This window comes from Chelonia mydas, chromosome 5 (assembly GCF_015237465.2).
Source record: "Chelonia mydas isolate rCheMyd1 chromosome 5, rCheMyd1.pri.v2, whole genome shotgun sequence".
Lineage (NCBI taxonomy): Eukaryota > Metazoa > Chordata > Testudines > Cheloniidae > Chelonia > Chelonia mydas.
Genome location: NC_051245.2, coordinates 71,654,194 through 71,714,059, shown reverse-complemented (window position 1 = coordinate 71,714,059; position 59,866 = coordinate 71,654,194). Strand labels below are relative to the sequence as shown.

General features: G+C 42.0%; 1 protein-coding gene and 1 long non-coding RNA gene across 3 annotated transcripts; one reads left to right on the top strand and one right to left on the bottom strand.

Annotated features, from left to right (window-relative positions):
• Positions 1-11,372: 11,372 nt before the first annotated feature.
• Positions 11,373-16,841, bottom strand: LOC122466095. The gene is made up of 3 exons (XR_006291355.1): positions 16,205-16,841; positions 14,578-15,033; positions 11,373-12,876 (listed from the first exon to the last, which is right to left on the bottom strand). It is a non-coding gene; the product is annotated as an uncharacterized LOC122466095 (long non-coding RNA).
• A 2,754-nt stretch (positions 16,842-19,595) lies between these two features.
• FEM1C (fem-1 homolog C) lies at positions 19,596-59,154 on the top strand. Of its 2 annotated transcripts, XR_005225697.2 has the most exons (4): positions 19,615-19,804; positions 20,613-21,329; positions 45,097-50,127; positions 50,261-59,154. XR_005225697.2 is itself a non-coding variant. In XM_037901568.2 (3 exons), the coding sequence occupies exons 2-3, from the start codon at positions 20,786-20,788 to the stop codon at positions 46,404-46,406; spliced, it is 1,854 nt and encodes a 617-aa protein (XP_037757496.1). In that variant the 5' UTR covers positions 19,596-19,804; positions 20,613-20,785; the 3' UTR covers positions 46,407-59,154. The 2 variants fall into 2 exon arrangements, 1 of the variants encoding a protein (XP_037757496.1); XM_037901568.2 differs by having other exon boundaries at positions 19,596-19,804; positions 45,097-59,154.
• Positions 59,155-59,866: the final 712 nt, after the last annotated feature.

Below are 59,866 nucleotides of genomic sequence, written 5' to 3'. Positions count from 1 at the left end.
CTGGCAGCATCAGATAGACAGCTAAGAGGAGAGTATGTAAAGACTGGATTTAGGATTATAAAACAAAACTGTGATCAGCATGAACAGAACCTTGTTCTGTTGCCTTACAGTGCAGGGTACAAGTCCTATCTACTTTCCTTAAAGGGGTGGGTGGATCAAGGAAGGAGGATTTTAATTCTGAAGGTTAGTAGAGCTCTTTTGTGTACGTTGATCCATTTGATTTAATTACTGTCTGGTTTTTATTAATTTTTTTAAATTTTTTACTTTTCAATAGAAAAATAATTTGGGGGGGTGGTTCTTTTCTAAAATTAAAGTTACCATCTGTATTGTACAACATACCATTAATATGTATATGCAACAACCTTAATATTAACTGTGAAATCAAATAATTAAATGCTTTGCAACTTACGGGTGGAAACACACACAAGGAAGGAAGGAAGGTATGAAAGCAGGGGGAAAAAGAAGGTGGAGAAAGAGTTAAGGGGGTGAAGCAAGGGGAAGGAGGTCTGGACTGGCCCCTGGGCCTTGGAGTTCCTTAGTCAAATGTTTCTAAAAATGGAGCTCCGATTTCTTTAAACTCAGGTAGTTGGTCCCTGTGGAGAAAGTAACCCTTTGGCCACTAGGTCAAAGAAGTCAGAACATTATTGTTCTACTCTGTGCCATGATTTATTTTCATCTGTAAAATCATTCGCTTTGTGGCTGCTCTCAGAAACCATGAACAATATGCTGGAGAGAGGCCCAAATTCAACAGTAAATATCCTAATATGTAGTTCTTGGCTGATGTTTGATTGCTAAAGCGCAAAATTATTTTAATTCTAGTACCAACTTCTTTCTACATGTTTAACCAGAAGACATTCCCACAACATGTGGTACAGTCATGTGTTTTTAAAAGAATGAAAAGAAAACTAGATAGTGACCCGAAATAAAAATGACCCTCTCGCTACATCTGCAAGCTTCCATGGGGCAACTTATACCCTACCATTCCATGCCCTGCCAAATTTGTGGAGACTCCTAAATCCTGCAGTTCCTTTGTAGCCCAAAGGGAGCATGTAGCTGATCACAGTCTGCCATCCTACCAGGTTCTACTCAGGCCTTGTCTACACTACAATTTTGTCGACAAAAAAGTCAGCTTTCATCAATAAAACAGTGGTGTACACATTGAAATGCTCATCTGACCACGTAACTTCCCTGCTCTGCCGACAAAATAAAACCACCTTGATAAGAGGCACAGATCTTTTTGCAATGTAGTTTGAGCGACACAGTAACAGTGTAGACCCTATGCTTGTTTATGTCACCCTAATTGGCCTTCAGATGGTGTCCCACAATGCCCATCTTGACTTCTCTGGTGAGCAGCTTGAACTCTGCTGCCCTGCATGCACTTCTCCCCCGTTTAAAGGCCCACAAATTTTGAAATTCCTCTTTCCATTTGCTCGGCCTGGACTGTTCGTACAACATCTTCACAGCTGATCCTGCTGGCTTTCTGCAACAGACGCACTCCTTCCTGGAGTACACTGGAGCTGTTGGATCTGCTGGGTCTGTGGGGAGAGGAGGCTATGCAGTTGCAGCTTTGCTCAAGCTGTAGGAACTTTGATATCTGCGGGCAGATTGCTCATGGTTTGTAGGAGAAGGGACATGAGAGGGACACGCTAAGATCAAGGAGCTGAGGTGAGCGTACCAGAAGGAAAGGGACATCAACCATTGTTCTGGTGCAGCACTAAAGATACGCTGCTTCTACGAGGAGCTGCACACCATCCTGGGCAGTGGCCCCATGGATACTTCGGGGGACTGAAGGCAGCGATCAGTGGAGTCTAGCCAATACCAGCATTCCATGAAACAGGGTAGTTGTAGCCGTATCAGTCTCTGAATATTAGAAAGACAAGGTGAATGAAGTAATACCTTTTACTGGACCAACTTCTGTTGGTGAGAGAATGTCTTCTGACTACAGAGGTGGTAACAGGCCACTCTACCTTGAATGGTCCCTTAGAATATGTACTAACTACTTATGCTAAACAATCTGTTCCACCTTGCATTTAGCTGTGATGCTGGAATACCTTTTCCAGACCTCAGGAAGAGCTGTGTGTGGCTCAAAAGCTTGTCTCTCACTAACAGAAGTTGGTCCAATAGAAGATACTACTTCACCCACCTTGTTCCTGACAATTAAATGAATGTCTGGCTGGGAGTTAGTGTTACTGACTTCAGCCAAATCAAACTTCTGTTGTCTGTCATAAGCTGAAACTCTGTCATGATTCCTGTTCAGCACCACTTTCGGGTTGGACACATTCTAATGCCATAAGATTCTCAAAAAGAAAAGGAGTACTTGTAGCACCTTAGAGACTAACAAATTTATTTGAGCATAAGCTGCTCAGATACCCTAGTGATGAGTGTGGTATTAGAAAGGTACATAGAGATTTTTATGGCAGGGAGATGAAAGTAGTATCTCTATGAAGACAAGCCCAACAAAGACCCATATTATCCAACTGTAATTATATTGTATGTATAATTATATATTTTGACTGACTACACTATAGATTATAAGTGATGCATTTTAATTTTCCTAAAGGCCTAACAAAGTGCTAAGGCTATAATTAACATGACTAGGCTATTTAGTTGGTTGTTTCTTTTCTAAAAATGTACCCATTACAAAACTTCTGGGAGCATGTAGAAAATACCTATCAACCAAACCAACAAATGGCATAACATGAACTGTCCTCATTACTATCTCACCCCATACCCCAGTCATCACTAAGACAAAGGGCAGAGTAAATACATAAGCCTTCCATTGCTCCCTGAATATCAACAGACTCTAGCTCTGAAGAGGATCCTAACGGGAACAGGAAAGAATCCACTGATTGTCCTTCATGTGGGAACAAATGATACAGCTAGATTCTCGCTGGAACGTATCAAGGGAGACTATGCCAGGCTGGGGAAGACGCTTAAGGAAATCAAGGCTCAGGTGATCTTCAGTGGGATTCTACCTGTTCCTAGAAAAGGGCAACAAAGGTGTGACAAGATTATGATGCTCAACAGATGGCCCGGGCACTGGTGCTATAAGGAGGGCTTTGGGATGTATGACAACTGGGAAGCATTCATGGACAGAGGACTGCTCTCGGGATGGACTTCACCTGAGTAAGGAGGGAACTTCTAGGATGGAGGATGGCACAACTGATCAAGAGAGCTTTAAACTAGGAATCTGGGGAAGATGGTTGGGAGATGTCCAGGTAATCTCCATGCTGGATTTTTACATTGAGAGGGAAGAAAATGGACATAAGGAGGAAGGGTAGTGTACATACCAGTCTAATAGGTGATACTGGTGGTAGAATGTCTGTGCCTTATTGGGTAAAGAATGTGAGCGAGGCCAAACAGCAGAAATTAAGATGTTCGTACACTAATGCGAGGAGCCTAGGTAACAAAATGGAGGAACTAGAGCTACTGGTGCAGGAAGTGAAACCAGATATTATAGGGATAACAGAAACATGGTGGAATAGTAGTCATGACTGAACTACAGGTATTGAAGGGTATGTGTTGTTTAGGAAAGACAGAAATAAAGGCAAAGGTGGTGGAGTAACATTGTATATCAATGCTGAGGTAGACTGTAAAGAAATTAAAAGTGACGGAATGGATAAGAGAGTCTGTCTGGGCAAAAATCACATTGGGGAAGAAAGCTACTAGAGCCTCCCTTGGGATAGTGGTTGGGGTGTGCTATAGACCGCCAGGATCCGATGTGGATATGGATAGAGACCTCTTTAATGTTTTTAATGAAGTAAATACTAATGGAAACTGCATGATCATGGGAGATGTTAACTTCCCAGACATAGACTGGAGGACAAGTGCTAGTAATAATAATAGGGCTCAGATTTTCCTGGATATGATAGCTGATGAATTCCTTCACCAAGTAGTTGCTGAACCAACAAGAGGGGATGCCATTTTAGATTTGATTTTCGTGAGTAGTGAGGACCTCATAGAAGAAATGGTTATAGGGGACAACCTTGGTTCGACCTATCATGAGCTAATTCAGTTCAAACTAAATGGAAGCATAAACAAAAATAGATCTGTGACTAGGGTTTTTGATTTCAAAAGAGCTAACTTTAATAAATTAAGGAAATTAGTTTGGGAAGTGGATTGGACTGAAGAACTTGTGGACCTAAAGGCGGAGGAGGCCTGGAATTACTTCAAGTCAAAGTTGCAGAAACTATCGGAAGCCTGCATCCCAAGAAAGAGGAAAAAATTCATAGGCAGGAGTTGTAGACCAAGCTGTATAAGCAAGCACCTTAGAGAGGTGATTAAGAAAAAGCAGAAAGCCTACAAGGAGTGAAAGATGGGAGGGATTAGCAAGGAAAGCTACCCTATTGAAGTCAGAACATGTAGGGATAAAGTGAGAAAGGCCAAAAGCCATGTAGAGTTGGACCTTGCAAAGGGAATTAAAACCAATAGTAAAAGGTTCTATAGCCATATAAATAGGAAGAAAACAAAAAAAGAAGAAGTGGGACCGCTAAACACTGAGGATGGAGTGGAGGTTAAGGATAATCTAGGCATGGCTCAATATCTAAACAAATACTTTGCCTCAGTCTTTAATGAGGCTAATGAAGAGCTTATGGATAATGGTAGGACGACAAATGGGAAGGAGGATATGGAGGTAGATATTACCACATCCGAGGTAGAAGCCAAACTTGAACAGCTTAATGGGACTAAATCGGGGGGCCCAGATAATCTTCATTCAAGAATATTAAAGGAGCTGGCACATGACATTTCAAGCCCATTAGCAAAAATTTTTAATGAATCTCTAAACTCAGGGGTTGTACCGTATGACTGGAGAATTGCTAACATAGTTCCTATCTTTAAGAAAGGGAAAAAAAGTGTTCTGGGTAACTACAGGCCTGTTAGTTTGACATCTGTAGTATGCAAGGTCTTGGAAAAATTTTTGAAGGAGAAAGTAGTTAAGGACATTGAGGTCAATGGTAATTGGGACAAAATACAACATGGTTTTACAAAAGGTAGATCGTGTCAAACCAACCTGATCTTCTTTGAGAAGGTAACAGATTTTTTAGACAAAGGAAACGCAGTGGATCTAATTTACCTCGATTTCAGTGAGGCATGTGATACAGTTCCACATGGGGAATTATTAGCTAAATTGGAAAAGATGGGAATCAATATGAAAATTGAAAGGTGGATAAGGAACTGGTTAAAGGGGAGACTACAACAGGTCACACTGAAGGGTGAACTGTCAGGCTGGAAGGAGGTTACTAGTGGAGTTCCTCAGGGATCGGTTTTGGGACCAATCTTATTTAATCTTTTAATTACTGACTTTGGCACAAAAAGTGGGAGTGTGCTAATAAAGTTTGCGGATGACCCAAAGCCGGGAGGAATTGCCAATACAGAGAAGGACCGAGATATCATACAGGAAGATCTGGATGACCTTGTAAACTGGAGTAATAGTAATTGGATGAAATTTAATCGTGAAAAGTGCAAGGTCGTGCATTTAGGGATTAATAACAAGAATTTTTGTTATAAACTGGGGACGCATCACTTGGAAGTAACAGGGGAGGAGAAGGACCTCAGAGTATTGGTTGATCATAGGATGACTATGAGCCGCCAATGTGATATTGCTGTGAAAAAAGCTAATGCGGTCTTGGGATGCATCAGGAGAGGTATTTCCAGGAGAGATAAGGAGGTGTTAATACCTTATACAAGGCACTGGTGAGACCTCATGTGGAATACTGTGTGCAGTTCTGGTCTCCCATGTTTAAGAAGGATGAATTCAAACTGGAACAGGTACAGAGAAGGGCTACTAGGATGATCCGAGGAATGGAAAACCTGTCTTATGAAAGGAGACTCAAAGAGCTTGGCTTGTTTAGTCTAACCAAAAGAAGGCTGAGGGGAGATATGATTGCTCTCTATAAATATACCAGAGGGATAAATACCACGGAGGGAGAGGAATTATTTAAACTCAGTACCAATGTGGACACAAGAACAAATGGATATAAACTGGCCATCAGGAAGTTTAGACTTGAAATTAGACGAAGGTTTCTAACTATCAGAGGACTGAAGTTCTGGAACAGCCTTCCAAGTGAAGCCGTGGGGGTAAAAGACATATTGGCTTCAAGACTAAGCTTGATATGTTTATGGAAGGGATGATATGATGGAATAGCCTAATTTTGGCAATTAATTGATCTTTAACTATTCATGGTAAATAGGCCCAATGGCCTGTGATGGGATGTTAGATGGGGTGGGATCTGAGTTACTACAGAGAATTCTTTCCTGGGTGTCTGGCCGGTGAGTCTTGCCCACGTGCTCAGGGTTTAGCTGATTGCCATATTTGAGGTCAGGAAGGAATTTTCCTCCAGGGCAGATTGACAGAGGCCCTGGGGGTTTTTTGCCTTCCTCTGCAGCGTTGGGCACAAGTCACTTGCTGGAGGATTCTCTGCACCTCGAAGTCTTTAAACCACGATTTGAGGACTTCACAAGCTCAGACATAGGTTAGAGCAGGGACTGGCAAACTTTTTGGCTAGAGGGCCACATCGGGTTTTGGAAATTGTATGGAGGGCCGGTTATGGGAGGCTGTTCCCCCTATCTGCCCCCCACTTGCTTCTTGCCCCTGATGCCCTCCTCCGGGTCTCCTGCCCCATCTAACCCCCCTGTTCCATGATGGCCCCCCCAGGACCCCTGTCCCATCCACCCCCCTTCCCTGTCCCCTGACTGCCCCCCACTGTCCCATCCAACCCCCCCCCCCTTCCTGACTGCCCCCCCCCAGGACCCCGCCCCCATTCAACACCCCTCCCCCCGTTCGCTGTCCTCTGACTGCCCCAACCCGAGCCACACCCCCGCTCCCTGACCACCACCCCAAACTCCCCTGCCTTCTATCCAACCTCCCCTGCCCCCTTACTGGTGCTCCAGGCAGCGTGGTAAGGGGCCAGGGAGCAGGGGGGATTGGATAGAGGGCAGGGGAGTTCGGCGTGGTGGTCTGGGAGCGGGAGTGTGGATAGAGGTTGGAGCGGTCAGAGGGCATGGAACAGGGGGGTTGAATGGGGGCAGAGGTCCCAGGGGGGCAGTCAGGAAGGAAGGGGGGGTTGGATGGGGCAGCGGGGGGCAATCGGGGCAGGGGTTCCGGGGGGCAGTCAGGAAGGAGGGGGGGTTGGATGGGGCAGTGGGGGGCAGTCAGGGGACAGGGAGGGGGTGGATGGGGCAGGGGTCCTGCGGGGGCTGTCAGGGAACGGGGGGGTTGGATAGGGCAGGAGTCCTGGGGGGGCATCAGGGGGCGAGAAGCAAGGGGGGGGGCGGATAGGGGGCAGAGGCACACCCTACAGCCTCCCCTAACCGGCCCTCCATACAATTTCCAAAACCCGATGTGGCCCTCAGGCCAAAAAGTTTGCCTGCCCCTGCACTGGTCCCTCAGAACTCAACTCTGAGCCTGTTAGTAGGAGCACCTCATCTGATGTATATCGTCAGAATGATACATAAGGAAAGACGTAATCTCTAAATAGCCAGCACCCAAGGGATTTATAGATATAAAATGAGAGCCAATGTAATCTATGGGGCTAATAAGCTCCCTACAGGTAGCACTACAAAGCAAGCAAACAGCTGCAATCTGCTGTAACTAAAGCTTCTGAGGGGTCTTCGTGAGTAGCCTTATATAGAGTTCATTTTAGTAATCCAATTTGGAGAGCACAGAGTAGGCATTCACGTACTACATCAATGGGGGCGTAACCTAGATAAAGGGAGAAGTTGACTAAATAAATAACTACTGCAAGGCCTAAATAAGAGTAAAAGTTGTAACTCCTTAGTCAAATGTAGCTAGCAAAAGGTATTTATGGACACCACTGCCACCCAAGAATGCTAGAGAAGATAGAGATCCAGGAGAATTTCCCAGAGTACAACTCTCTTTGACAAAAGATAGGCACAACTCCTCAATAGGCAGTTAAGTCAGAATGAGAATGACATCAGCATCTCTGATGATTCCTACTGCTGGAGAAGAAACTGGGCCAACCTGCCTCAGGCACCCAGATAGGTGAGACAGAAGGGTGGGATAGAAACTGGGAGAGAGAGAGGAATGTACAAACAGGATGTTGAAAGTCCTCTCTATATTCCTTCACTCATTCCAGATGGCCTGTTGGGCTTTTGACAAACTGATGCCAGCACAACTTCCTCTATGGTGAGAAGATCCAACTCTCATTCTCCCTGCTCTACAGCAGCATATTCGGCCTCAGAGAATCAACAGAACATCAGTGTTTGGACCACATGACACCTACAAACATTGGGGTTGCTGATGCTTCTCAAGCCAAAATGCAGCTATGCTTCTGAACAAAGCTATCCTATCTGCCCCTACTCTGTTTCTCTAGGGCAGGGGTTCTCAAACTTTTTTGCTGGGACCCCCCTCTGAAAATATTTCAGGCTGTGATGAGCCCCACCCCTCAAAAATTCCATGCCATATTACCCTTACTTCTATGCAGCTGCTGGTGTCGGTGCTGCTTTCAGAGCTCTCCGCCCACCCAGCTCTGAAGGCAGTGCCACCATGAGCAGCAGTGCAAAAGTAAGGGTGGCAATACCATACCATCTCATGACCACCACCCCCATCCACCACAATAGCCTTGCAACCCCCTTCTGGGTCAGAACACCCATTTTGAGAAACGCTGCTCTAGAGACAGGTTTAAGTCATCACACAGTCAGAGCAGATTTACAGGCAAGCTTTTATTAATAATTTAACAGGAAGCTACTCCCAGACAGGTTCATGGGCTAACTGGTCACATGCTCACTTCCAGCTAGCTACTCCAGATGATTCAAAACAGGAAATATGAGCAGAAAACTAAACAGTAAACAGAAATGAGCCAAAACAGCCCATTGCATGTGAGCTCTGAACACACACTGCATTTCCATATATACTATTACCCACCTTGGTGCACGCACGTGCACACACACCCACACACACAACCAACTGCTGTGAATTTTAATTTTTCGCTAAGAATATGAGACACACTAGTAAGTATGACAGTTTGAGAGGTCATGACTAGTATAAATTACTCAGCACTTGTACTTTTGCAAACTTCCAATGACAGTTACAGCTGCAGATGTCTAAAATATAAAGACACTTACAGCAATCTGCATCTGAAGCCAAGGACTGAAATACTATCACAATGTTCTCAGTCAGTTATTAGCTTCTACAGGAACTGCAGTGTTTCAATCCAGATCGTTGCCTAGCAGTTGTATTCTGTTTTCTTTGCTCATTATGTTCATACTATGTGGTTCTTATGCTAAATGGAACATTTCTTTGATATTGCCATCCTCCCCCAGCTTTTTTCTTCTTCGAATGATGTTTATTTCAGGAAAATTAAACTGAAACAGAATAACACTGCATGGGTGCTAGCTTTCAACCACAATGTACCCTATAGAGCCTTTAAAGCTCTTTACCAGTTTACTGTGCTCCCTGAATAATCAGCTATGTAATTACTCTCTGCGGAGGAACTAATTTAGGGGTCTGTGCCGATGCCAAGGGGGTTAGGTATGTATATTCACATGCATCACAACTAGTCTGGTAGATTCTACTGTAAGTGAAATGTCTGTTCTGTATTTAGAAAGCAGGAGGTGTTGGGTGTGATTCTTTACCCACTATGAAAATCTTATATGTAACATGAAGATTTAATGCCTAGAGCTTTGTATATCTATATTTACGTTATGGGGTATATCCCTTCACTGTGCTGGAGAGCAAGGAGGGGAGAAGGTGTAGGAGGGTGTTGCATATGAAGTAAGTGGTGGGAGGCAGAGGGAATCTGACATGGTGTACAAGACTGCTCAGACAGCTACACTTCTGTAATTCACCAAGGACCATATCACAGTCAGTAGGAGAGTCTTTTGAAGGTAAAAGGATGTGTCTAGGATGCAAACATAGCAGAAAATTAGTCAAACAACCAGGGGTGCTGGAACAATTTATATAGTGGGGTGCCAAAAGCCTTTGAACCAACCGTGAACCCGGTATATAATAAAAACCACTTCAAGCCAGGCAGTGCAGCAGCACCCTAGTTCCAGTGCCTATGCAAACAATTTACGTGGTTCCTGCTTAGAGAAGCAGCAACACATGCCAAACAAGACGGTTTGGTAGTCCACCATAAACAATCCTGCCTTACTAAGGCAAAATACCTCTTGTACTTGATGTGGCAAGCAACATGAAAATATCACCCTGTGCTGCTGTCTGCCTCCAATAAGGGCACTATTTTATTTTAAAAAATTACTTTTTCAATATTAAAATTTGCGGCATTAAAACTGCACGTTGAGTTGCTAAACGTATACTATAGTTGAGATTTTCATAGCAATCTATGGCAGCATTTCTCAAAGAATGGGACTGCAAAGGAGTAGTTCAGGGGGTATCGAAAATGTATAAATTAAGATGAGTAAGCCTTTTACATCACATGTTTAGGGTTACTAGGTGGGGGGAGGTGGAGAATTGCTTTCATTTTATCACAGTGGGGGCTCAGCTTTCAAAAGACAAGTCCTGGTCTAGAGAAGCCATTAATTTTACAGGTAGATATATGTCTAAATCCCCTAGCTTGCTTTGAAAATCTCAATTTATGTTAATAAACCTTCCAGGATTTTGAATAATTACTCCTGAAAAAAAAATACTGATCTTATGCAGTTTGACTAAAGACCATCAGAATAATAAGCAGAAATGTAGATTAATTAGACAATTTCAACACTCTGAAGTTTCCCTTTCAGAGTATCAATGTACCTGCCCTATTTGTACCTTCACAGAAACATCCATTTTACATGGAGCAGCATCAGTTTCATATGGTATATTTGAACAACCCAACAATGTGTATTACACAAGCCTTCTGCTACTAAACAAGTGTATGCCTTTTGGGGAAGTTCATCATCACTCCCACAACTGCATTGGTCGTTGGGGCACCATCATTGATGAGCAATCAACCAATTGTCTCCATCCCTGACGATTGCGTGTCCGTGAAGTCCATTCCTGTCCACTCTTTTATGTTGTCAATTCATGTCTTCTTCTGTCTACCTCTTCTTCTCTTCACCTATACTGTCCCTTGGAGAATGATCTTGAATAGGCCAGATGATCTTGTTATATGGCCGTACCACTTCAGCTTGCGCTTCTTCATGGTCGTCAGGAGGTCTTCATATGACCCAGCTCATTGGGTGATGATGTTGCGGACCTCTTCATTAGTGACGTGGTCGAAGTAGGAGATGCTCAGGATTTTACGGAAGTATCTCATCTCTACTATCTGTATTTTCCATTCAAATTCTACTGTAAGGGTCCATGTCTCACACGCATACAGAAAAATGGAGCTGACTCGTGCATGCAGCAGTTTCAGTTTGGATTCCAGGGAGATGTTATTGTTCCTCCAAATAGGCTTTAGCTTTGCCACTGTTGCTGTTGTTTGCGCAGTTCTTGCCAGAATTTCTGCCTTTGATCCTTCATCAGTGGTGATTGCCCCCAAATACTTGAACTGTCTCCAGTTCTCGTCCACTGACAGTGATATGTGAGCTGATCCTGTCACGTTTGTTTGTCATCAGGTTGGTTTTCTCTGCACTGATTTCCACGCCGTATTTTGCGGAGGTTTCATCCAATCATTTCACAAGGTTGGCAAGTTCATCTTTGCTACCTGCCAAGCCGTCAATGTCATCAGCAAACCAAACATTTGAGATTGTTCGCCCCCCCAATGCTGACTGTGAATATGTGATCTTCTAGGGCATCAGTCACTAGGCACTCCAAATAAATGTTGAACAGTGCAAACGAAAGAAGGCAGACTTGCTGGACTGCAACAGTGGTGCGAAACCACTCTCCTATTGTGTCATTGATGAGAACTGCACTGCTGGCCTTGGCATACAGTTGTTTAAAGGTAAGAATAAGCTTATGACCAACATTGTACTTCTTCATGGTTGTCCAGAGAGCTTCATGCCTTACTCTGTCAAATGCTTTCTTGAAGTCAACAAAGATGTGGTAGATGTCCTGCTGGTGTTGTAAGTACTTCTCACATAGAACACGGAGGTTGAAAAATCTGTTCTGTGATACTTCTTCCAGCATGAAAGCCAGCCTGTTCTTCAGTGATGATATTCTCCGCTTGTGGCTTCAATCTGTTCAATATGATTTTCAACATCACTTTGCTGGGATGGCTAATCAAGCTTATGGTCTGGTAATTTTGACACAATTGCAGGTTGCCTTTCTTTGGCAGAGTGATGATTAGTGACTGTGTCCACGTGGAGGGCCACTCACCAGTCTGCCAGATCTTGTTGCAGATCTTGGTGAGTACATCTATTAATAATTATCCTCCAAATTTCATCAGTTTGGCTAGGATGTTGTCAATACCTGTTGCCTTTCCGTTCTTGAGTGATCTGACATCTGTCTCCACTTCTTCACGCAGTATTGGAAAACCCTCCTCCTCTGTTGAATCTGGGCTGTCTAGGACACTAGGATCTCCATTTGTCTGGTAGTTGTATAGATCAGAGCAGTAGTTTGTCCACCTATTGATGATGTCCCTTTCTTCTGTAAGACTGTTCCCTTCCTTGTCATCAATTGCGTTAGCTTTGGTCCATCTTTCCTTTGTCAGATCTTTTACAACGTGGAAGGCTCGTTTGCTATTTTTATTATTGATACACTCTTCAATTTTAGAGATTGTTTTTTGATCCATATCTCCTTGGCCACCTTCATTCCTTTCTTGATCTTTCTGCCAATTGCTCAGTATTTATCAGCTCGCTCAGTGCTGTTCTTGTCTTTCTTGAGTTCTCTTCTAATGTCACACATTTGTAGTGTTTCATTTGTGACCCAAGATTTTGTCTTCTTACGGTGTTTCCCAAGCATGTCCATTGTTGCCTCATTCATTACAGCATTGAAATTGTTGGTCATTGTTTCTAAGTTAATCATACTTATCTGTAAAACTGGTATAATGTGTAAAATTGTAGCATGAAACAAACAGATTGTAGGTTTTCTCCCAACCTCCCCCCACCCATTTTAAATATAACATACAACAGCATGAAATCAGACAGCAAAATATTGTTATAACTTCCAAGCAGGCTGGAAGAATTTGGGCAGAAAGTGGTCAAAGAGAGCCAGTGAAGAATTTCCCTTATGCAGAGGAACTCTCAGCTGTTATAAAACTAGCAGAGAGGACTCCACTGTCTCCTGTGTTATTTGTGCCCTCACCGCTGGGGGCAACTGTTTAATAATATAGGTGGTATAAAAACATATAGCTTCTTTTACGTTTCACGTGTGCCCAAACCTAACAGTGTTTGCATTTTTTGATCTGCTTTGAAAATTACTTCAAGCACAAACAGATAAGAGAATAGAAGATTCTGCTTGCTGTAGCTAGGACATATCCAGCATCTACTTCAGGTGGTGGTGGCACAAAATATATAGTCTGTAATTTACCCATGGTTTTCACAGGTGAGTGTGTTAATTAGCGAAGTTACAATCTCCAGTAGCTGGACATGGAACTAACTCTCTTAGTCTCCTGGGACAAGGAGGATTGCTTCACCCAGGTCTCTGTGTCCCTTGGGCTCTGACTAGCACCCACTAGGTCTGAAGAAATGGCAGCAAATAAGAAAGGATATTAAATTCCAGTTTCTGCCCCCCTGCCATCACAATTGCTCTCCCAAAAAGTTTTCAAAAATACACTCTTGAAGAGCTCTCCCACAGATTCATGCATTTCAGAGCCTGACACCTCATCAGTTGTAGTACTATGGCCTAAGTTTTTGTTCTTACATTATTAGTATTTCTGGGGAAACAAACAATAAAAAAATAAAAAACCTCCACCTTCTTTAAGCTGGAATTAAGGTTATAGGTACAAACTTACTTCCAGCTGCTAACTCACATTAAAAGAAGCTAAAAATACCTTAAGTATTTTCTCATTACTTTTCATGTAACCGATTGCTGTAGTTGCCACAGCGATAATATACAATCATAAATGGTAGACAAGATGTCTGGCAACTGAAAACAGAACAGTACGTATCCACAAGGCACACTCTCTATTAATATGTAGGACACGTTATCAGGGACCCCCTGATTTAGAGAATGAATAAATGCAAGACCAAGAATAACTCAGGGTGAGAAGGAACCCAGTGGCAGTGATGGAAATTATCACTTCATGTGCTGTTGCTAACACCTATCTACAGCCAAAATACTGGGAGCATGTCAGAGGAAAGAACACAGTGTGCCTCATAAAACTTTAAACTGAGGTCTTGAAGGGTGAAGTGGTAACCCCTGAATCTGTTTGTAGGAGGGCTTGAGGTACAATAGACTAGTACATTAGTCTGGAGAACAACAAAATACATTAGATACAGGAAAATGGCTTTGGTGGATCCATTCTAGGTTCTAGTGGATCCAGATCACAGTAACTTTAATACAATTTGGTGTGATTACTGGTCTCTGTTTTCTAGAAATAGAAGGCCACGCATTGCAAGTCAGGTACAATCTCAATAGAATAGTGTGGAAGCTCAGGAATATAATATCAGGGGATGATACAGGTCAGGATTTAGCAGGATTGTCAGAAATATACCTACAGCCCTGTAAATTCTTCACTTTCATGAGTACTACATTTATAAAGGTATTGAAAGAATTTAAAAAGATATATGGATGCCTACCTATGGAAAGGAACTATGCATGGGAGAAAAGGATAGTAGAAGGACTCCACACAGGTTGCCACTGCCATTTTCTTTCTTTCTTTCTTTCCTTCATTGAAGCCTGCACTCAGGATTTTTCAATTACTTTTCTAAATTGTCAAGACAAATACATTATTTCCCTCAGAAACATGCCACAACGTTCCTCCAGTCTTATTTATACAACGACAGTTCTGTGTCTACAGTTTCTTACAATCCAGTGAAGCAATGCTAGGTGTAGTACTTACTACCATTAATATTCTCTTGGATGTCAATGGGACTACTTAAAGCAGTGTACAATGGCCCAGTCCTACAGTGAGTTTCATGCAAGCACAGAGGTCTTCCCAAGCAGGGCTCATTACTGGATCAGGGCCTCTGAGGAGCAGGAAGTGTGTGAAAGATCATGTCCTACATTTTCTCCAGATGATCATGTGGAATACTCTAAAAATTAGAAGACGAGACCTATTAGGTTATCTTATCTATCTCCCTGCCAGCATAGAACTGTTCCCTACAGTATATTCTTTGTATACACAATCTACAATCTAGACTGTAGAGTATACAGTCTAACTTTAAATGAATAAAGCTGTAGGCTTCCACAAACTCTTAGGTGACTATTCCAATTCAATAGAACCTCATCACCAAAAGATCGTTGTTGATATTAAGCATATATTTTCCTTTGCTTAATTTCATCCCATTACTGCTCATGAAAACCCCTGAACCACCTTAAATATTCCTTCCCTCTCTTTCAGTATTGTAGGCAGTTCTATATTCCCCGTACTCCTACTTAGGCCTAATTTAGCAATTAGCCAAGCTATAGATATTTACTTCTTTTAATCTTGCCTCATACATTAATACAACCAGGCCCTTAATAATTTTAATTGCTCTTCTCTGAATTCCCTCCAACTTGTTTTAATCTTTCTGGTTCCAGGGTTCACAGAAATGTAATCAGAATTCTAGGTGTGGTCTCACAAGTGCTGTATACAAAGGAACTAACGTCAGCCTGGTCTGTGATATGTTGCCTTTTTAATTGCCACTATATTGAATTACAAACTGATAGCTACATTACCGTCCATTGTCTCCCATAGGTCTTTTTTTGGTTCCACTACTATGTATCTATCCCATCCCTTCTGTGGCTTACAGATAACACATTGGGTTATTACCTGGGTTGCCCCTATTCCCTTGTTCAAATGCAACCTTGTATCTTGAATAGGCCTAATTCTGTTCCCACTGAAGCTAATGGAAGCAGCATTGGTCCTGTATCTGCTCCTGTCCCTCTTCTGTTTCCTCACCTCTGCCCTAGCCCCATGTCCCTCTCAGATTCTTAAAGGGAATCAACCTGCCACCCTAATCCTACCTTTCTCAATGCCCTCAAAAGAAAGTACTTCCACAGCTTGAGTGAGGAAAGAGTATCTTGTTCCCTGCCCACTCTACCTCGCCCAATTGCTGGACAATCTACATGGAGCCATTGTGGCCTCTCTTCTACTTCTGATCCACCCAACGGCTTGACACAATCCCCTGCTGCTTCTTGGTGTGAGAAAATGCAACAGGGTGAGATTGGCAGGAGGGGAGGTTCTCAGTGTGTTCACGAGAGAGATGACCATCTCTTTCTTACCTAGGATTGCATTTTTCAGAAGTCCCAGGTTAGCTGGCCATTTCTGATGGAGCAAACAAATCAGGCTTGCCATTGTCCTCAGGGCTAAAAAGCATTTCTGAATTCTGAGGATCCAAGTTTGCCATTTTTAGGGATTTATCGTGTGGAACAAATTCCACTGTGTCATAGCATTACCTCATGATGGTTACCTCATCCTGGGTGATTCCCTATCCACAATAAATTCAGAATTTGTAAATGTCCTTCAAGTGCATCTTCCAAGATATGGGACAGACCTGCACAATTCAGAACAGGTAGTAGCCTATCAACAAAACAGACAATATTGAGAAAGAGAACGTATAAATGCAAATGTTTCTACATCTATCAGAGATGCCAACCCTCCTTTATTTTTAGTAATCCTCTCAATTTTTTTACGTTATTATAAAATTACTAACAGGATTAAATCTACTAATTTTGCAAGCACACACATTTTATATATGTAATATGTGTATTGGTCACTCGTCTCCACTCAGGTCCAATGAACGCAGCAAACAGCGCTGCAGCTGCAAGGTTGTTCTTCTCTGCCGCCCCTGTGGCACATGCACAGACTGTGCAGTGTGGGTCTGATGGGAGGCAAGCTGTGCCAAATGGGTTGGGGCACTGCTTGATTCACCATCCAAGCCACAGGCTGCTCTCTAACTACCTCATGTAGACCCTGCTGAACTATGTTAACACGCTCTAGGTAGCTAGAGCATGCCAACAGGAGAAGCTGGGGCGCAGGAGGAAAGAGGGAACATGATAGGAAGAACAGAGAATCATCCCAGGAAGGGGGTCCAAGCCTGTGACTGGTCAAGGTAATTAAGGGCTCTAGGCAGCATAAAAAAGCAGCTTTCCTAGCGCTGATTCTCCCCTTCTCCCTGTTTGGGGGTGGGGGTCAGGTGCACACAAGGGGGCAGCTGGGAGGGAGCCAAGGCCCCACTTGGCCATAGACAGGGATGCGGGGAGGTCCTGGTCTCCGTGGGAAGAGGGGAGGAAAGGGGTGGGAGGGGTCCAAGCAGCCTCCAAGTCCCTCCCTACTTTTTTCATAAATATCCCTAAGTCTCAGAACAAGGCTGGCATTGTAGCATCCACTTGGAATTACAATAGAGCCTCACTTTTTAAATAAATTTGTTAGTCTCTAAGGTGCCACAAGTACTCCTTTTCTTTTTACTTTTTAAAGTGTAGTTAATTCTATGAAAGGTGCCAGATTGATAGCCCCAGAAGCTGCAGAGGCAAGTAGTATGGATAGCAGCAGTGCAAACTTCCCTATGTTGCCCCACACTAACATTCTCCAATCATAATGTGAAAAGACCACTTCTAGGGCTAAGAAGAGAGTTTACTTTCTATGCTCTTTCAAATCCAGCCTCCTGCAAAGGCTGCTAACAAAGCTGACAGTCAGCACCTCCCCAGTTCCGTGAGCCATCCAGTCCCTTCACTGCATGCAGGCTTGCTTGAGTGCAATCCTGGATTCACATAGTGGCTGAACACACTGATAGTCACTACGAAAAACTCCAGGGGAACAGTCCACCACGATTAGGGTGACCATACATCCCATTTTGGCTGAGACAGTCCCTTTTTAAAGGCCTGTACCGGCTGTCCTGACTTTTTTGGCAAAACTGGCATTTGTCCCATTTGTGCTTGCCAACTGATGTTCAGTTGGCAAGAGCAAACGACAAATACACAGGCAGGTGGCGGGGGATCTTGGACCTTGATTCCAGCATGCAGAGCCGGGGGGAGGGGGGAAAGGGAGGCCTCAGGCTGGCCCTGTGAATGCAGGAGGTGGGGGGGGGGGGGGGCCTTGGGCCAGCCCTGTGCAGTGTTCTGTTTTTCCTTTGGGAAAATATGGTCACCCTAAACACAATGCTCAGCTCTGACATTTCTGTTGCCTCTGTAGCTCTCAAAGCACTTTACAAAGGTGGGGAATCATCATTTTTCAGAAGGGGGAAATCGAGGCAGAGAGGTGCAGTGACTGGCTTAGGATGAAGAAAAGGAGTACTTGTGGCATCTTAGAGACTAACCAATTTATTTGAGCATAAGCTTTCGTGAGCTACAGCTCACTTCATCGGATGCATACTGTGGAAACTGCAGGAGACATTATATACACAGAGATCATGAAACAACACCTCCTCCCACCCCACTCTCCTGCTGATAATAGCTTATCTAAAGTGATCACTCTCCTTACAATGTGTATGATAATCAAGTTGGGCCATTTCCAGCACAGATCCAGGTTTTCTCACCCCCCCCCCTTTTTATTTTCCAAAAACCACACACACAAACTCACTCTCCTACTGGTAATAGCTTATCCAAAGTGACCACTCTCCTTACAATGTGTATGAAAATCAAGGTGGGCCATTTCCAGCACAAATCCAGGTTTTCTCCCCCTCCCCCCCCAAAACACACACACACAAACTCACTCTCCTGCTGGTAATAGCTTATCCAAAGTGACCACTCTCCCTACAATGTGCATGATAATCAAGGTGGGCCATTTCCAGCACACATCCAGGTTTTCTCACCCCTCCACCCCCATACACACACAAACTCACTCTCCTGCTGGTAATAGCTCAAGTGTCCAGGAAGTGGATCTCTTGTGTGGACTGGACCAGGCTGAGGTTGATGGTGGGATGGAAACTGTTGAAATCATGGTGGAATTCCTCAAGCGCTTCTTTTCCATGGGTCCAGATGATGAAGATGTCATCAATATAGCGCAAGTAGATTGGGGGCGTTAAATGGCCCAACTTGATTATCATACACATTGTAAGGAGAGTGATCACTTTAGCTATTAGCAGCCGGAGAGTGGGGTGGGAGGAGGTATTGTTTCATGATCTCTGTGTATATAATGTCTTCTGCAGTTTCCACAGTATGCATCCGATGCAGTGAACTGTAGCTCACGAAAGCTTATGCTCAAATAAATTGGTTAGTCTCTAAGGTGCCACAAGTACTCCTTTTCTTTTTGCGAATACAGACTAACACGGCTGTTACTCTGAAACCTGGCTTCGGATGGAGCATGGCCTTGCCAGACCCCTCTCGTCCTCACCACACAGGGGTGCTGGAACAATTTGTATAGCAGGGGTGCTGAGAGCCATTGACTCAAACTGTAAACCCTGTGTATGATGGTCACCACTTCAAGCGGGGGGTGCTGCAGCCCCCGCTCGCCTGGCTCTAGCACCTCTGCTACCACAGGTCGGCGTTTGTATTCCAGCGAGGGAGGCAGCACACGCGTCTCCACTGAACGCCCATTAGCCCTAACCCTAAGCACCCGCCTCCCACAGCGAAGCAACTCCCCCCTCCTCTCTGCGCGCTCTCAGCCTAGCTTGAGCCAGGCTAAGCCCCGCCCCCCAAGCGGCAGTCCGCCGCTCTTAGTGGCTGGCTGGGCGGTAGCCCCTTCCCTATTGGGGCTCCTGACAGAGGACACGAGACAGCTCGTTCGGCTGCGCCTGGGCGCTGGGCTGGGCGCTTGCCGAGGCTCGTTGCTGTGGGGACTCGCCTGTCATGGAGGAGCTGGATGGGGCGCGGGGCGCGGCGGAGGCTTCCCGGTGAAGGCGGCTCCGGGGAGAGGGAGCCGGCGGGGCGCCCGCGCTGGGGAAGGTAGCTCGGAGCCTGCTCTGGGCGGGCGGCGGTGCGGGGTCCCCGGGCCACAGCCGACAGGGAGGCAGGTCCGGGGGGCTGGCGCGGGGCTGGGAACCTGCCTGGGAAGGGGCGACGCGGGGCCAGGACGGGGGGCGGCGGGACTAGCTCCTCCGGGCGGGTGCGGAACCAAGGTCAGTCTCGTTCCCCTTGCCTGGTCCCAGCAGTGCCCCCGCGGGCGGTGAGCCGGCTGCATCGGCTCGGTCCGGGCGCTGCTTGGCGGAGGAGCCAGGCCAGAGAGAGAGGTCGGCGGCTCCTTGCCCGGGCTGGGTCCGGCAGAAGTTGGTGGAGCTGCCGCGGCTCCTTATACAGCCGGCGCAGACGGGGGGTTTTCCTGCAACCCGTGTGAATGAGACAGGGGGAGGATCGGCGCTCACTCCCGCCAGCCTCCCGAGAGGGGGCGCTCCCCAAAGCCCGGGGAAGCCCCCGAAGGTGGCACTTCCTTTCCTCTCGGGAGAATTGGTGCCGTGTACAGCACAAGCAGTGGGCGGTCATTTAGTGCGGTGGTTTTCAAGCTTTTTTCATTTGCGGATTACTAAAAAATTCGAATGGAGGCATGGGCCCCTTTGGGAATCTTAAACGGTCTGGGGACCCCCAGGGGCCTGCGGAGCACAGATTGGAAATCGTTGTTCGACCTCTTTTCTCGGCCCCCCTTAGTCATAGTCCACGGGACCCCCCACCCCGTCCCCAGGTTGAAACCCACTGATTTAGTGTATTAAAGAGGTTAAAAAAAAAAATTCAACCATTTCAATTTTCTTTTATCTTTCAGATTGTTGAGCACAGTCTGTGCTCTGAATTGTTAGGACCTAAGATCAGAGTCTTCATGTTTGTTCACAGAGATAACGCAGATCTAAGAAAAGCGTGTGGGTCTTCTGTTTGGACTCTGTAGTTCCAGTAGTCCCATTATCTGTGACACTGAAGGATAAAAGCGGCACAGACTAAATGGATCTAAAGACAGCAGTGTTCAATGCAGCTCGTGATGGCAAACTGCGGCTCCTTGCAAAGTTACTGGCAAACAAAACCAAAGAAGAGGTGGCCTTGCTGATGTCTGAAAAAACTAGTGGTGCTACACCACTTTTGATGGCAGCCCGTTATGGACACCTTGATATGGTGGAATACTTGCTGGAGCATTGCTGTGCTTCTATAGAAGTTGGTGGCTCGGTGAATTTTGATGGTGAGACCATTGAGGGGGCTCCTCCATTATGGGCAGCTTCTGCTGCTGGTCATTTGAAGGTAGTCCAATGTCTGTTAGATCATGGCGCATCTGTCAACAACACAACACTGACAAATTCAACCCCACTTAGGGCAGCCTGTTTTGATGGGCACCTGGAAATAGTAAAATACCTTGTGGAGCATAAAGCTGATTTGGAAGTATCAAACCGACATGGGCACACATGCCTGATGATCTCATGTTACAAAGGACACAAAGAAATTGCTCAGTATTTACTTGAAAAAGGTGCTGATGTTAATAGAAAAAGTGTTAAAGGTAAGATCAATATCCTATTTTTCTTGTAGCGAAGTTCCTGAGACTATCTAGTTGTTACCTTTTTTTTTGTAGGAGACCAAAAATGTTTATCTGACTTGATAATGTAAATTGTTCAAAGTGCTATCAAGAAGTTTAAATTATAGTGTTATGTTTATAGTTTGTATGTAGTTTTGAAAGTTTTTCAGTTTGATCTTCCAGCATACCTGCTAGTTCGCTACTTAAAAAGAACCAGTTACTAAATTTCATTCTAAATCAGCAAGTTTTAATTTATAAACCCCAGTTGTTAAAAGATTTTGCTACATAGAGTCATACTCCTGGCTAAAGTGTGTATGTAAAAAAACTAATTGGCTTTTTGCTGAAAATGTAGTGGGTCATGTGATAACTTTTTTAAATCGATAAACTTATATTGGCAAAACAAATATATTGTGCATTGAATAAAATTCACTGGTCTGCACTGTTAAGATAGAATAGGGAAATGGAGGAAGTCTTTTCTGTATTTTAAAATTTCCACCCCGATTCTTCAATTCTTCAGTTGATCTATTAGCTACAGTAACTAAGAAATGGAAATTAGGGTAAAAAATAAGGACCAGGGTGAGTGTGATCATGCCAAAAAAGAGAGTTTCAGTAAACAGTGGTGCTGTTATCACAACAGATGTTTTTTTGCTTCTGTTTACAATGGTCCTGGCACTATTGTTCAAAGTGAAGACTTCTGCCTTTTTGCTTTGATCATAGTTGCATGGACCTCTTGTTCTAACTGTGGGCATGTTGCTGCTTTTTAATTGCATCACCAGCGCACATACTAATGTTGTATTGACTCACAAGGTGTATTGGTTAGTGCAGACTACCACACATTTTTAACCCTGGAAAGATGGTCTGTATTTGGACATTCTGAGATATGTCAAGGGTATTTCCCTCAAAGCCTGTGTATGACATAGTACTTCTAATTCCTGTTTCTGGCTACGTTTATTGTTAACAGTTTCCCAAACATGAAATATAATTTGACAATTTATACCTTTCTAGTATATCGTTTATGGTATGATATCTTTAGTACTTGTTAGCAGAAAAAAAGATGAACACCTAAATAACACTTTTACTGACTGAAACAATGTGGGTGAGGTTTCAGAGTAGTAGCCGTGTTAGTCTGTATTCACAAAAAGAAAAGGAGTACTTGTGGCACCTTAGAGACTAACCAGTTTATTTGAGCATAAGCTTTCATGAGCTACAGCTCACTTCATCGTAATATCTTTTATTGGACCAACTTCTGTTCGTGAAGGAAACAAGTTTTCAAGCTTCCCAGAGCTCTTCTTCAGATCTGGAGAAGGTAACCAGAGTGTCACAGCTAAATATAAGGTGGGACAGGTTGTTAAGCATAATGACTTAACACATGTTGCAAGAAACCACTTCAAATGAAGTGGGAATTAACACCTCTGCTTATCTGTTCTGCCAACAGAAGTTGATGCACTAAAAGGTATTACCTCACTACCTTGTCTCTCGTATCCTGGGACCAACATGGATACAAGAGCACTGCAAATGTACAGCATGTCTTTAAGTCAACGAACAAATGAAAATATGTAGGGAGTAATATAAAGAAAGCTACAATACACAGTGGGCAGAATGTAATAACTTACTTCTGCTTCCAAGAAGAATAACTTCCAAGCCATAAAGTCACTCGTGAGTCACCACGGACTTGTATATTGTTCCAACTATTTACTGGGAGTGATTACCACACAGCTGCGTAAAGGCCTCATGTATCATAAAAGCACCTATTTAGGCCACCCCTTTTTCTCTCTCTGCCCGTGGACTGTTAATGTTCTCAAATTTACTGATCCTTAATATCTTTTTTTTTTACCAGTATGCAGATATAATTTGTTCTTTGCTCTATTTAAACAACCATCATACAGACACCTGCCTATAAGCGTTTTTTTATCTCTCTGGTCTCAGCTCCTCTTATTTTAATTTCTTCTCTTCTTCACTTTATTCAATTCTTGCATGACTCATGACTTAAGCACAACAGTACAAGTCTCACCCATTCAGCAATACCTAAGAGAGAGAATATTTTGTGAACAGCAGAAGCACACTACTGGCAAAGGCACTTGGTATCAGAACTGTACACCTCTCTATTATGCCAAGCATTCACTTTTCCTATAGTATTGTCTCACAACCATAATCTAAAGATGAGCGCTTTTAAGGTGAGATTTTTAAAGTGCTACAGCATAGCTGATCCTTGTGTTATGAAAAAAGTGAGTGTTAGATTGGACTTGTTATTGCCCAGTGAAGGCTATTACATTTTTTTTTAAAAAAGTCCGTGTATACATGTATAGTGTATTTTTATGGAGTATGCCCTGCCTTTTCTTGCTCTTTGGAAATACTCTACTCATTGCTGATGACATCAGATGGAGACTCCGCTCTCAGCTGTCTACACTGTTTAATATGTCTGTTGTTGAAACAGTATTACATTAACATGCATTAGGGAATTTTTAGTGTGCAACGAAAGGGTCTACATGGGCCAGTTTTTGACCAAACTGTTGGTGAGCTTTAGAATTCACACCCCTCTAGTGCTCAATGCCATGCTGTGTAGATGAGTCCACAGAATTTTCTAGCTTCCTGAAATTCCTTATTCTGAGTAGGGCTGGGGGGAAGAGAGAATCTGGTCAGGCACATCTTCAGTTCCTTCTCCTCTGATTATATAAGAAAGGGTCAGCTTGATGGTGGGTAGAGAGGCCTCATAGTGGGAGGGAGGGAAAGAAAAGTCCAGGTTGCTGCTTTTTATGGACAAAGAAACCAGTTACTATAGACGTCCCTGTTGCTCTTCTTACAACTACTATGTTCTTTGGATATGTTAATGTTTACTTGTCTCTGCTCACAGGAGGGAGATGTTTAAGGGAGTGTACCTATGAGGGCCTTGTCTATGGGGGGAGATCTACTACGGGGGGGAGATCAATCTAAGTTACGCAATGTCAGCTACATGAATAACATAGCTGAAGTCGACATACTTAGATCTACTTACTGCGGGGTCCACACTACCCGATGCCGATTGGAGACGCTCTCCCATCGACTCCCCTTGTGCTTCTTGTTCAGGTGGAGTACAGGAGTTGATGGGAGAGTGATCGATGGTCAATTTAGTGGGACTTCACTAGAGCCGCTAAATCGATTGCTGGTGAATCGATCTCAGAGTGTTGATCCTGGCTATAGTGTAGATGTAGCCTAAGACTACTAAATATTATATCTTCATTAAATGGGGTACCTCTAGAAAGCTGCTGTTATAAGGAGCACCAGAGGCTATCTTTCAGATATTTTCTTCATAACAGGAAGGTGGGGGGCATTTAAATATTTAAATAATTTAAATATATAATTGTGAGTTATAATGTACCATGCATGATTGTCCATTTACCCCTAGGCCCTCACATCTAGAAAAATGACTGTGCACTTGTTAGAGAAGAGTATTTTAGGGCTGGGGAAGATAGGGTGGGTTATAGGATAGGTTCTTAGAGCTCCACAAATCAGGATGGCAAAAAGTTGCAATGTAAAGATGGATACAGAAGCAGTTAAAAATGATGGATTTCACTGGAATGCGTGAGTAGTCTAGCAACAGCATTCTGGACTACTGAAGCTTAGAAAGTAAAGATTTGGGAAGAGCATATGATGAAGTGCAGTAGTAAAGATAGTAAGTGATTAAGACGTGAGGATTTCAGCTGAATCAAGATAAGAGAAAATAACAGTGCCTCATAGGTGGTGATGGCAATGGGTGAGAGGAAAAAGTTTAAAATGCATGACAGTGCTGTACTATGGAAGATGGCCTATAACTCTGAAATTGAAATTATCTGAGTATTGAATCATCTTGGTTCAAGATGTATTCAGCTTTCACTTCTTACCACCATTTTCCAGAATCCTCTTCTACAGTTTCTACAGATTCTTACGGAGAGTAGAGGCAAGAGTTCAAATGGTCACAAAGGAACTTGTTTAGAAAGTAAGGGACTATTTTAAAATATTTTATTTAGGTCACACACAAAGTATAGATGAGGGAAAAAATGACAAATAGGACTTGAAAAACCTTTTTGCTCACTCAGTATTGTGTATGGATGAAGGAATATCTACACTTTCTGTACAACTGAAGTTTTAATTTGAAAAGCAAAACTTCCAAATGTGAACCAATTCAGCACTGTCTTCCTAATGCTGTAGACTGTTCCAGCATAACTACTCTTTGCTTTAGCAGCAACAGGTTGAAATTAATAATACTGTGGTAAGTTTCACTGGTGTTACATAGAAGCTCCTGGATGGTAGAGGAACTGTCAAGAATCATGTTGCTTGCATTCTGTTGCTTGGGTAAGCTATGAGTAGTAGCACTGGAGTTTTCGTGGTGAGGACCACAAAACCAGGCCCTAAGTGAAGGACAGATCTCTCAAGTGTACTGGATTTTTCAGGAATTTTGGATGAATTCAGCTGACTTTCCCACTCCACTGGGAAGACTGGCAGTGTTATGTACACACTAGGCAGCACTCCCTTTCCGGAGTCAGAAACAGGACTCAAAAATCTTGATCCAAACATTTTGGTATTGAATAGTTGTGTAACCCCTTGGCAAAATGTGTGTGGCATGCCTTTCTAGTGGCTGATTAACTACAGGAGTAAACATTTTTTCTGTTGAAGTGGTAGTGGTCTGTGCTGATCTCTGAAGGCTGAGGATTCAAATCCTGTTGATGATCCATGTGGGTTCTTTTTAAAACACTAGTTTATTTAATTCTCACCATAAGAAAACCTTCTGTAAAATGTTTTTAATGTTAAAAATATTATAATTGGTCAATTATAAGAACACTCAGCAAAATACAGGTGTTATATTTTGGTCATTTGAAAATGTTACAGATTGACACGGATAAAGGATGCGGGGGTAGGGTAGTGGAAATTCCACCACCCCTTTTCATTGGTCAGGATATTGGGGTACAATTGATAGACCCTGTCTAACAGCCATGAGGCTCTGTATGGTGGTTGGGTTGGGAGGGAGAGAGCTGCTTCTTCCAAAGGATATGAAAGGTAGGCTGAGAGGTGTCCAGGAACAGCATTCTTACATTTCTCAACAGCTGGGAGTAAGGAGTCTCTTTAACTAAGGCATTGTTCCTGTACCTTATTGATGGCCTTCCTTTCCCTGTCTCCTCTTTTCCTTCACACCCTTTAATCTCTGGCGAAAAGGTGTTTGGCAAATTTTTCCCGGCTTACTGGGAAGGAGCATAGAAGAAAGGTGTAGTGGGTCTGCCAACATGAGAGATTTTTGGGGAAAATCACGTTTTGCAAGCTGTAAATTCTATTATGGCTGTGAATAAGACCTGTAGCATAAGAATGGACCTACTAGGTCAGATCAAAGGTCCATCTAGCCCAATATCCCGTGTTCCAACAGTGCCAATGCTAGGTGCCCCAGAGGGAATGAACAGAACAGGTAATCATCAAGCGATCATCCCCTGTTGCCCATTCCCAGCTTCTGGCAAAATCCACAAGATATCAATGATGTAAAATCCAATATAGCAACTCTCTAAATTAACAGAGCTGCAGACCTTGTTCAATTTATTTTCTCCTATGGATATGTATACAGACTTGAATCTTTGGCTAAGTATGAAGACTATATTAAGGCTTTAATTTAGATGGAGACTGAAATGTGTTTAACATTCACTAACCTGGGGGAAAAAGCAAAATCGCTGCCTCTAAATACCTGTTAGTTCCAGAAATGATGAACTAGGGTAGAGCCACTCTGCTCTTTTCAAAATCAGCATGTGGTATATTGTATATTAAAAATAATTAACCTAATAGTAAACATCAAGAAGTCTGACAGGTTTGTTTCTCTTCTGGGTTTTCTATCTTGCCTGCTTGCCAAGCTTCATTTTGAAAAACAAGGCTCTGCTTCCTGGGAATAAAGGTCTTGCTCTAAATGTGTTCTGTTTCTTTTTCCTGGTTGTGTTACATGACGCACTGCATTACATTTGTGAGGATATTTTGAGCATGAAGGCTATGTGAAACTAAACCATAGCAGGAATGCATATTACCCAGCCTAATAAATTAAATAGTGAAAGAAGATGCAGTTAAAAGAGGGAAAATGTTTTAATTTGCATTGGGGGGGGGGGGGGGGGGGAATAATGTTGAAACTAAGTGATTCAAATACTTTTATCTTTCATAAATGTTGAGACATCAATCTTGAAAATACAATTTAGAGAGAGCTGAATCTGTGAACAGGGAGATATTTGTTCCATAGCATTTCTTTTAGTGGTCTGAGAAATTAGATTAAAACATAATCATGAAGACTTGTTGATATTAGTAACTTGTCTATTTCATTACCCCCATTTGATTTTTTTAAGCTTATTCATGAGGGCACAGCTTTAGTTTTCTTCCTGCAATACCATACTGTAAAAATTCTTAAAGTTTACTTATGGTGGTTCAGTTGAGTATCTTCCAGATAAAGCCATAATCAGTAATGAATGGGGGTACCAATTACTTAGGTGGTTGCATTATTTTATTTGTTTATATTTATATTTATTTTTATAATTCTGTATATAAGGCAGTAAGCGTAGAGGATAAGTACACCTCAATAAAACTGAGGTCTAGATCCACAAAGGGACTTAGGCATTGTAACGCTTAATTTTTAGGCCAGGTCTGCACTAAAAAGATAGGCTGGACTCAGCTGCGTTGCTCAGGGCTATGAAAAATCCACAAACCTGAACGATGTAGCTAAGATTAGCTAAGCCACCCCCACCCCGTGTAAACATTGCTGGGTTGATTGGAATAATTATTTCCTTAACCTAGGTGCCACCTCTTGGGGAGGTGGATTAACTACAGTGATGGGAGAACCCTTCCCCTCGCTGTAGTAAGTGCCTACACTGCAGTATTACAGTGGCCCAATTGCAGCACTGTAGCTGTACCGGTGTAGCAGTTTAAATGTAGATATAGCCATAAATGCCCAGCCACATAACGTAATCCACAGACCCAAGTCAGGTGTTCAGACTCACTATACAATGCTTGGGGATAGTTAGGTGCTTGAGAATGAGCTTCCTGGGAGTCAGGCAGCTGAGCTGGGAGCCACCTAGGATAGCCAATAGAATATGTAGAAGTGAGGAGCTTAGGTGCCTAATTCTGGGCTGCAGGGAGGTACCTCCCTTCATTGGGATTCACAGCTGTGAACACTCCCCTATGTTAGGGGTCTAAGATGGCTCAGTCCATGAAGTAGGTGGTGGTTTTTTCTCCTTATACACTATAGCAGGGGTGGCCAAACTGTGGCTCGCGAGCTGCATGCGGCCCTTTTACAGTTAGGGTATGTCTATACTACTTGCCGGATTGGCAGGCAGCGATCGATCCAGCAGGGGTTGATTTATCGTGTCTAGTCTAGACGTGATAAATCGACCCCCTGAGCGCTCTCCCGTCAACTTCTGTACTCCAGCGCTGCGAGAGGCGCAGGCAGAGTCAACGGGGGAGCGGCAGCAGTCCGTCGACTTCAGCTACGTTATTCACGTAGCTGAAGTTGTGTAGATTGTGTAGATCGATTTCCACCCCCCCCCTTTACCTCCCCTAGTGTAGACCAGGCCTGAGTGTGCCTCCCCATTCTCCACCTACCAGATTGGGGGGCGCTTGGGGATTGTGCCCTGTGGTGGGGCTAGGGGCTTCTGCCAGAGATGACTGGTGCCTGCTGAGAGATGGGGGGGCACAGTTTAAAGGTTCGCTTCCCCCAACAGCATGAATCTCACATCCCCCAGGCATTCCCACCCTCTTACTGTAAGTGGCCCCTCCCTGAGGCTCCCAGGTGTTAGCTCCACATGGAAAGGTAATGGCAAAGAGCCTGGAGCTGCAGGAAGGGGCCACTGCTTTAGCTTTGTAAGGAGAGGAAACCACTAAAGCAGCAGCTCTCCCTGCAGCTCCCAGCTGTTTGCCTCTGCCTCTCCGTGTGGCTGCAGTTCCTAGTTTGTCAGCTCCAGCAGTTGCCTTCCAGGGAGGGAGCCCGGTGGCACCATGTGACAGAGTGGGGCCAGAAAACCCTGGAAAAAATTGCGGGGGGGAAGGGGAGAAGGTAGTGTGTGGTCAAGTGCCCCCACCTCCATGTGTCACCTCTGGCTTTTGCCCATCAGGGAGGGATTCTTGGGGCTTCAACCCCGCAGGGTGTGCCTGCTGGGGCTCGGGGCTTCAGCAGGAGTAGGGCTGAAGCCCCAAGCCCCAGTAGGCACCTCCTGTGTGGCTGAAGCCCTGGCAGGCACGCCCCAGATCTCGAACTTCTGAAGATTGTCGTATGTGGCTCGGAGCGTCAGTAAGTTTGGCCACCTCTGCACTAGCCTGGTGGTTTGGGCATTCACCTGGTATGTGGGAGACCCATGTTTCAGTCCCACTGCTTCAATTAATATTTCCTTGTACAATTGGAAGAGTTTCAGTAAGAGAGACTGAGAGACCTGTCCCAAAATATCCCACAGCCCAGTAGTTAGGATGCTCTTCCTGAGAGATGGGTTCAGATTCCTGTTTTGTATCAGCCAGAGGAGATATTTGCTCCCACCTCCCAGATGAGTCCCTAACCACTGGGCTGCTTGGGTATAAGAGGAGCACCATCTCGGCCATCCAGATTTTTTAGACAAAGGAAACGCAGTGGATCTAATTTACCTAGATTTTAGTAAGGCGTTTGATACCGTGCCACATGGGGAATTATTAGTTAAATTGGATAAGATGGGAATCAATAGGAAAATTGAAAGGTGGATAGGGAATTGGTTAAAGGGGAGACTACAACGGGTCCTACTGAAAGGTGAACTGTCAGGCTGGAGGGAGGTTACCAGTGGAGTTCCTCAAGGATCGGTTTTGGGACCAGTCTTATTTAATCTTTTTATTTCTGACCTTGGCACAAAAAGTGGGAGTGTGCTAATAAAGTTTGCGGATGGTACAAAGCTGGGAGGTATTGCCAATTTAGAGAAGGACAGGGATATTCTACAGGAGGATCTGGATGACCTTGTAAACTGGAGTAATAGTAATAGGATGAAATTTAATAGTGAGAAGTGTAAGGTCATGCATTTAGGGATTAATAACAAGAATTTTAGTTATAAGCTAGGGACGCATCAATTAGAAGTAACGGAGGAGGAAAAGGACCTTGGAGTATTGGTTGATCCTAGGATGACTATGAGCAGCCAATGTGATATGGCTGTGAAAAAAGCTAATGCGGTCTTGGGATGCATCAGGAGAGGTATTTCCAGTAGGGATAAGGAGGTTTTAGTACCGTTATACAAGGCACTGGTGAGACCCCACCTGGAATACTGTGTGCAGTTCTGGTCTCCCATGTTTAAGAAGGATGAATTCAAACTGGAACAGGTATAGAGAAGGGCTACTAGGATGATCTGAGGAATGGAAAACTTGTCTTATGAAAGGAGACTCAAGGAGCTTGGCTTGTTTAGCCTAACTAAAAGAAGGTTGAGGGGGGAGATGATTGCTGTCTATAAATATATCAGAGGGATAAATACCGGAGAGGGAGAGGAATTATTTAAGCTCAGTACCAATGTGGACACAAGAACAAATGGGTGTAAACTGGCCACCAGGAAATTTAGACTTGAAATTAGACAAAGGTTTCTAACCATCAGAGGAGTGAAGTTTTGGAATAGCCTTCCAAGGGAAGCAGTGGGGGCAAAAGATCTATCTGGCTTTAAGATTAAACTCGATAAGTTTATGGAGGAGATGGTATGATGGGATAACATGGTTTTGGTAATTAAATATTCATGGTAGATAGGCCCAATGGCCTGTGATGGGATATTAGATGGGGTGGGATCTGAGTTACCCAGGAAAGAATTTTCTGTAGTATCTGGCTGATGAATCTTGCCCATATGCTCAGGGTTTAGCTGATTGCCATATTTGGGGTCGGGAAGGAATTTTCCTCCCGGGCAGATTGGAAGAGGCCCTGGAGGTTTTTCGCTTTCCTCTGTAGCATGGGGAACGGGTCACTGGCTGGAGGATTCTCTGCTCCTTGAAGTCTTTAAACTACGATTTGAGGACTTCAATAGTACAGATATAGGTGTGAGGTTTTTTGCAGGAGTGGTGGGTGAAATTCTTTGGACTGCGTTGTGCAGGAGGTCAGATTAGATGATCATAATGGTCCCTTCTGACCTAAATATCTATGAATCTATGAATCCGTGGGGTTAGGCACACTCTGAGAACACCTACTAGATTGACCCCCGCAAGTGAGATAGATGGGGGAATGCCTAGATTGGAATTCCCCTGGAGTTCAGGCGTGAACTAGAGTGCCAAGCCACTTGGTGGCATTGGGACCTAAGCAGCTTTGTTCACTGGCAAAAGTTTAGGTACCATGCAACTTAGGCACATCCAGAATTGGGTGGCAGCTGAGAGGGTTTGGAGGATCTCAGTGTTGGATTTAGGTGTCTAAAGTGGCAAAAATCCCTTTGTGGCTCTACCCCTGAGTGTTTATATACATATCAATATGTTTATATAATCAGTCTTTAAAACTAAAGTAATAAATACATATACGAGATGACTTATTTCCTTTATGTGCGTTGCTTGAAGTTAGTGCAATATAAACACTTAATCTTTAAATCAAGAAGATCAGTAATTTTATTGGGTCCTGAACCTGTGAAGATTTATGCATGTGCCTAACTTTACACATTTGAATAATTCTGTTGAACTCAATGTGACTACAAGTGTGTGATGTTAAGCACCTGAACCCAGTATTTTCAGGAGTGGGGCCTTGCATGTGAAATGGTAAGAATGACTTCCTTTTAATTTTCTAATATTGTTTTACTAATCCAGAAACATGATCAAGCTTTAACTAAATCTACTTAATATATTTACAAAACGTTCATTCAAGTCCAGCCAAATCACTGTGTGTGTCACTGCTTCTCTTCTTTTCCCTTCCCTGTCACAGGCCAATTATTTATTTTGGAATGATTTGCCTCTGATAGCGACCTGGATGGGGGGAGAAAAATAGTTTAATTATAAATGTGAATCTCCAGATGTACTTCGGTAGCACTGGAGAGTTAAAGAATTAGTTGCACTGACATATGTAGCATTTGTGTAGTGCTTTTTCATTTTGTTGGCTATTTGAAAAAGGTGCCAAGGCCCAAAGCCAACTGAGATTTACTCTCTCTGATTTTCAATTCTGGTTACATTCTGTTCCTTACGGTACTTTGAGGAGAGCATATATGCCCTTCAGAATGGCACATGCTTGTGTTCATTGTCATACTGATCCACGTGAATATCCAGAATCTAGATGAGTGGTCAGATTCCATAATTCTAAGAAGGAAAAGGAATTAGAAATGGGGTAAAAAAAACTAACTTGTAAAAGAGAAGACACTGATTTGAATAGAGATTTCACTTTGAGCCTTCTAAGGAGGTGATAGTATCATAACTAAATTTTTTTTAGAAAGACTTTAAAATGTTTGACACAGTTTCTTTAACATACATTAACAACTGTTGTATGTTGTTTCCCTTGGGAAAATGGTGTATGGAAACTACTTATTAAAAGAGAGGTGCTTCACATACGCTTTTCCTGCCTTGCCAGCTGTCTCCTCATTTGATCTAGCAATAGAGTTATAATGCTGAATTTACGAATTATTTTTGTGGCAACAAAGTAATGTCCTGCTTGTGACTTTACTGCAGTCTCAGGCTGAAAGAATGCTTACTTAAACATGCACCTATAACAGGGGACAGAGAATTATTAGCAATATAACTAGCCTTTTGTATTAATATTTTTCTAAACAAACGGTCCTCTCCTCCACTCTAACCCCTATACTCCTCAGTGTGAAAATTCTTCACAGATGCTAACCAGAGCAGTCTGCTAATTATCCACTTAGTGACTTTGTCATATTGATATTTGAGCCACTTTATACTCTTAATTAATATTTAATGTTTGTACTTTTTATTAATAAGTGTGTTTTTGTGATACTTTCAAAATTCTTTGGTAACGCATGGAATATCTGCCATAAGGATAGAACTAATCCTTATAGCCAGTCTTTCAAATTCCCCCTCAAATTGACAATTGATGATTACTAGATAGATCACTGATAGACTTTGTTAGACTGTTGCCCCTTTTGACCCAAGCAGCTAGTCAAAGTTTGGGGCCCTGGGGATGTTCCAGTTGGAAGTAGAAATTGGTGGTGATCAGGTATTTCTTTTATACAATTCTGTTTATTTACAAAGTCCTGTGTTTCTGAATCTAGAAGGAACCAAGAACAAAAGGAGCAGTTTCTTTAGCCAACCCCAGACCCAAAAGTTCTCTGTCTAGCTTTTTCCATGGTGTCACTGTTCTTAGTGGCTCCTGTGTCCTACTAGGCTTTTTGTTTTCCCTTGCCTTTTCTTGCTGTTCTTGTCTGTGAGTGGCCTTAGTATCTGTGTTCTCTATCACTCCCGCACACACACCTACCCAAAACAGTACTCATCCCAAAAGCTCCTGGGCAGGTTCACACACCCCTTTTGGTTTAGGTTTGACTTACATTTACAGTTACGTTAACTGAAGAGTGAGTTCATACTTCTCAACCTCAGAGGCTTTAACCAAACCCATAACAAGGTTTCACCAAGTTCATAATATATTATTTTTGAAAAGTAGTCAAACCAAAGCCATCTCTCTGTGCATGTATCTGGTCAATATAAATGTGTATTCTTGTAATCTTTCCCCTATCCTCTCCTTGTGTCCCTTCTCATCGTTACGAACACTTGTTGCATTTCATCTTAATTCAGTTTAAAGTTTAGGGCTGATCTACCCTGAAAACTTACCTCGGCATTGCTACGTCTCTCAGGTGTGAAAAATCCACACTCCTAAGGCACGTAGCTATGCTGACCTAACCCCAATGTAGACAGCACTAAGTCGATGGAAGAATTCTTTGGTTGACCTAGCTACTGACTCTCGGGGAGGTGGACTAACTACAGCAATGGGAGAACCCCTCCCCTTGTTATAGTGAATGTCTAAACTGAAGCACTATCATGAGCCCTGCAAACCCGTGGATATCTGCTGAATATCTGCAGATATCCGCATCCGTGGATTATTTTTGTGGATTGCGGATACAAATTTTGTATCCGCGCAGGCCTCTACTGTGCTGTTCTAGTGTTTTAAGTGTAGATGTAGCCTTAGAGGCAGAGACTGTCTCTTACTGTGCTTATACTGTTCTCTGTACAGTTGAGTCCTGTAAATACTATTGTAATACAAATAATTAAAAAACAAAACCCAACTACTTCTGGTAGTTCCAGCCTGATAACTGGTAGAACTGTGGTTTCTTTCAGCATAGGTAAAAAGGAAAATTATCTGTTTGTAGATGGAAGTCTAGTTTGAGAGGGCAGTGAGATTCTCTGGAATATTCTACTTTTTTCATGGTTCTCTGTGTGTCCATTTATGGTAAATTCATGAGATTGTAAAGATGTTTGATTTAGAGTTGAATCTGTTCAGCTAGCTGCTAATTTTAGTTTTGAGTGTTTGGGGTTTTTGCAATGTGTCATGACAGTTTCTCTTGCAATGTTGTAGCCGTGCTCTCGCCCCCTCTGTGCCCCTGCCCCTCCACTTCCCCACCCCCAGTCAAGCTGGAAGCTGGAGGGGGCCTTGGGAGCCTGGACCCCTTCACCTGCCTGGGGTGGGAGGACCCAAGAGCAGCCCTAATGTAAGACCCTGTTTTTAGTTACTTATACCTTAGCCATACTTTAACCATTCAGGCTGAAACATTCTATGCTGGGTGTCTGCCTTGGGCAGAATTTTATTTTGGAAAGTATCAGTGAAAACAGTTTAACCATTTTCAAGAAAGAGGTTAGGGGAAAATGTTGTTTTGCCAATATTCAAACGTTCTTACACTTGTTCTATTGAGAAGCTTTAGTGTTTCCATTCCTTGGCGGAGGGACTTGAAATCCTGGAGAAGGGAATCAACTTGGGGTTAGAGGTGCCTTTTGCTGTTCTTGTGAAAACTCACAAGAATTTGGCTCAGTTGTAAGCCTCTAGAAGAACATTTTCACATCTTCAGTAGATCTTTGTTAGAGGCTGGTAGCTAAATTCTCCCAAGTTTCCATCTACAGTGAGCATACCCCACTCCAGGGTTGAGCACGATTTTCCCTGCAGTTGCTCCTCCGCATTGTTGGGGTCACAATGGTCCTGGCCACTGGCATTGAGCAGTGAGATTCTGTCACGTGTGGTCTCAATTCTCCTCCTGCTGGTGCACCAGCAGTTTGGAAGAAGAAGCAGCAGCCTGATTTAAATGCAGAGGAGCAGGAACAGATTGAAGCCAGAGCAGAGATTAAAGAGGGAGCAGGCTCTGGAGATCAGGGCAGAAAGGTCTGTAACTCCTAGACACGCTTCCTTCCAGAAATAGAACTTGGGATATCTGAGTATCTTTGTTCTCTGCTGTCTAACAAATACATGTAAAACCCACTGGCTAAAAGTGGCCCATCCTTCCTCTAGTGGCTGGTCCACATAGAGCATACCAGCCTACTACTTCTGTTGGTTACTCCATTAGCTCAAATGGTAGAGATCTGTGATTTGGATCGAATGTTTCCAACACTGCTGATGACCCATATGGACAGTGAGAATGATTCTACATGATGACATTTGTTTTTTCAGTTTGCTTTTTCAAAAAACCTGTGAAATTATAATTTAAAAAAGAAAGCTACAATAAACTGATGTTAAAATTGCCAAGTCAAGTACTGAAAAGTTAGGAAATGCCAGAATTAAAGTTACTTGTACCACCTTAAATTGGCCTCCTTATGCATATGTATTACACTTTAATTATATGATTATATACTATTTTTTTCTAAAGGCTCCCTGCCTCATTCAGTGTCCAAGTTGAATGGTGCTCACTGAACAGGTAGCCATTAAATATTTTTTTTTTTACCTTTATTCGTGCCTCTTAAGAATAGGTAGTAAAGAAGAGCGACTGGAGGGAATCTACTCTGCTTGGTATTCTTGGTCATAAAAGGTATGGACTTAAGGCTCTCTTCCATAAGTTATCACTACCATGGCTATGGTCCTAATGATGCAAGGAAAGTTCTTCCTGCTAAGCATATAGCAGCCACTCCTGGAAACATATACAAGGAAGAGAAACTGTGCTGCCTGTGACAGAGTAGCCTGCCCCTTAAAGGCAGTAGTCCCTAGAGGTCAACCAACCTCACCAAGAGGCATGGCCCTTTAAGGGTTTGAAAGGTTCAATATAAGGACCTTAGGGGGATATGGCTAGAAAGGAAGAGGTCCTGGGAATGAATGCTGCTTGGGAGGAAATCCTGCCACTGTATCTTTAAGGGGCTTAGGGGAGGACCCTTGCAAAGATGGAGTGGCAAAGCTCCCCTCCTCACCCAATCAACCAGTTGGGAATTAGCTGGGAGATAGGGAGTAGCATATATGCTGCCTTTTACTACCTCATAACAAGGCAGACACCAGTAGTAGAAGATGAGCTACTGATCCCCTGAGCCTGAGGGCTAATTAGGGAAAATGCCAGCTGAGAGAGGAACTGGCTAAGGCCCTCCAGAGCCCTAAATTACAACCCAGATCCAGGAGAGCTGGGAATTTCTTGTTTAAAGAGAGGGATAATAAGTGGTTGAATTTCCCAGCTCCAGGAAGAGGGCTGGGGCTCCTGCTGTAAGGAGAGAGACAAAGACTGAACGGTAACTGAGGGGATTGGGAACAGAGTTCAGAGGGTGGGCTTCAGAGGAAACCCTGAAAGCCAGAAGAACCTTTTTATTTGCGACTTTTGTTATGGACTGTTTTCACAAGGTTTTATAATAAACCAGCCCAGGGAGGGTATTACTGAGTCAAGAGACCTTGAGGTTCAGTTACTGGGTTGTTGAGACGGAAAACTGAGGAGGGAGCACCTGAAATGCCACCCTTTGCCTAAGGAGGCAGTGCAGGGAAGTAATGTCCTGGGACACTCCTGTCAAGTTGGCATGACTCCAGTGGGTTCCCGTCTGGTAAGGGACATAACTTGGTAGTAAACATAGTTATCCACATAAACTAAATAGCAAAAAGACAAGATATTCTAAGGATGTTTGACATTTTTGACCAGTACAAGATGCCCTGGGGCGGAAAAGTAATTAAAATTGTCATAAGTGGACTTTGGGGGGCGGGGGGGGGGGGGGATTTTTGTTCCTCTTGTGAAATAAAATTTGAAAATTGAACATAAGTTATGAAAGTCCTTTTTTCATGTATGTGTATAAATACATAACACCAAATATATTTTATACATAATAAAACCTACAACACTGTCTCTTCCCCCCCCCCTTTTTTTTTTTGGTCTCCATGTCTGTACACAATAAATGATCAGAAAGTAAGAGTTACTACAAAGCTAATACCTCAGTCTTGGTCTTAGTTTCATAGAATCATAGAATATCAGAGTTGGAAGGGACCTCAGGAGGTCATCTAGTCCAACCCCCTGCTCAAAGCAGGACCAATCCCCAACTAAATCATCCCAGCCAGGGCTTTCTCAAGCCTGACCTTAAAAACTTCTAAGGAAGGAGATTCCACCACCTCCCTAGGTAACGCATTCCAGTGCTTCACCACGTACCTAGTGAAAAAGGTTTTGCTAATATCCAACCTAAACCTCCCCCACTGCAACTTGAGACCATTACTCCTTGTTCTGTCATCTGCTACCACTGAAAACAGTCTAGATCCATCCTCTTTGGAACCCCCTTTCAAGTAGTTGAAAGCAGCTATCAAATCCCCCCTCATTCTTCTCTTCCGCAGACTAAACAATCCCAGTTCCCTCAGCCTCTCCTCATAAGTCATGTGTTCCAGTCCCCTAATCATTTTTGTTGCCCTCTCTCCAATTTTTCCACATCCTTCTTGTAGTGTGGGGCCCAAAACTGGACACAGTACTCCAGATGAGGCCTCACCAATGAATAGAGGGCAATGATCACGTCCCTCGATCTGCTGGCAGTGCCCCTACTTATACAGCCCAAAATGCCATTGGCCTTCTTGGCAACAAGGGCACACTGTTGACTCATATCCAGCTTCTCGTCCACTGTAACCCCTAGGTCCTTTTCTGCAGAACTGCTGCCGAGCCATTCGGTCCCTAGTCTGTAGCGGTGCATAGGATTCTTCCATCCTAAGTGCAGGACTCTGCACTTGTCCTTGTTGAACCTCATCAGATTTCTTTTGGCCCAATCCTCTAATTTGTCTAGGGTCCTCTGTATCCTATCCTTACCCTCCAGCGTATTTACTCTCCTCCCAGTTTAGTGTCATCTGCAAACTTGCTGAGGGTGCAATCCACGCCATCCTCCAGATCATTTATGAAGATATTGAACAAAACCGGCCCGAGGACCAGCCCTTGGGGCACTCCACTTCATACCGGCTGCCAACTAGACATGGAGCCATTGATCACTACCCGTTGAGCCCGACAATCTAGCCAGCTTTCTATCCACCTTATAGTCCATTCATCCAGCCCGTACTTCTTTAACTTGCTGGCAAGAATACTGTGGGAGACAATGTCAAAAGCTTTGCTAAAGTAAAGGAACACGTCCACTGCTTTCCCCTCATCCACAGAGCCAGTTGTCTCGTCATAGAAGGCAATTATATTAGTCAGGCATGACTTGCCCTTGGTGAATCCTGATCACTTTTCCTGATGACTGTTCCTGATCACTTTCCTCTCCTCTAAGTGCTTCGGAATTGATTCCTTGAGGACCTGCTCCATGATTTTTCCAGGGACTGAGGTGAGGCTGACTGGCCTGTAGTTCCCAGGATCCTCCTTCTTCCCTTTTTTAAAGATGGGCACTACATTAGCCTTTTTCCAGTCATCCAGGACTTCCCCCAATCGCCATGAGTTTTCAAAGATAATGGCCAATGGCTCTGCAATCACATCCGCCAACTCCTTTAGCACTCTCGGTTGCAGCGCATCCAGCCCCATGGACTTGTGCTCGTCCAGCTTTTCTAAATAGTCCCGAACCACCTCTTTCTCCACAGAGGGCTGGTCACCTCCTCCCCATATATTTGTTCCATTTTCTAGATATGTCTGGCACCTCTTAGCGTTTGACTTCAGTTGCAGTAAATAAATGCTTTGCAATTCTAAAAGGCTAAAATTAAGGAAAAAATGAACAAAAATTGTAAGGTAAATCGAATGTGTTTAGACCGGTAGGACATACAGTTACAGGACATATCCTTGTCTCTGAATTCATGTGGAGGTTGCGAGACTGTCACTTCGATTTCAGTCCTATTTTGGGACAGTTAGCTTGTTTGAAATATTATGGCAGAGCTCCCATCAGAAGGCACAGCTGAGAACCTGCCAAAAAGAAAAACGGGGAGGTTTTGAACAGTGGGAGAATGACACTTCATTATAAACTATACAAGTAAAATCAGTTTTAAATTAATAGATAGAGAACACTAGAAAAAAAAACACGTTGTGAGGATGTGGATATTTGGTTGACAGTGCAACCAAAATGAATATTAAAATTTATGTTTAACACTCTTTGAAAGACAACTTACTGGACTGGACAAGTGTTGAAATGAGAGAGGTTTTTTTCATAGTTTTTCATAAATTACAGGCCTGAATCTGAAAACACCGTCAAGTATAGTACTTCTGCTGCTGGAAATCAATAGTGCAACTTCTGGTAGTAAGTGCTGACAAGACCAGGATCTGGGTTGTTTTTGTCCATGAAAAGATTAACATTTTGATAAGCTTTATGGCCATTGCCAATTTCTAGTAGAATAGTTATTGTCACAGGAGAGTCCTCTGTGGGGTTTTTTGTTTTTTTGGGGGGGCGGGCGGGGGGGGACTAAACCATTTACAAAATGATCAGTAACATTTGAGCATTTTCCATCCTTTGTTTTATAGATTCTTTTGTATAAGAGAGAGTGTTTTATTATTTATATTCCCCACCCAATGTTCTAATCTCTTAAAATATTTTTTTTTGTGCACCACCAAGAAAGCATATGAAGACCACAAGTGGTCCACAAAACATTACATTATTTTCTGAAGTGACATCTTATACTAAGCTATGGATAATAACAGTTGTTGTTTTGGTCTGTCATGTCATTCCCTGTTAATTCCTAATGAAGTCTTAGGGCATCCATCAAGGAGGAATCCTCTGGACCCATACATGGTTGCAATAAGTGGAAGAGAGATGTCTGTTAAAATAAAAGCCCTATAATCCTATTTACTTTTGAGACATGTCACTGGAGTTTGGAAATCCCTGGCAAATTGGGTAGGCTAATCAGGGACAAAAAATATTTTCCCTACACTCAAGACAGTAGGGATGGTGTGACTAAATTAATTTCCTAGAGTGATGAGAAGTCAAGTTAGGACACTGCAAATGTATCTTGGTGAACTATAGTTTATTCAAGATTAACTGTATACTTTTACCTGACTTTCCTAATCTATAGATTCTGTAAATGACTGTCTGAAACTATAGAGACAAGGTGGGTGAGGTAATATCTTTTATTGGACTAACTTCTGTTGGTGAGAGAAACAATAAAAGATATTACCTCACCCACCTTCTCGCTCTCTTATCCTGGGACCGATGCAGCTACAACACTGCATACAACAATATTTGATACTATGTCATAAGTAGGTGTAATTTGAAAATGTTTGTCATGAGAGCTGCTCAAATTATGGATGAAACTAATTAGATGGGATCCTGTGAAGTCCATAGAAATTGAGGACACTTATCAAGTGGCAATTGAGAGCACTCAGCATCTTCCAGCATTAGGCCCATAGTTTTTGCCTAAATTGTATGACTATACTTCAGATAAACACATTTAAGAAGTGGACAACAAGAAATCTAATTTCCCCTTGCTCCTCTGACCCTGAACATAATCAGTAGCTGTCTTTTTAAACTAATCTCAGGCCAGGTCTGAACACAAACTAATTGGAATAACTGCATAGCTTGGGGGGAGGGCGTGAAAAATCCACACCCCCTGACTGATGTAGTTATACCGACTTAACCCCACATGTAACAGTGCTATGTTGATGGGAGAGCTTCAGAGAGAAACTGTCTGGTTGGCATAGAAGCGTCTTCTCTAAAGCACTACAGCAGCATAGCTGCACCAGTGTAGCTGAGCCTCAGTAGCGCTGTACAGGAACATAAGCCCTTCATTGCATGACTTGAATTCACAAAATTTCACTCTCCGCTGCGCCCTCTTTATCTCCCCCCCCCCCCCCCCCCCCGAGGTGTTAACTGGTCACTTCATCTTGAACAGTTCCTTGAAATGTATTAACCACTTATGCTAAATAGTTTTCTCCACCTTTTATTTAACTTGACGATCTGAGTACATTTCCTAGTCCTGAAAAAGAACTCTGTGTAAGCTCGAAAGCTAGTCTTGCTCATCGACAGAGGTTGGTCCAGTAAAAGATAATTACGTCCCCTGCCTCGTCTCTCTTGAATTCACAAATTTTGTTTTTCTCTGTATGAACTAAAGGCTTTTTTTGTTGTCCTGTGTTGACTAGATCTGAAGACTGTTTCATGTTGCATAATAAATTTGGACAGGGTGACCTAGAAAACTAATATCTTCTTGTAATATAAGGAACTTGACATGAAAAGAACTAAGTAGCTTTTCCAAATGGCAGTAAAACTGACCAGAGTTCCATTAATTTCATGCTGCTGCAGCTGTCAGCATAGGCATTTGAGTTGTTTTAATGCAGACTCCAGAAAACCTCACTACACCAGTTCATGTTTCGAAGGTATCTTTGTAACCACAAGAACCAGAAAATTAAAAACAACCAAAAAGCTTACATTCTGTACAGATTTGTGGCCTATTGCCAGGGCAAGTTTCTTACATGCTACTAGTGTGTAGATGAGTAAGGTGGGTTTTCTAATAATGTTCCTGAAAGTTTTCTTGCAGAACTTATAACACTCTTTTTTTATCTAGCTTTTTTTTGGGAAGCCAGAAGACAAAATTTACTTTGAAAATGGGTAGAAACTACTTTAAATAATATGAGGCCCTAATGCTAAAAAAAAAAAAAAAAGTATGTTGCTGCCATATTTGATAATCAGGATTTACAAATGTGAAACAAATTGACTACGTATATATGGAATACTGGGGTTTTTTGTTTTTGTTTTTTTTTAAAAGGCACTTCTGCAATAGCATTGGCGACTGTTTCAGAAAACTTAGATCTGACTTAATGGAATATCCCAAAGTTTTTTAGATGTACAAGTTTTACGTACTTAGCTACAATACAGTAGAAGAAATATTTCCATGTAAATTGTTCCTTTAACATGGTTCACAATATTACAGAAAAATGGAAGAAGGGGAAACAATCCGTAATGAATCCTTAAATATAGTAGTATTGACCTCCAACATAGACCAGACTCTATTTAGTAAACACACAATATATCTTTGCTACCCATGGAAAAATCATTGTATTTGAATGTTTATGTAAATTTTAAGAGTTTTTTGCTGTCCCTAAAGGTATTTCTTTTAGCAAGATCTGAGACACCAGTTCGCTAATGGCCATACAATTGCTGTGAAGTTTTTGGACTACATTCATGGCTGATAAGAATGAAGACCAGAAATGAACTTTTGGAAATAAAACCATAATATGTGTAATTCTGTATTTACCTTTATCCCCAGCCATTCTTGTTCAGCTGTATGCATTTTGATCATTTATATTTGACTCCATTGTTTTGTTTGGTATGTCCTACTCTTAAACAGGTATGATGTAGGAATGTTAGAACAAAAGCCTTCTACAGACAAAGAAGATTGCTGTCTAAATTAGTTGATCAAGAAATAAATATAGCAGCTGGGCCTCAGTTTCAACTCAACCAGTTAAATTGAGCTACAAGGTGTTACCTTGTATCAATATTAGAAAAAGGCTGAGGGTAGTTTAGGTTTAGCTAAGACATGCTACCTGAGCCAGATCTAATTTTGACCACTTTTCCTAATCCAGACAAAGCCAGAGACACTGTGGCCCAGATTCTCTGCTGTGCTAAGGAAAAGGAGGGTCTGTCAGAGAAATTGTTCACCACCCTCTGATTACTGGGATTGATCTACAATCTAATGTAGAGTGGCCTGTGCAACAGTGACAGCTGGCTGTAGTTCTAAGAGACTGTACACCAATTGAGCATAGCTGGAGCATAGCATATGCCAACTATACCTGCTCTCGACCCTGACGCACCACCTACATTTGGGTTGAATATGAGTGAGTGGTGCTGGGGGCAGATATATTGGCTTTGTATCAGCTGGGACCTCCCCCACACCAGAGAATTTCCTAGCTGGCCAGATTTAGTCTCTTCGTGATCTCGGGTGGCACAAAGCCATTAGAATGCAACTGAGCATCTGGCCCAGAGAGTACATGAACAATATGGAGCAGGAGAACATGGTGAAGTGGCTGGTTGGAGCAACGATAATCAAAGCTGCAGAAGCTGTAATAGTAGGTTCTAGTGGAAAACTGACTGACAATAAGATAATATACCTAATTTCCTGTGGAGTGACAGTTTTCCACCAAAAATATTGACCAGCTAGCAAGGAAGTAATAATTCTCATTGGTTATATGATCCTCAATTGACTTCCAGTTAATTCTGATGCTGTAGGAAATTTACTGTTTGTTAGAATTTTCACTGCAATTGTAGCTGGATTTTTGTGTGAACTTTGATATTTCTCTAATTAGTGTCTTGTTAATGCAGTATCAGATGAAGAGCTAAAGAACAGCTTATATTAAATTGTGGACTTTTTAAAGAAATCAGCTGCACTAGACATTGTTTGGTTATCTTTTTTTGCTGGTGAAATGTACATATTTAAACTAAGACATTCAGCTACAGTACTTCCGGAGTATATGAAAGATTTGGTGGACTGTAGCTTCTAATGTTTCCTTTCAGCTTTGCTGCAGACATGGCTTTTGGTGAAATGTCATTAATGCTTGCTGTCTTTTTTTCTGGATTCTTCCCACACACTGCATTAGAACACTTAGTACATTTTACAAGATACACTTGGAGTGTGGTACTGATGGGAAATAATCCATCGTTAAAAATACATTCTTCAGATGTGTTTTACAATTTACACTCTTGTATAGACTACACCCATGATATTTTCAAGAAACAATGTACTATTTTTTTCTTCTATTAACTTATTCTTGGCTTTGGGAATCCTAACCAGAATAGCAGGGGGATAAAGCTTGGGACTTTAGGATAAAGACTAGGTGGACAAAATATGCTGTATGCATTTTACTTCATCAACCCAGTGTCCGTAGAATAATTTAATCAAATACAAAGGCGAGAGTGTTTGAATTTATGTAGATTAGACAAATGAAATAGCCATATTTCCTAGATCATTTAAATGTTATAACAGCATCAGAAAGCCCCCGTTGGGATTGGAGCCCCATTATGCTAGTGTTATACAAGTACAGAAAGAAAAATCCCTGCCCTGAAAGACTTACTATCTAAAGACCCAGATGAAAGGTAGGGGATGAGCGTACCGTGTGCAAGTAAATGAACCTGCTGAAGAGTTGGCATAAGTTTATATGTATTGGGTGGTTGGTTTTTGTTTTGTTTTTTTAAATCAGGTAGTGGAAAGGAGGAAGGATATATGAAGAGTCTAGAAGGATAGAGGTAGCATGTTTAGAGCTAATGTTTTATCCTTAAAAGCAAATATGAAATTACCACAAATGAAGGATCCAGGATTTGTTTTGTTTTGTCTTTTTTTGGAGTAATGAGACAAAAGTTTACTTGAAACATCTTTAATTTTATCAAGTAACTTTGCACTTGTATAGCTGCTTGACAACCTTGGTATTTTAATCAAGTCCAGCGTATTCCAGGTATTAACTTGCAGCTTGCCTGTTTTGACATGTATGCATGAAGTATTTCTCCTTTAGCTATTAGTATAGCTCTATAAATATATCATGATTTTTGTGCACTTACGATTTTCTTTTCTTGTCAGGAAATACTGCATTACATGACTGTGCAGAATCTGGAAGCTTGGACATCATGAAGATGCTTCTTAAATACTGTGCAAAGATGGAAAAAGATGGCTATGGAATGACTCCCCTTCTGTCAGCCAGTGTGACAGGTCATACAAATATTGTGGACTTCCTGACGCAGCATGTACAGACCAGTAAGGCAGAACGTATCAATGCTTTGGAGCTTTTAGGAGCAACATTTGTGGACAAAAAAAGAGATCTTCTTGGTGCTTTGAAATACTGGAAAAGAGCTATGGACATGAGGTACAGTGACAGGACTAATATCCTCAGCAAACCTGTGCCACAAACACTAATTATGGCTTATGACTATGCCAAGGAGGTGAATAGTGCAGAAGAGCTAGAAAATCTTATTGCAGACCCTGATGAGATGAGAATGCAAGCACTGTTAATTAGAGAACGTATTCTTGGTCCTTCTCACCCAGATACATCTTATTATATTAGGTACAGAGGTGCAGTCTATGCAGACTCTGGAAACTTTAAACGATGCATCAACCTATGGAAATATGCTTTGGACATGCAGCAAAGCAATTTAGACCCACTGAGCCCTATGACAGCCAGCAGTTTACTGTCATTTGCTGAACTCTTTTCCTTCATGCTACAGGATAGGGCAAAAGGCCTCCTAGGCACCACCGTTACATTTGATGATCTTATGGGAATACTGTGCAAAAGTGTCCTCGAAATAGATCGGGCTATCAAGCAAACTCAGTGTCCACCTGACCAAATACAGCTGAACAAAGCCCTTTCTATCATTTTGCATTTAATTTGCTTGCTGGAAAAAGTTCCTTGCAGTCCAGAACAGGACCATTTTAAAAAGCAGACTATTTACAGGTTTCTTAAACTGCAGCCTAGAGGGAAGAATAACTTCAGCCCACTTCATCTTGCTGTTGATAAGAATACTACATGTGTGGGTCGTTACCCTGTTTGCAAGTTCCCCTCTCTACAAGTTACTGCTATACTGGTGGAATGTGGTGCTGATGTAAATGTCAGAGACTCTGATGATAACAGCCCCTTACACATTGCTGCACTGAACAACCATCCAGACATCATGAATCTTCTTATCAAGTCAGGTTCACACTTTGACACCACAAACTTGCATAAACAAACTGCTAGTGACTTGCTGGATGAGAAGGAAATGGCAAAAAATTTGATCCAGCCCATAAATCATACTACATTGCAGTGTCTTGCTGCTCGTGTTATAGTGAATCACAGCATATGTTATAAAGGGCACATCCCTGAAAAGCTAGAGAACTTTGTGTTGCTCCATAGATGATAGTATGACAATTGTTGAAGCACGAGTTGGTGACCTTAATTGTTGCTTTCTCAAGCACTGTTGTGATACACCGGCGTTCATTTAGCTTGACCTATCGTGTTCTCATTGGCTAAAGCATCATTAGCATCAGATCTGCAGAATTGGCTACCCAGTATTTAATATGAATATGCCATATAATATATTTTGTGGATTATTTAGAAATGTAATGCCATATTTAGACTCTCTTAAAATTGTCCGCCAAAGGCTTGTCTACTCTGGTTTTATTTGCCTGTTGGGTGTTTAGGACTGAGATGAATATTTTTCACTGGTGTCTTTTTACTATTACTGGTATGTGGATTTTATACAGTTGGAAGGTCATCTTTTTTGTTTTTGCTTGCGCATTTCTACTCAAATTCTGTTTTTCTATGAACTCATTGCTAAACTGAACAAGTTGTATGGACTTGTTAACATTTGCAATTACCATAAGTGCTTTATCTTCTCTATGCACTGGCTTAAACATGACTGTTGTGTGTTAGCATATTTCTATGCAGCAGTTGGCCAACTTCAGCTCAAACAGCATTTTTTGCAGTTTTATGGAGCTTTTTCTGAGAACACTTCCTTCACAGCATGACAATTTTTGGAGCTACGTGTCAATTGTCCAAACTTTTTGGTTTGACTTTTATTCTAGCTGTATCTGAGGTTGCTTTCTTAGTCCTCTTGAAATATGTGCTAAATTTGGGAGAAAAACCTGTTCTTGTTCTCTTGGTAACCCAGTTGAAATTTAAGTCTAAGTCATTCTGATGCATCATGCAGCAAGGGGAAGAGTCCTTATCATGTACATCTGACTCTTTCCCTCTGCACTAACGTCTTGTTTGTGCTGATTGTGTGACTAGATGTAGAGAGTTTGCTCAAATTTTTAACCTCAAACTTAATAATACACTTGAATAAGAAATTAATTGAATGTATGCAGTAGTCTGAAATTACAAATCAATTTCCTTACCTACAAAAGGAACTAAAGCATGTTGGTGGCATGATGCTTGTCAAACCAGGTTTAGACATCTAGTATAATTATAGTACCTTGGCAGAGAGCCACTCACTATAATGTATCAAAAATTCCATAGCAGTGTCCTCCCTTTTCTTAATTTTAAATATACCCTTTTAGATAATTTGCATGCATTTTTCATCTCTTGTATTGTCAGCCATACTTAAACACCAGAAGTTGTGGTGTGTACATAGCTTCTATTGAAAGTTACCTATTTTTATAATATTTGCACAACAGCTTAGCTATCTCAGCAAAAAGGGCTTTTTCAACTTGATTAGAAATCCGCAAGTGAAGATTCTAAATGAGTAAGATTCAGGTAATTTAATATAATTCAGCACTTTATTGTTGATTCAGAATGAAACTTATTCAGGCACATTAGCCCTACAAATGTTTTTAAATTGTTCTCAAGAGAAAAAATTCTTTTGGGTTGAGTAGAGTGCAACTTACTGCCAGCTCAATGGTCAAGCACAGTGGACGTCATTTGACTTGGCATTTCTTTTCAGTGATGGTCAGTAACCATGCCTAATGTTTTTTTAACTACAGAAATTCAGTGGGTTTTTCTGGACTTTCATCAGATTATGAACTTGCAAAGATGATAGCAGAGGAATTTCAAAAGCCAAATTAATGATACTAAGGTGACTTGAACTTAGTGGTTTTTGTTTTTGTTTTTTTTTTAATTTGATTTTAAAATATTTTTGTCTTTGATGTTTCTGAATTGCATTGGTGATGAGCACATCTTTGACAGTAAGTAAAAAGGCAGTGCTTTCCTTACCTTTTGGCTGTTTAGGTATTCTCTCTCTCCTTCTCTTACTTTGTGAAGGAAAGTGAAGCTGAGTGGCTGGGTCACCCTCAGATCATGATGACTTTTAAACAGCCAGCAGTCATGTCAGAAGCACTGTAGTTTATACATATTTCAAAGTTTGAAAACTGCATTAAAATATATTGAAACAAATTTCTCTGTTTTTGTCCCATGGCACATTTGCATTGTTTGTATGAAAAGCAAAGTTGAGTTAATCTCACAAGGATACAGTAGTACATTTCTATTCAATTATCTGAATTTCTTTGATTTATAATCATTAAAACACATGGTACACCAATTGTTGATCGTAAGAACAAGTTTCATTACTTCATTTTCTTATTTTCAACATTCTTCCTCTTTCACTTACCATTCTTCAAGAAGATTTAATGAATAACCAACACCACGCTGTAGGAATGAGCCACAATGTGGTTGGAACTCTAACATGGATAATACAAAAAGAGATTCTAAAACATTGTTTTTTGTATTCTAGAATCTGTGCTGCTCTTCATTAATAGTTTACATTTCTAACTTTAAATGGGATAATGGATAGCTATAGTTATTTGGTTGGACCATTTTCTCCAAGAGTTTTACCTTTGAGAGTCCAGAACTGTGATTTTTAAAAACAGGAATACTGTGCTGCTATTCTGGTGCTAACAAAATTTCTGCATTAGAAAACATACCCATGAGTTTTCCTGCTATAAAAACCTTAGGGAACACATCATTATTTTTTTTTTAATCTATAGTGATCCAATGAAGGTTGCCAAGTCTTAGTATGAAAGTTTATTCTACTGTTTGTTTTTAAAGAAATGTATGTAAATATCCTGAAGTATGGGAGGGACTAATCTCCTGTGCATGTTTTCCCTGTATATCTACCAATGTACCTCTATCCTGACCTACAGCAAATCTGTTGTTCCAAATTTTGCATGAGGCCACCTAATGAACTTTGATGATCTCCGGGTATTTAAACCTAGGCTTCCAGAGGGTAATGGCTGGCACATTTAAACCTGTCTGCCACTTAGCCGCCAACGTTCACATTAGCTTTCTTAATTTTTATTTCACTTTCAAATTAAAGCAGTCCAGACTCCGTTGGAAGGTAATAAGTTAGGGTGCTGTGGGCTTTTATTGAGCTTGTAAATAAGGCTCTAAACTTAGCTGTCCACCAGCTGAAACAAGGTTCTGATTACTTTTTGTTCTTGGTCGTGTTACTCCTTTAATACTGGGAATGTAGTTATCCTAGTGCAACATAGTGATGCAAAAATGCAGCAGCACTGTTAGCTGGAATTGAGGCATGCTAAGGAACTAAAGGACCTTCAGAACATGATGATTTATTTTCTCTTCTCCTTTCTGTCATTATTTACTTAAAACCCTCTTTCTCCTTCCCTCTGTTATCTTCCTGTTACATATTTCTGTAACTGGAATGTACTGTTCCAGAGGTACCAACCCAGTGCCACATTTGTGTCAAGGACATTACATACAATCTTATGCATTTTGGGGGTACAACACATTTTAAAGTATTTAAACAATCTACAGCATGTTCCTAAGAGGATGGGATACTGATACCCCAAAGAGGCCTGCTTGTTGAGAGATGGGAAGGTGGATTTTTTTACACATATATGCACACACACTCAAAGGATTTTTTTTGTTCTTCATCCCATTCAGAGTTTTCATTGGAATACTTCAGCCAGGGAGATGAAAATTACAGTGGTATAAAATGAAACTTTCTTCTTCCCCCCCTTGGAATGTTATAGTGAAATTTATATTTCTCTCTCTGTTGTTGCCATCCTAATAGCAAGAACTCTCCATACATTTATGCTATCTTTGGTGGTTCTGACTGCTGTAGTGCACAAAGTAAAGATACTTCTTAAAGCATCAGTGTGGTGGTGTTTCAGCAAATACAAAAGGTAGGCTTTCTGACATTCAAATTCTAATTTTAAGTCAATATAGTGTCTGTGAAAGGGGCTGAACTGAGAACCATCTGTTTATCTGCAGATTATGTACAGCAGTACTAATGTAAGTTTTCCCTCTCTATTCCAGCACTAAACATCTTTCCTGAACTGGAGGACCAAAATATTTGAGGGATAGGGTAATTTTTTTAGTCTTCATCTTTACTCCATCCTTAGTGTCTGATAGCATTTTAAATGGTTTTGTTGTGATACAGACATCCATTCTCTAGCCACCTAAATGAGACAGTCGACTCATTTCATGTAGGTCACCAAATAGCTGAAGATGTTAAATTCCAACCTGGTTTTGAGATATCAATCCCAGTCTCTCAGCCATCCAGTCTCATTCCAAACCCAATCTGCAACAGCTCTTGGTAGAAAATATAGGTAAATATTTCCTAGCTTCCAAAACAATCCTCTGTTGAGAACTGCTTTTAAAACTGGATGAACATAAATTATTTCCATTTTTTAAAAAAGAAATGGAATGTCATGGCAGATATTCTACAAAAGGATAAAATCCTTATTAGGAAAAACATCTGTATCACTTCAGTTTTCATATCAATTGCAAAGTAATAGTGGCTGTGTATGTGACTACTTTATGCTATAAATTTCACTAAATGATTTTTCAAATGTAAGGAGTAGAACGCTGACTGGATTATGTCATTTTGACAAGTGACTATGAAGACCATTGTACTAATGTTGATCTTCTTTACTGTAAAGTCAATTGATGGTATGGTAATTGGTATTACAAAGTAATTTTGTGGGAGAAGAGTTGATGGCAGTACATTGTAAATGAGGGGAAGACATAATCTGATCTAGTTTGAAGGACACTATTTTATACTGTACAAATCACTTGGCTTCTGTAAATGTGAAAATAACTGTTGTATGGATTTGGACCCTTCGCTGATGGCAAAGTGGAAAAGTGATTGTTTACCTGATTTTTAACTCATTTTGTATAAACGTCCCATCGTGTCACAGACTTCCTATGCAGGGCTAGCTCAGTGTATTGAAATACTGCAATTTCTTTTTTAAGTGAAGTAATTAAGCTTTAATAGAAATGTAAAAAGGGAATAAACTTTTCTCTGCTCTTAATCTCTTTAGGCTCCAAAATGCAAATTAAATTAAAATTGTTTCGGAGAACAACTGGCTGAGTCTATATCTGTTTTCTTTAAGGGCTGCTATAGCATCCCTAAGAAAGAGGGCATTTTCTATTAAGGTAAGAATGGCTAAACACTGATGCTACAGCTTTCGACATTTCCTCCTGCTGTTATCAATGACTGTATCCAAAAGGGAACTAAAAATGCCTGCTGTCTGTAATGGAACTGTTTGAGTTCAGAATACAGGCAGCATGGGAAAAAATAACTTCAAGTTTCCAAAAGACATTGTAGCTGATGGAGGAAAGTACACAAAATTAACAGACGGTTAATAGTGCCACTTTAAATGTTAAATAATACATCTGCTTATGTTTACAGCATAACCAAACCTAATTAGCAGTTTTCAGAACAAACTTTAGGAAAATTCATAATATGTCACCAAAATCTCGCACCCTAAACATAAACTGGCGTAAAAACATAGATTTTGTTTTTCTGTTGCTTGTGATTGGTTGTCATTTCTTACCATTGGCACAACAGTCTTTGTTATGCTTTCAGCCATGTTCAGTGCACCATCTATCTAACTCAAGTGCAACCTCCTCTGATGTTTTTCCTTTAGCATTTCCCCCTCTCCACCCCCCCCACCCCCCAACCCCACCGGGAAAATAAAACATGGTTTTAACATGAGCCAAATAGGAAATATTGAAGTGGAAAATAAAACAAATGTTTATATAAATTGTATTCTTAGCTAGATTGATGATTAGTCTTACGGTCTGATGGATAATGAGAGAACTTATATTAGTAGAAAGAATCTGGAATTGGGACCTTGCTGCTGCTGGGCCGTGTTTAGTTTATGAGCAACTTGCCACTTCCAGCCTTCCTTGCTACAGCAGACTTTTAGATGGCTGTGCTAATTTGTACAAATCAAAGTTAGAGTTGAAAAATTAGAATTGGCTCATGCTGTCAATTCCTTCTGCCAGAATAGTATGTAGTTACTGATTGGAGGATGTATCAGATATACTGAACATGTCTATCCTGTGACTTCACTGTAAGACCAACCTTCCTCAGTCTCTAAATTTACTTTTCATTAATTTCACACGCATAGTCTCTTGGAAAAAAAAAAACAAAACAGGAACAAGTATTAATTTTGTTGTTGTTTAGTTCTTATACTGTGCCAGTCACGGTGGTCTCTGAACTGGGGCAGCAGCACTTTTACAGATCATTTTTCTCATGCTGTTGACTCCCAAGTTACTGGGCTCAACTGTGTGTTCTGTTTATGCCATGGAATGTAATTGGAAACATGAAATCTGCAGCAACACAAACTCTCCAGAACCACACCATGAGGTTTATCTGCCTGTTTTCCTAAATAAGGTGAAAGAACAATGTATGTCAAGTTTGTCTAGAAATTAATAGTTGCAGACAAGTTGCGAAAGCCTGCTAATCAGGTTGGGGAGAAACAGTGAATTCAAATTTAACTCTCTGAGCTCTGATACCGTTGACACTCACGATGACAACTTCAGTAGGAGTTAGGTTCAGGGAAACACTATGTAATCAGATTTGTATGGAGTGATGCAAATAAAATGTCTGACCTACTCAAGGATGACAACTCTTCCTTACTTTAACATGCTTAAAGTTGTTATGAAATGGGGCTTGGGAGAGGAAACTCCTCAGTGGCTGACAAAGGTTAAGACTTTGAAGGATTATGGCTTGAGAAAAAATACCTGGCACCTACCATTCTGAAAACTAATCATACTAGTCAACGTGGAAAAATCCCTGTTCCATCACACTCCGTCCCAATCCTTGGTCCAGAAAGTTCTCCTCCTGCCCCTTCGGAGAGCACTACCTCTACCCAGGGCTCAGCCCGTTTGCAGTATCCAAGAGCTGCAACCCATGTTCCCTCTTAATTTATTTTTCTGTGTATGGAATGAATGAATCCCGCTAAGGAAACTTAAAATGGGGGAGCCCAGGTGCTCCTATACCTGATCCCTCCGTCTCTGTCCATCCCTCTCTGTTCCCTTCTCCAAGCTTTTCTGCCGCTTATTTCCCACTCTCCACATTCTCTTCCCTGCCCCTTCTGTCTTTAACATTTCCCTCCTCTTCCTCTCTCCCTTCTGTCACCATGCTTTTTTCACAGCTTCTGGTTGACGTTGAAATGGGAATTGAGGGCATCAGCAGGATCAGGCCCTTGCTAAATCATAAGTGTCTTTGTACTCTTGTTCCTTACAAGTGTACAGGTTTTTTGTTTGTTTTTAAATTAAACAAAACTGTATTGGGGAAAAGGGTGTGTCAGAAGAAACATGGGCTTCAACATGATCCTTATCACCCTAAGGAATAACTTAGCTACACTTTCTCTCTTAAGCTATTCTCCAGCTACTGAGCAGAAAAATAACTTGGCAGCTGCTTAACATCACTGGAATTAGTATAGGGTTGGGTTTGCCTAACTAGCTGTCCTGTTCATCACGGTTTACCTTGTGCAAGACTCTGGGTGGGTACTGGGCAAGATCATGCCCTTAGTGAATTGTTATAAATCCATAAACAAAGTACTCGGAGAGCACATATAGTGGATTCCTGTACTTGAATGGAGGAAGGTACTTAGAAGCTTGGCCCTCTGTTTAAAAGCCTGTGATGTGGTAGTTCTAACACACTGCACACTTTGGGACTTCTGAGGAACTGTCCTAAACGTGTCCATTTTTCAATGTATTTTAAAAGTTTCACTAGTTTTATCTATGCGGGAAGTTCCAGTTCCTTATTTTGTGACCCTCTGTTCTTTTGTACTGCAGAAGCATGTGATGATGATAAGAATGTGTCATTTATCTACTTCTTTTAAAATTGTCTGCTGTGTAAAAGTGGGGAACTTGTTAAAACCAACCTTTGCTGTGTATCGTGCTTGACTTTGCCTTGCTGTTGATAGGGCAGGTTTCACCTGGTTGAGAGGTGTTTTCCAGTAGGTTCCAGAATAACGTGAAAGAATCAGTTCCAACTGGTGGATAGCAAAAAATCTCCAATACTGACTATCTGAAGTCAGTTTCAGAGGCTGAACCAAACACTAACTTCTTTATTTATCAAAGAGAAGAGTGCCCTATTTCTAAAAAGTGAAAGTGGTGTCACAATTTGTAAGAAAATCTAGATAACTGGGCATACTGCTCTAACCACAAGGGGCAAGGAGCAACCCAGCATCCCAATGCAATTTCCCAACACTCCTTCACTTGAGTCATGCTTCTTGCTTCTCTTTCAGATATATGAACAATGGCAGATGGATTTTTTTTTCCAGTAGCTGAAAACATCCAGTAAGAAAGTCTTGTGTGACAGAGAGTGTGTTGCTCTTGCAATGTCAGGCTCACTTATTGGCAATGGGGTCATTTTATTTGTGGAGGAGCCTCTACACTAGAAAAGAGTGTCCCTACTGAATCAGCAGCAAGCAATGGTGCAAAGCTGCTTGCATCAGTGGAGCTCTGGTATGTTTACTGATATGTCATGGATACCTAGGTTTGAAAAGAAAACATGAAATATTATATTCCTAATGGTAGGATGTTTCCACAGTATAAAAGGAAGGTGAAAACAAGAATCCTTCTACCCTAGTGTTTTAGCAGCAGTGTTTAGCCATTAGGAACTCTGCATGACACGGTGCTAAAAACTCTTGAATCCTCTCTGCACGAGTCCTCGATGATGTTGCTGACAGTTACTGTAATCTTGGTAGTAAGTGTTTTTATACAGACTTCTGTGGACAAGGCCTTGCAGTACAAATTCTCTGCCTCAGACAATTTGTCTGCAGTTATTCTAGGCTCTAACTTTTAGCCTAACGAGTATAGGAAAGCCAAAGAGCAACTGAATATTAAATTAGTTCATGATGAAAACAGCATCTTGTGGTGTTTAGATGCTGCTTGTAATTATTAGAACTGGGAGCACTGGCTGTTGGGAGTCTGAACGGACAGGAAACGGGGGGGGGGGGGTTGAGGAGGCGGAGTGAGAGCTACCGAGGGTGCAGCAGCAGCTTGGTAAAGAGGTTTCCACTTTAAAAATAAAGTCCTGTTGAAGTTTAATGCCTTGCCTGGCTGCTACAACATGAGCGACTGAATATTAAATTAGTTCATGGTGAAAACAGTATCTGTAGGAATTCAGGAGGAATGTCCCTACAGCCAGGAACTTTAGGGGTATGTCTAAACTGCATGTGGGAGTATACTAGTGGGGCTTGTACTAGCACTCTAAAAGTAGCTGTGTGGGTGCTGATTTCATGTTGTGGGTTGGGCTTTCGAACCCCACCCCAAAAAGGCTTTGGAGCTGGAGCTGCAGCCTGTTGCAGCTATTTTTAGAGCACCATTGTGAGTCCTGCTAGGTAGCCTGAGTTCAGGGAGCTGGGCTGGGAGGCTCGTTTCTGCCTGCAATGTGGACATTCCATAGGCAGCAGGGACCATTTCCTTATACTATTTGTAAAAAATCTAATCCGGTGGAGCAAAATAAAAAATAGCACTTTCTAAAATTCATTTTTCAATGCCTCTGGGAGGGAGATTTCCTCTGCAGAAGGACCTCATACCATTTGATGCTAGCTGGGCAATCGGCTGGCTGAGTTTTTGGAATTTTCCTGTGTAATCCTAATCTGGGGAAGTGTTTGATTCTGAAAATGAGAAAAACAGAAGAGGTTATTCTTTATGAGTTTTACAAGACTTTTTAAAAACTTCTAGGACTCCCCAATCTCTAACTACTCCCTGTAGTCTGCTGAAAGATACTATTAAATTCTTGGATTTAGCACCAGCCATAACTGTCTGTACCAAACAGTCTTTAATACCGTTAGGAATTATTTCTGAAGAAGTTTTATTTTTAGCTCTCCTCAGGGGAGGGACAAGCACCTATGGCTTGAGTTGTATAAATCACCAGAAAATGGATTGTTTTATTCATGGGTTGGTGTTCACTTTTCATATGCCTTTAGTCCAAGAGTGGCATGACTGAAAGCCACAAGGTGACTTCAGAAAAAGAAAAAGGCCCACCACCCTGGCTGGAAAGACCAAGAGCTGAGGAGAAGCAATGGTATCAAAACTCTGTGTCCTATTAGTTCACCTACTTGCCAGTTATTGGCTGCATAGGAAGCCCAGATGTTCAGACAGGTGTATCCTCTTAAGTAGAAATGGTTTACAAAGATTAACATTTTCAATAACATGACACTTAAAACTGCACATCTAAACACTATTTTGTCTAGTGATATTGGATACTCTTAGTTGTGAAGACCGAACATAACGGAAACAAAAATTAACTTCAACCTTTGCTAGACTGTGTTCATGATCTTACACACTGAAGGATTCTACAGTGCTTTACAAACTGATGTGCAAAACTTGTGCATCGAGTTTGGTCATCACTACTGTACAGATATATCTGATGTAAAACACAGCAGCTATTGTACAGAGCATAGCTATGGCTCTATGACTGTTTAACTACATATACACAATGGAACAGCTTCAACAGGAGACATTTGGAGAAACCTGCCCTACAATACCCTATAGTCCAGGGGTTAGAGCTTCCTCCTGAGAAGAGACTCAAGTTCAAATCTCTACTTCAGGAAAAGGGGCAATTTAAAGCTGGGTCTCCCCCAGCCTGAGTGAGGGTTCTAGCCACTGGGCTAAAAGTTACACATGGGGGGGTGGGAAGCACCATAACCTTCTTTTCCTCTGGTGACAGGTTTCAGAGTGGTAGTCTCTAAGGTGCCACAAGTACTCCTCATTCTTTTCCTCTGGTGTTTCATTCAAAAACCAGTTTCAATGCCTAACTCCAGGAAAGGGTTCATGGCTGAGAATCCCAAGAAGTGATAGGTGCCTCCCTCCAGCCCAGATTTAGTGCCTAGTTCCCTGAGAGGGCAGGGCTTACATCACCCCCTTCTGCTCTTCAGCGTTTCTAATAACTGTTTCAAGTGGCTTCCTTCTCAGCTTGCTGGCTTTTGTGAATCTCTCTCTGTCTCTATGCATTGTACAGGGTGCGTAGGTACCTAACACAGGACTGTAGATTCCCCTGGGTGGCAAAACACCTAAAAGTTAGTCCCTTTGTGGATCTAGCCCTTTATTCCTTTCCTCAAGTGGAGTAATTGTACATAAATGAGGAACTACTCGTATGTGACCTTGTCTTTACATCATAATGGTCACGCTTGTTGAAACGTGGAAGTGTGGTTTGCTTAGTAAAATAGCTTACTTGCAAAATAGCACAACCATTAGAATATTTGCTTCATTTTCCACAGAAAGTGAGGTCAGTAATTTTTCAGTTTGTCTCCAGTATCTGAGAAAATTCAATACCTGTAAAATCTGCGTGCCACATAGTAGAAAGTATAGGTAGAATAGGTGCTACTGTGTTTGGTGGGTATTTGTAATGTTTGATTACTACTATTAAATGTGGCAGTGGAGATATTGTAGGCTGGAGAATATTAGAGGGTGAAAGATGGTTCTTAACTAAATGGGGATTTAATGGTGATAACACATAAGTGCAGGAATTAACAATAGCCAGCAATTGAGATAGCAGCTCACAGAGTTGGTACTTTTTCTCTTCTGCTTGCATCTTATCTTTAATTTAAAAGTAAGTTTAAAACTCTAACCTTTATGGTTGAGAAGACGACTTTCAAAAGGGAATTGGTGGCAAATCGATGCTGCCCTGGCTGCAGCATGCCTGAAACAATATCTCTGAGAGGTGGGCAGTCTTCCAGTCCTTTCAGTGGGAAAGTTAACTGGGAAACCTAATCATGAATATTTATGTCAACACAGTTAACTATTTTGCTGCTGGCCAAAGCATTCAAGAGAGGAGAGGGAAGATTAGAAAATGTGTGTAAACTATAGAATAGCCGCTCCCAGGGGTGTCATAAGTGGGTAGAGCACAGGAGACTACCATCACTCCCCCCACCCCCACCCCCTTTCTAGCTTCTAATAATAACTCCTGCAAAACATTATTTCTTCTTAAATTATCCTTATGTTGTGGATAGTTCCAAATTCCCAGGTGCTGAGGTACTATCCCATCACTATAAATTCAGTTCATAACCATTCCCTCTTCCAAATTTCTGTGGACCCTTTTATAATTTCCACACTTATTATGGATCAGATATGGGGCGAGCTCCTCCTCTAGCAGGGCACCTGTGCTGCTATCTGCTTTGCTATTTGAGAAATCATTGCTTGACTTGTAATAACATAGGCCTGGTCTACACTAGGGACTTACATTGGGATAGCTATGTCTCTCAGGTTGTGAAAAATCCACACCCCTGAGAGACAAAGTTGTACCGACCTAATCCCCAGTGTAGACTGTGCTAACTCAACAGAAGAATTCTTCCACCTAACAGAGTCTATACTGGGATTAGGTTGACTTAACTATGTCTCTGAATTTTTTCACACCTCTGAGTGATGTCGCTAGGTTCACCTAAGTTTTAGGTGTAGACCAGGTCAAAGTCTATTGGCTACTTCCAAGGAATCATCACGAGAAGGAGAGATGTAATATAGCACCACAGTGCAAGAAGCTCCCTTGCCTAACCTCAAGCCCACTTAAAGGAGCAGCAGCTGCTGTAGCAGCTTTCCTTAAAGCAAAACAAGGAACAAATAAAATATAAAAACTTACTGGGCCTGATTCTTCTCTGCCTTGCCCCCTTCTAGTCATTTATACCTATGCAAGAGGCTGTGAGACTGCCAAATCAATCGTAATGGTTTACATCCACTTTACACAGGAGGAGATGGGTGTAGAAGCAATATGGCCAGCCCCAATCGTTCAACAGTCACAAGTCAGACTTCAAAAGATCATGAGATTGGCTTAAAAATTATGAAATGTTTTTAAAATAATAAATGTTATGTTCAGTTTGTCTTCTGGTTCCTGAGGTGCTAGGGTGCTCTTGGGTCAGGTTTCCAAGCTTTTCTACACAATGTGAGGGCTAGAAGATTTCTATTAAAAAGTTCAGAGAGTCTCACCTAATTGCTAGGCTTCAGGAACTGAGAGTTTAAGAAAAACCCAAATATCATGAGAATTGGTGTGACGGAATGCACTCCTGTATGCACACCCTATACACCAGTGGTGGGCAATCTGCGGCCCACTGGGGTAATCCGCTTGCGGGCCGCGATACAGTTTGTTTACATGGCACAGCCGCCTGCAGCTCCCAGTGGCCGCGGTTCGCCGTTCCCTGCCAATGGGAGCTGTGGGAAGTGGCGTGGGCCGCAGGAACGTGCTGGCTGCCGCTTCCCGCAGCTTCCATGGGCTGGGAACGGTGAACCACGGCCATTGGGAGCTGCGGGCAGCTGTGCCTGTGGACGGTCAATGTAAACAAACTGTCTCACGGCCTGCCAGTTGCCCACCACTGCTATACACCATTGTAATAATCTTTGTACAAAATATGCCATGTAAGGTATCATTTGTAAACTAATAACTTGCTGGTCAATAATATCATGGTGAAATGTAGCAACATTATATGTAAAGTTATGAACATAAGCTGAAATCCTGAGTGAAGTGTGTTTACCAGACAAGTCTGGGTATTGGGTAAGGTAAAGGACAAGGTGATGCCTCTGGTCAGGTGTCATTAAAGCTGTTGGGTAATCACCTGCCAAGTGGCCATTCTTTGGCAAGGAAGGAGGGGAAGAACAAACAGATCTGCATCTTAGCAAACAGAA

Coding starts and splice junctions, on each gene's coding strand:
- FEM1C (XM_037901568.2), top strand. CDS start 20,786: ATGGATCTAAAGACAGCAGTGTTCAATGCAGCTCGTGATGGCAAACTG. Junction 21,330..45,096: donor TAATAGAAAAAGTGTTAAAG/GTAAGATCAATA, acceptor TTTTCTTGTCAG/GAAATACTGCATTACATGAC.